Source organism: Chelonia mydas, chromosome 1 (assembly GCF_015237465.2).
Source record: "Chelonia mydas isolate rCheMyd1 chromosome 1, rCheMyd1.pri.v2, whole genome shotgun sequence".
NCBI classification, from domain to species: Eukaryota; Metazoa; Chordata; order Testudines; family Cheloniidae; genus Chelonia; species Chelonia mydas.
The window spans coordinates 84,957,956-85,030,044 of NC_057849.1; positions in this window are offsets into that span (position 1 = coordinate 84,957,956).

Here is a 72,089-nt window from a genome sequence, read left to right on the forward strand (position 1 = left end):
GTGTTTTTAGAATTCCAGCAAAAGAGATCTCCACTTTTCAAGTTGTACAGTTCCAGCCAGAATGCTGCCAAAACAAACTTCCACTCTGTCTTCAGTAGATGGTTGTTTTTTTTAAATCCTATCATTGCCAACAATAATTCAGCTACAATAGTGTTAATAGGGAGCCCTCTTGTAGACACCGTCATTTCTTACACTGCATTAATTAGATATACTCTGAGTAGGTTTACATGGCGTGGTATTAAAAACATCAGCAATGTCTTCCTGCCCATCTACTCTATGGGCTTAAAATCTGTCTAACATTAGTGGAGCTGAACCAGTGATAGCCATGTTTGGAAACTTTTAGTAAATGTCCTGACAGCAGGCAGTACTACATTGTGCCCAACTGTTCTGCACAATGTGTGTCTTAACACTATCTTGAGCACACTAAAATTTCTTTGTAAGAATAGGTGTTTGGAGGCTTTTTTAAAAAAAAATAAATAAAACCTCCCACCCAGCCCCGTAAGGGTGTCATTCAATACCACAGACAAAACTTAATTGTGGGACAAATTTGTGGCCCTCCATGTTTACAGCTTGAATTCAGTTCCTTTCCCAAAAAAGGGCTTGAGTGTGGCCTCCTTATAGTTCATTATGTTCAAAGGTATCTGTCTTCCTCAACAATTAACCCAACCTGATACGAAATGAGACTAATTTTTCCCATGACAAGCCATTTTTGACTAATATCAATCATTTGATTTTTGTTATAGCTGTACCACTTTGTTACACTGATGTACAGTGTCTTCAGTGGCTTTGTTCATTGGCAGGCTATAAAAAGATAATTTATGATGTACTAATATTTATTCTTCACTGCAAAAGTTTAATAAACAGTAATAGACATTCAGTAAAGTAGAGGAAGGCATTTTAGGGGTCACAAGGATCAAGAAGGCTCTAAAATAGTTAATGTAAAACTTTCACGTTCACAGATTTTCACACGTAATTCCCAGATTTATGTGCACAAATAAGATAACTGAACATTTAACTATGACTTGCTCACGCAACTGCACTGTGGATGTGAACACACATTTTACATGTGAAACTCTAAATGTACATTTTGGGGACGTAGCAGAAAGATGTGGGTATATGGCTTACTTTTAATATTGTGCATCAGTATAGTAATCTGACTGGGTACTATTGGATCATCATTTCAGAATATAATAAAAAAGGCTATTTTCAAAAATGACTGTTCCTTTGGGTTCACTGGTAAAACAGTGCTCAGAGCAGCTGAATCTTTATAATCTAGTAAAAGGCTCTTGAGAGAGCAGAAAATAAGGAATGTGTCCAGAACAGACGTGTGTACAGAGCTAGGGTAATACCTGATGGAGGTTCCTGCTTAAGAGGAAGACAGGAATAGCAATGTGCTGCAGCAAAAGCCACAGTGAAAAGGGAAACATGATTCAGTTGAATACATATACTTGAGTGAATATACCTATTTGACCTGAAATGCATATATCCAACTCATTGGTGATTTGGGTGACCAATTTAAAACTCTGAATATCAAATACCAACACCGGGAACTTTAGGTAGAATCCACAGACTGCAGGCTTTTCCTGAAGAGGGATGATTCATGAGTTTGAGAAAACAGAGAATATTCATTGGGAGTAAATATAGGATATGCGTACATTTTCTTGTGATCTATGGGCATAGGCATTGTTTGGGCTCCTTGTTTAATATTTTATTTATACCTGAGTTTGTGAACACAGCACAGCTAATAAACTTGAATAAATAAATGTTAGAATTCTGTAGGTAACATGGAACTATTCTGTTTGAGGTTGGGTAATTTTGCTGCTAATGTTAACATATCTGCCTTATTAAGAGCTGTCTGACCACATTTTATTTCTTAAATTTATTTCTCACATGATATGGGCACCTCAGACAAAAGAGAGATTAACCTCTCAGTATTTTAAATTGCTTCATGCTGAAATCTGGTGTACAACCCAGCGACCATTTTTTAACAACAAGTGGAATATATATGAGGGATTTAAATCTCTTGAATTGATTTTTCAGTTACATAGCAACAATACTTACATTTACCATGGCTACAGATTTTGTTTGGCAAGATCTAGCTTTAACAAACCTGAAGGCAGTTATTCTTTACTGGGGACTAAGCATCTTTATACTGTAAAAAGGTAAAACATGTCAGATATTTAACTCCTTAATATTGTGTTTCAGTGCAGATTGTTCACTGCATCAGCTATGTTGCTGTGCCCATTAACATTCCATTTAAATCAGTGAATCATTTGCATATATCTGGTCGATTTGATGGCACAACATTTATTCAATTTGTCTGTCCCTACAATATTTATTTTAGTAGAAGTCAAGTGGTTATATAATAAATGAACTTGCGCAATCATTGCTGTCCATGTTTTTCAATGGTAGACGCTCATACTTCATTATTATTAGGCTACTTAGTGTCATAACACTGATAATATATATCAGTGTATATATAGTTATACACACATGGAGAGCCAAGAATGGTAACTCTACAATGCAAGAAAAATATCTATTTTTCTAATATCCGAGCAAGAGTGCTCATCTTTTACTCCCAGTTAAAAATATAATTTTTAATATAATTTATTTTTATGCAATGAGTAAATATTACTGTGGGTAGAAATGACTATGTAAAAATAGAAAAAATGACTGTGGGAATGATTATGACTTTTACACCACAGCACTTCACTGGTGTGTGTGTGGATTTTCACCTTTCAAGAAAGAACATGAGAGGCACTCTGTGGGACTGTCCAGTGTGCAGGAGGCTTGCACACATTCCTGTCTGCCTTTAGGCATGTGGCTGGCCGGTTCTGTTGACCAATGTGAAGAGGGAGGAAGATATGCAGCCATGATTCTGCAGGGGACTCTTTAATTCCCTTCCCATTGCATGGGCTGGTAAGAAACTATTGCTGTGTGCGTTCAGCCATATATTCTTAATTTGGCAAAAATATGAATGTATTTTTCACTCCTACTATAACTGCAGAGCCAATGGGAGACTGAACTAGGTATTTTTCTAGCTTGCATCTCCACAGCAGAGTGGGCATATGAGTACAGCTGGTCATATTGGTTTTGACAAAGATTTTGTTGGGAAGTTTTATGAGAGAGACAAAAAAATCAGAGTTTTGAACCTGCATCTCCAGCCAGTGCTCTAACTATGGGAATGGGGACACACACACTCTGAAAATGGACCTTTTGACACAATTCTGTTTTCAAATAGATGTTTAGTTGAGAATGAAAACAAACTGAGAAGTTTATTGTGAAACAAAATGGTCATCATCCCATCAGCTCTAACAATAATCTGTTGCTAGCTATTATGTCGGTATAATAGCTATTATGTCAGTATAATAGTCTTTATGTTGGCTTCGGTAAGGACTTTGTGTGTGTGTGTGTTGAGGGGGCTTCTTTTGTTTTTAATATGGGGATTGTGTGTTCTTAATTGTATTAGCATATAGGTCAATGCCACAGACACTTAAGTCAACTGGTTTTCTTTTAACTTAGATGCTGTGGGCCTGATCCAAATCCCTTTTAAGTAATGGGTGAGAGGTTTTTCGCAGGAGTGGGTGGGTGAAATTCTGTGGCCTGCGTTGTGCAGGAGGTCAGACTAGATGATCATAATGATCCCTTATGACCTTAGTATCTATGAATAATTGGGAGTCTGTCCATTGATTTCAATTGGGCATGCTCTATATGAGGAAGAAACCAACAATGACAGAGAATTGTAGCTTTAATCTTTTTGGATCTAAGAGCTAAGAAGTAAGCCGAGATTTGACTTGATATTTGAAGTGACAATTTGAAGGGGGAGTATTCCCGCTCTGAGATTTCCAACTTCTGTTTTGAGGCCATTAGTCACTAGAGCTGATCAAAACCTTTTTTGATTAAATGACATTTCATCAAAATATGTTCCTTTGTCAAAGTTGAAAAACTTTGCTCTGAATGAGGCAGAGGTGGTATTTAACCCTCGGTTTCCTACCTCACAGGCCAATGCCGTAACCACCAGACTATGCATCTGGCGAGGTGTTGATCTCAAGTTGGACATTTCAGTGCTATTCTGCATCTGTGAAAATGTTCTAAAGGTTTTTGTTTCATTCGAATATGGAACGGAAACATATTTTAAAAAATTGAAAGCTGCTGTGAAATGGAATTGTTGTCCTCTGGTCAGCTTTAGTCACCCATTTTTCTTAAGTAATGAGGCAGAATGAGGGAGTAGCACAGATTTAGTGTGACTGATGACTTGCTGTACAGAATTTCCCAGGTGAATATGCTGAATTGTTGAGTCATGAACACTATGTTCCATTGTAGAATATGCTTTTACAAATTTGGGGCCTGATGCATTCCTAATAAAGACAATAGCAAAAGCACAGTGATTTGAATGGGATTAGCATTAGGTCCTCTTCTGTTTGAGATTTACTTTTATGCCTTTACTGTGGCATATTAAAGCATGATCTATTAAGAAGCATTATTTTAAATTTGAATTATTTTCTCTTTTTAAATTAAAATATTCTACGAACTCCCTGATTGTCTGTACTATACTTAATATTGTATTAAGTATTAAATGTTTTCAGCCAGAATTGTAAGTTTTACTTTTCTACTGAATTTCTTTTTTTAGCAGTACTTCTTTGTGACAAGTGCAAAACCCCTGGAATCTTTTTTCGCTTATAATGGGAAAATTAATTTTGAACACAATTACTGACACTATTAACATTCCTTTTACTGAACAGAGGGGATTTCCATGGCTTTTGCTGTCACAAATGAGACCACCAGAATCTCTATTAAATCCCACCAACAGCTGTGCAGAGATGAAAGAAACATTTTCCCCTAAACACACACACCTTCAATGTCTTCTTGAAGATTCAGCAATTATGTTAACAAGTTCAGATTGATTTAAGTTTTAGTTAAGGAAGCACCATACACTCAACCCTTTATTGCTTGGAACACTTATTCACCTACACAATAAATAACAGATAATCTTCACCACTATAGCTGCATTAGATTTTTCACTGTGCAAAAAATGGTTATGATGAATCATGGCAGGATTCCTAGTACACAAAGGAGGGGGGTCTTTATTTTATCATGTATTGCTAATGAAGAGTGGGGCTTTCTTGTGGCTACTCTAAAATACAAAAAAATACAAAATAACGATGCATTAGCTTTCTATAAATCCACTTTGTCTAACAAAAATCTCTCACTCTTTAGGGCTGTCAATGGAAGGGGGCAACAGAATAATGTTCCTTGAGTTTATTAGATTTGCAAGAAAAAATATTACTTTAATTTTAGTCTGAAATGTAAAGTTACATGGAAACAGTGGGCTGGATCATGCCCTTGTGCAGTCCTCACTTGTGCCAAACAGCAGAAGCACAAGTAAGGACCACACAAGAACAAACTCCTTCCTCCCCACCACCAAAGCAGCAAAAGGGGACTCATGTAGGGGTCCCCTTAAAACCTGCCCGGGAGCTCTAAGAAGCATTCACTCCCCGTCTTTATCTATAGAATGCAGACAAGAGGAGCCAATTTCTATATTAGGAAAGCAGTATGAATAGGCAGTGACTTTTCATTCGCATATGGTTTTCAGAATAATAATTCAGGGCAACTCTAAGCAAATCAGACCAACTTCTCAGGAATGTAAATGGCTTATTTTGTCCAATTGTGCAGTATACTGTGACAGAATCCGTAGTAGCAAGATTTGTTGTGATAGTGATTTGGTTTTGTTTGGTTTTGCTGTTCCCCATCCCCCAGCAATTATATACCCTTGAGTGTAATGAAGATAATACAAGTACTGGAATATATCTTAATATGTTAAAGATCCCAACCATAGCTAAAGATGAGAAGGTAGCACTGGTCACTGATGTTGCCCCTAAAGAAATTGAGGAAGCCATACATTATTTGAACTGGGGAGAAACTATTGATTTTATTTGATTTGGTGATAGAATAGTTGGCATTAACAAACCTTTTTTTTTAAACTCAGAATCCCCCTTGTATATTAGGCATCCTGCAAATTAATAGTCCACAGTATTAGTCTGATTTTATTTTATTTAGTGGTAGAATAGTTGGCATTAACAAGCCAAATCCTAAAAGGTACTGAGTACTCGAGCTCCCAGTGAAAATCATTGAAAATTTCAGGGGCTCAGCAGTCTCTCTCAGGATTTATCTTATTCTTAGGGTAACCTTGCATGTCTTATAGTGTAGGGAGACAAGAAATGCCAGAGGTCATCTTTGCATTATAGTTATCGAGAATGGATTTTAGTGTGATGTGACTCTTTCTGTGTTGTACCTTGCAGTAGTTTAGATGTGGGATCAATAGTTTGCAGATGTTACATATTGCTGTATTAAGGTCCTAATGCTGAGGCATCCCTATTGACTAATGAGTTTTTTTTAACTATTTCTGAGACAAGAGTAGACTGCTTTCTTTCCCCCTTTTTAGATTTTAATCTGAACTCTTTAATATTATAAGTCATGGCCCACATCTAAAACATATTAAAATCAGGCAATTTCCATCCCATTTCTCCCCTCAACTTTTTTCATTGCCTAACAATAGGAAAAAAAAGTATTGTACTAGTCTCCTATTTACACTGAATGATCTCTTCCATCACATCTACCACTATTATGTCTATCCATACTGTTCACAATAAAATAAGTACAAATAAGGAAAAGAGGGTGGAAACCCTCATGCAAATACATAAGATGTTAGGTATGGTCAGAACAATAATATAAGAGGTTTCCTGTTTGGGTAAAAGTGGGAAGTCCCCATGGGACAACCCTATGGGAACCATCCCTCTATCAATGATTGTCTGAGAGATCTCTCAGACCCTAGAATATCGTCGAGGATGTGAGTATAAATATAGTCTTAGTCACTGCATGTGTTTTTTGTAGGTTTTCTATATGCATGGGTAATTTTAAATTGACTTATTGGTTTAATAAAACTTGTAGTACAGCTAAGACTTCATACTTGTGATTGTGTCTGTGGTCACAATCCTTGGACTTCATGTGTTCCTAGAGTCTCCAAATTTGAGAAAAGCAGCACAGGTGATTTTCACTCTGTTCAGCTTGAAATTGTGGCAACAGGAACTGAACCCATGGTAATATAATACAGAATTATTAAATTCAATCTAAATAAAAAGAAGGCTATAACATTTTCGTGACAGACATCACCAAGTGGCACTGTTACACATATCTTTGTCAGATGGAAAGTGAGTGTTTTTGATGGTTGGGGAGGGGGCAGTTGGGGCTTTTAGTACTTAGGGAAGTATAGGAGGTGTTCCAACAATAAAATCTAGAAAGCATTCCATGAGACAACTGGTAGATACTCACCACTGGAGCTAGTCAGTGAGGAATTTGTTGATGAAACATTTTTGTTAGAAAACCAAAAGTTTTTGAACAAACATTCCAGTGGCTATAAAGTCAATGTCCCCCTCTCACGCAGTTAATATTTAATTATTTATACAAGTGAAACATCGCTTATAGGAGAAATTGAACCTGGAATAGTTAGTAAGCTGGTGGGTAGGGAACTGAGCTAGGACACTCAGGTGTAAGTCCCCGCTATGAATCAGATGTAGCAGGGATTTGAACCTCAGTCTCCTACATCCCTGATGACTGCCTTAACCAATGGGATATTGATTATTGCAGGTAGTGGTGGGTGGCCTTTGTTTCTCTTCCAAAATTGGAAGTCTTTTTTTTTTATCCTGGTGCAGAACAAAAAAAAATGAAAAAGAATTCTAAAATTTTTATGGCACAGGAAACTAGTTTCATACCCAGTTCTACTTGCCTACATGAATAAGCAGCCCACAGTTGGAAACAATGAGTATACTGTCTGTGAAGATAATGATTACATAGAAGTCAAATTGCTTGCTAGACAGACATGGGCACAATTAGCACAGAGGTGGTCTTCCTGCTGTATTATTTTGGGGTTTATTTTTGGAGAAGGGACTAGAGATTTACTGTTTACTCCTTCCAATTTCTGCTGTTCAAGAGGAATCTATTCTGTTTCTGAACCAGATACTGGCACAGATTCTTAATAGATTCTACAACACTTCTGCAACAATAAAAATGCTCTGGAAAATATTGTTATGAGGAAGCTGCAGTTGCATCTGTTCCCTTCATTGTTTTTATGGGTCTAGCAGTTGGTTTCAAGGCCTTTAAGTTAACTCCTGTTCATTTGATGGTCCTATTGGCAGCTCCTGTTAGGTAAGATAATGTTTTCAGTTCTTTGATTACCTAGGGTATTAGTAGTTTGCAAGCTTGAGGCCAGAACCAACTCTCATTGAAGTTAATGGGAGTCCTTCGACTGACTTCAGTAGGAATTGAACTGTGTCCTTGCTAATTCATGCTCCTTTCTTTTTTTCTCCCAAGATGTTTCTGTTTCCTTGCCCATCGTTCCTTATGAAGATATCTGAAACTTTTCATGCAGCTTTTAAGTTTATTGAAGTCTCCTTTCTACTTGAATAAAAAAAAATGCCAATGATTTTTAGAGATGGTACGAAGATGTATTTTAAAAATAAAATGACTTTAATTTTTCTTGATACAATAGCTGATTATTCAGGCAGGTTACCCACTGGCTTTTAAAATGGTTTTTAAAGTAATTATTATCATAACACTGCCCAGTGTCATTTTAATAGTTCTATGAAGCTCTATTAAAAAATACAAACAGCAATTTAAACTTATTCAAAGTTTCCTTAAACAGTAGTTTGAATATTTTAAAGAAAATTAGCTGGGTTGGAAGTATTTTCATAACTGGAATTATTTAAACGAGAGCAAACATTTCTAAAATAAATAAATTAAACAATTCATTCACATTTTCATTGTACTGCTATACAATAGAATTCATTTTTATACAAAATGAGAAGAGGACGAGGAGAAAGTAATTATATTTTGTGCAATATTAACTGACCTATATGGGCATCTTGTACATTGAAATATATTTATCAAATATTATGTATAACACATAATAAAATAAGTATAGTTGCAAAACACAACTGGCCCCAGAAAGCCATGTCTCCAGAGATGTGGGGAAAAGGGAGTCTTACAACTGAAGCATGAGTTAAGCAGAGGGAGTCTCAGTGGGTATGTCCTCACTACTGCTGGAAGTGGGCCTGGGTAGACAGATGAGCACTAGTGGGGCTTGAACTAGAGCAGTAAAAGTAGGAGTACAGATGCTGTGAGACCAGTGGAAATTTGGCCTAGCCACTTGTATCACAACAGCCATGCTGCTAGCATGCATTTGTCTACCCACACTGGGAGGTTCATGTCTAACTGCTGTATAGGCATACCTAGTAAGGACTTAGATGAAGAAGCTACTTAACCATGTTCCTGAGTTTTTATATGTATGAAGTATTGTTGTAGCCATGTCTGTCCCAAGATATTAGAAACACAAGATGGGTGAGATAATGTATTTTAATGGACCAAATTCTGTCAGGGAGAGTCAAGTTTTAGAGTTTTCACAGAGCTTTTCTTCCAGTCTGGGAAAGGGACTCAAAATATTACAGCTAAATACAAGATCAAATTGATAGTTTAGCATAAGTAGTTGACAGATATTTTAAGGGACCATTAAAGGCGAAGTGGCCCATGAACACATCTGCAGTCATAGGATGAAAAGATTGTTGTAATAAACCATTCATCCAGTGTCTTTATTAAGACTATGAGTTTCAAAGTCTAGCAAAGTTATGAATTTAAGCTCCCAGTCTTGTCTTTTGAAAGTGTTGTGCAGGTTCCCTTTGAGGATAAAGACTGGTAGATTAGATATATAGTGATTGTTTTGTGAAATGTGTTTGCCACAGGATGTTTTTGTCTTATCATTTTTCTGTGTCAGTTCATTCAAGAGTGTAGTGATTGTCTGGGTTCACCCACATAGTTGTCGTTGGGATATTAGTGCACAAAATGAGGTATACCATTGTGACAGGCATGTGTAGGACCCATGGATCTTGAAAGATGTGTTGTGGTGGTGTTGATCATTGTAGCAAAGGAGATATGCCTGCAGGTTTTTCATCCATTGTTCTGGCAGGGTCTGGTGCCTCTTTCAATTGGTGTGTCCTGCTCTGTGCGGAGCTTGCTTCTGATAATGAGCTTGGAGAGATTGGAGGGTTGCTATCTTTTAGGGTGTGATCCCATTGAGTAAGGGATGTAGTTGTTTAATGATAACCTCTTTGGGTTCCAGTGTGGGGTGGTAGATAACAACTAGGGGTGTCTGATTAGAAGGTATTTTGTTTTTCTTCTGTATTGAAGCGGGTTCTCTCTAGGTATTTATGTGGCTATTCCACAATACAGTTTATTTATCTGATGTGTCTTTGTTTGCTGAAGGCAGTGTTAAGTGTGTTTAAAGGTGTGTACCTCGGGCTTTCTCCTGGGAACATATTCTGTGGTGTCTGAGTGCCTGGCTGTAGATAACAAGATTTCTTGTTGAGTTTGGGGTGGGTACAGGTGGTCCATGCATTTCTTGTATATAGCTGTCTGTAGTGTTCCATTATTGAAGCTGATCCTGGTGTCCAGGAAGTTGATGCTAGTGTCAGAATGTTTCAGAGAAGTTTTAATGGACGGGTAGTGGTTATGGAAGTTGGGGTGGAAATCTATAAGGGAGTTTAAGTTGTCTGTCCAGAAGATTAATTACCACTGATATAACTTGGGTATACAATTGGTTTTGTGGTGCATTTTCCCCACTAACCCTCCTTTTTTGTTTTATGATTGCAAGGGTATTAATGGGCCACTTTACCTTGAATGATCCCTTGGAATATGTGCTAACTACTTACGCTAAACTATCTGTTTGATCTTGTATTTAGCTGTGATGCTCTGAGTACCTTTTCTGGACCTGAAGAAGAGCTCTATGAAAGCTCAAAAACTTGTATCTCTCACCGACAGAATTTGGTCCAATAAAAAATATTACCTCACCCACCTTGTCTTCCTGAGTTTTTAAGCACCTAAAGAGTCTCATCATGTGATTGCTTATATAATTTAAATTAGGCCCATACTGAAGGGCCTTCCACAACCATTTAGCTGTCTATTGTTATACTCCAACCTGATCCTGGAATCCTTCTCATTTATTCATTAGACTTAAAATAATTAGTGAAAAGAACATTTGGATCAGAGCATATGCAGTATACTTACTTATTCACACTGATGCCAATCTGGGACATTATCACAACATCCATTTTATGCAGAAATTATTATTACATTAATGGGAAGTTCTGTTTCAAAAACTGGTGTTGGAATAAGGTCTTTTTGTATATTGTTCTTCTTTGGGCTTTAGCACCCCTCATTTTGTGATGAACAGCTTCTCCAACATTTGGTCTTACTGAAAATATATAGGCCACTTGGGTTTGGGAATAAGTTCCATTGGAAATTACTGGCATAGATAATATAAATCTGTTCATTAGTGTCTCGTGATGTTGTACCAACTGAGATGTTTGAGTGCTTTTTTTCCCCTGCTTCTCCGCAGTGATATTTTCAAGCTATTTCTAATGAACTAGCAAGTCACATACAATTGTTTTTTGTGCTCTTCCTGTATTAATTTGAAGTTTATTTAAATAAATGATTTGATTTATCAACATGTTACCTTTTAGGGTCATGCATCATTTCACAAATGTCTGTTTGCAGTAACTGAGACACAGAATTTCTGCCCTGAAATAAAGCTATATGGGGGACAGAAGGGCATTGTATTTGCTCACTGAAAGTAGTTTAAAAATATATGCCTGCATTTCTGTGACAGTTGAGATGACCCAGACTGGAAATGTGATTTTCATATACTATTATGATGACACTAACATCTCCACAACTATTGAAGTTGGAATACTATAACATGGCTAGAAGGACATACTGATGAGAAGTAGAACCGTAATCTGAGGTGTACAGACATTAAATTTATTATTCTGAAGCCAAGAGTGGCTTACTGAATCCAATGGAAAGGTCAATTACAGGTAGCATCTTTTTCAACCTCTGTATTTATACTTGGTGGGTGGGGGATCAGCATCATAGGACACTTGGCAAGTGTAACTCACAAATGGGGGAGTGACCCCGGGAGAGGTAGTTGGTTTTTATTCATCTGTTCTTCTTATTTGTCCATAGATGGAACACGTGAAAGCTCTCTAGGACACAGACACTGTTTTGATCAGTTTGTATATGATTAATGGAGAGACAAATGGGATAGGATATGGTACAACAAAACTACCTGTACGTATCTGTGGAGAGTCCTTATAAGGTCTTACTTACTTATTTTCCCATATACCTGATGGTATCCGTTGCAACATTTCCGTAAGCAGTAAAACTACTAATATTGGTAATGTCCATCTTTGTCAGCCCAAGGGCTGAACATGCTATATAAGAAAGGTGAAAGTGCTACAATAAATACTTTTGGACAAAGGAGGCAGAACAGAGCTGTTCTGCCTCCTTTGTCCTACTCAGGCAGTAAAAAGGGAGTGGACTTGAAAGCTACCTACAAGCTCCCTGTTGAAGACTGTTCAGTGGATGTAGATTCAGCATAGCCAAATGCTTGCACCTGCCTCACCACAGTCCCTGCCACATGGAGTGGGGAAGTAGCTGGAGCACACTGTGCTCAGCTGTCTCTGAGATAGTGTACTGTCCCTTGAGGGCCATAGCCAGATCTGGTAGTTAGAGCAACCCACGTTGTTCCCACCTCCACTAGGGCTGGGAGAAGTTAAGGAGCCTTTGCTGGTTGGTGGTCATTTGTCAGCTTCTCCCTTCCACCCCTGTCTTGGAGGCTTTGCTGATTACACTGTGTGGGGAGGAGACCCAACTTTGCTAGGCACTACTCTAAGCTCAGGCACAGCCAGTTGCATTCCTGCCCTGCTCTCTGTGAGATTCTCAAATCCCAACACCCTAATTGGATAATCCCTCCACTGTGATGCAGTGAGGAGCCAGAGGGGGTGCTGATGAACAGCTGCAGCAGAAGAGAGACTGAAATTGCTCAGAGTGCTCCCAGCTCACATTAAAGATACGTTGGATCAGAACATATGGGGAAAATGTACATAGACCTCCAATCAAGACCTTTGTGTTTGCTTTGATATTAAAATATCTTTATCTGTTCCCCCCCCCCCCCCGATTTTCAGCTCTTGAAACACTTCAGAATGTATACTGAAAATGCATAACTGGAATTTGTTGTGAGGAAGCCAGAGATTTTGGCAGCTGGGTAGGCAACAATTGCCACCTGGGAAGTTGTTGAAGGAGGGCTAGTTTTTGGCACCCAGGAGATAGTTGACATTTTGGGGAGAGGATACATACCCACTTACTGTTTTTGAGCAGAAGCAACCTTAATTTATTAGGAAGGGAGGGGCTTGAAATCTTAGTTTCCTACCTCAGAACTCCCTTACAGCAACTAGCAGCCTTACTATCACCATTGCATTCAGTCAGGATGGATCACATACTTCTGATTTAAATGATCAGCCGTGAAATTATCTAACGGTAACATTTCTATTGATATCATAAATTTCAGAGTAGGGCTGTTAATCCATGTATTTAACTCAACTGATTAACTCAAAACAAATTAACTCGGTTAAAAATAATCATGATTAATCAGTTTTAATCACACAGTTAACTAGAATAGAATACAAATTTAAATTTACTATAAATATTTTTGATGTTTTTCTACATTTTCAAATAAATTGATTTCAATTACAACATAGAATACGAAGTGTGCACTGCTCACTTTATATTATTTTTATTACAAACTTTTGCACTGTAAAAAGATAAAAGAAATAGTATTTTTAAATTCGCTTCATACAAGTACTATAATGCAATCTCTTTATCATGAAAGTGCAACTTACAAATTTAGATATTTTTGTTACATGTGTGCAATCAAAAACAAAATAATGTAAAATTTTAGAGCTGCAAGTCTACTCAGTCCTACTTCTTGTTCAGCCAATCTTTAAGACAAACACATTTGTTTACATTTAAGGGTGATAATGCCGTCTGCGTCTTATTTACAATGTCACCTGAAAGTAAGAACAGGAGTTCATGTGGTGCTGTTGTAGCCAGTGTTGCAAGGTATTTAAATGCCAGATATGCTAAACATTTGTATGCTCCTTCATGCTTCAACTGTCATTCCAGAGGACATGCTTCCATGCTGATAACAGGTTCTGCTCAATAACAATCTAAAACAATGCAGACCAATGCACATTCATTTTCGTCATCTCAATCAGGTGCCACCAACAGAAGGTTGATTTTCTTTTTTTGGTGGTTTGGGTTCTGTAGTTTCTGTATCAGAATGTTGCTCTTTTAAAACTTTTGACAACATGTTCCACACCTTGTCCCTCTCAGATTTTGGAAGGCACTTCAGATTCTTAAACCTTGGGTTGAGAGCTGTAGCTATCTTTAAAAATTTGCAATGAAAGTGTTCTTAAATCGAACAACATATGGTGGGTTGTTATCCAAGATTGCCATAACACAAAATTTATGGCAGAATGAAGGTAAAACCATGGAGCAGGAGACATATAATTCTTCCCCAAGTGTCGTCAGCATGGAAACATCTTCTGGAATAGTGGACGAAGCATGAAGGGGCATACAAATGTTTAGCACATCTGGCACGTAAATACTTTGCAATGCTGGCTACACAAGTTTGAAATATTTGAAATTGTAGAAAACATAGAAAACATCCAAAATATTTAAATAAAAAAATATTCTATTATTGTTTAACAATGTGATTAAAATTGCGATTAGTCACAAATATTTTTTTATAATTTTGAGATTAATCACAATTGATTTTTTTGATAATTTCACACCCTTATTTCAGAGTCAACTGCCATTTATCTCAATGCTGTGTTAAAACCTGTGTCTGATTAATTGTTTCAGGCTACCTGAACATTTCAGTAAGCATCATGACTACATTATTTTATATTCAGTTCATGTTTGGAAGGTTACTGTTACAACCATAAGATCTAGAAAAAATAATTATGAAAACTGAAAGTGCACTGCATGATAGAGCAAGAGGGGGCTAAACTTTGCAGCTGTTTATAGGATCATATGATACAAAAGATCCCAGGAACATTTTTCATTGAAACTTGAATATACATACATAAATCAAATCACCTGTAGTCTTCTGTTAATAATAAAAATACTTCAGTTCAACTCTTGTTTCATTAAAGGATCTCAAAGCATTCTAAACACATTATTGAATTAAGACCCAAATTTTGAGTATAGTATTATATTCATACCCATTTTACAGATGATCAAATGAGAGAGAGAGAGGAATCTAAGGCTTATTGAAGTCCATTAAAGGACTCCCTTTAAAATCAGTGGGCTCTTGATCAGGCGTACAAAGAGGTGGAATGAGTGACTGTCCAATAAGATCACATAATAGATCATTTAGTAGATCATTAACAGAGTTCTGGATCATAGGCTCTGCTCTAATCACTAGACCAGTGGTGTCCAAACTTTTCCTGTCAGCTCCCCCACCCCCATCCCCCTGTAGTAGTAGGATTTTATGTTTGTATTTTCTATGGTTTAGAATGAAGGATAAAGAATAATGAGATAATAATGTAGCATGTATTAAATGTACTGGTGTATGATTTGATCATATCCATCCAGCCACCCTTTTTGAATAGAAGAAAGGAATGGCCTAATGGGCCATTTGGTAAAGATGCATCAGCCAGAATCTGTGTCTGGGCTGATTTCAAGGGAGTACAGACGTTTTAAGGTCACTATTTTGTTGTAGGTTTAGCATTTTAAAATAAGTAAAAGAATGCCATGATTGTTTTCTTGTTCATTGCAATTTGATGTTCCTGTTCAAAATGTTCTATGTAAATTAATTCTGTTTTCTGTGTGAATGAGGAATGTACGTGTAAAGAGAGAAGTGTGAAGGCCATCACTGAGCAAGATGTATGAGGGAGGAACTAGAAACTGACCAAGGGTGTCAGGAGGCTCCAACACGCCCTTATTGAAATGTCAGAGGAGGGCAGATTGACAACTATAAAGCTGAGACAGGCACCTATCGATGGGGACAAGATAGCTGTGATAAAGAATGAGAAGGACGATTTAAGAAAGTAAGCACTCGTCAAACAACAATTGATTATAGTATGACGGTGCAAAACTCATTGGTCCCAATGAAGGAAAAATCACTATATAAACAGGATGTCTTGCCATGAAACTTTGAGTTCATCCTGCTAAAACTTCCCCAGAGCATTGTGTCGTGACTGACAGAACCCAGCTCCTCCCTACCCATGATCAACCTAGCTGGCCACTAGATTGATCTGGACTCTGGACTGGTAACTATAACATTGACTGGCAGGACAGTGTGTGGTGTGATTGAATGCATATGCTAATTGTTGTATCTTCAATAAATGTGGCGTATTGCCTTTTCCCCTGAAAAAGATCCTGTGTGCTTCTTATAAGCATAACACCCTTACCAGTAATGGGATGTGTTTGCACCACCCCAGGCCAGGAGTGGAGACATGGCTGTGGGGCAGGGGCAGAAGGTCAAGCTGCAGCCAGGAGCAGGTCTGTGGCCAGAACCAGGGGCCAGGAGCAGAGCTGGGGCTGTAGAAGGGGCTGGGACCAGGAGTGGGGCCAGAGCAGATCTGGGGCCAGAGCAGAGCTGGGTAGGCTCCCTCTCCTCCTCTTCCCACCAGGGAGCTTGGCCTGGGGCCTGCTGCACCCCTTGGGCATTCCTCCATGCCCCCTTAAGGGGGCACTCCACAGTGTGGGGACCATTGCCCTAGATTGTCCTGTTTCCTCAAAACATCCTTCTTTTGTTCCGGGAGGGGAATAATTTCTCTTTTCGGCATATGTTAGTCATGATTTTAAAAACGTGGTACTGTACTGAAGAAAAAAAAATCTTGCCCTGTTATTATCTACTATTTTAGACTTCAGTTGGAGTCTTGGTGCACAAGAAATCCAGGATCCAACTTTTTGTCCTTATTTGATGTTGTTCACAAGCACCTCTGAAGTTAAATGGCATTCATTCAAATTGTAAAAATGAACAAAAAGAGAAAACATTATTCTAAGAGAAAACTGTTTTACTTTCAGACTCAAAGGATTAGATGTTTGATTTTTAAATTATGGTCTGTAGATGCAGAATAACCTTTTCGTTACAGTGCTTATCTTTACATTTGTCAAACAATATTGAAATACATGAAACATCAAAATGGGAGCCAAATATGTCAAAAGAAGTACTATTAAAACAATTTCCATTATGTGCAATTTTTAAAACATTTTCATGGCAAGGCTGCTTTCGTTGTGGCACCAGGTAGGCTGTTTAAAGATTACTGTAAATTAACCCCAATTTAACTAAATAAAAATCAAAACACACACACACAGAACAAGGTGGTCAGTACTGTTGCAGCAGTTCTTCTACGCTTACTTCTTTTGTCAAATCTAGAGGCAAAAAATCCACTCATGTCACCCCATAATATGTATCTAAAAGCAAACAAATCCCAGCTAGACCTTATCAGTGAAATTAATGAGGTAAAGGGTGAATCATATGAGCTCGAGAAGAATGAAAATTTTCCATCAAAACTGATTTTCAAGGAAACAAAACTCTGCAAAAAGTGTCTGATTTCTGTGAAAAGTCTTTGTTTTTGTCAAAAAAAAAAATGGTTTTGACTGAATATTTTCTTTGTTTTTTGCCAAAAAGTAGAGGGGCTAGAAGGGAGAGGAAAAATCCTGTTGTCCAACCAACTCTAATATGAACTGGTACATACAGCATAATGTACAAGGAAGTTTCTATGGATATTTTTAAATTAATTGTTTAAAAAGACCAGAAATTTTAGTGCATATAGGTGTAAGTCTTACCTGCAATGGTGTTGAACCTGTAAATAGTTACTCAGATGTGTAACTTTATTTATGTATAAACAAATATATTGACTTTAGTGGACTAAACATGTGAGAAACATTATGCACTTGTGTGCTTGTATGACTACTGCCCTCTTGGCCGACACAGCAGAGCTTGGAACATAGATTATAGATTCCAAGACCAGAAGGGAACATTGTGATCATCTTGTCTGACCTTCTGTATAACATAGTCCATAGAATGTACCTAAAATAATTCCTTTTGAATGGAAGCATATTTATTTTAAAAAAATGATTTAAAAAAATGCCAATTTTAAGGAATCCACCACAATCCTCAGTAATTGTTCCAATGTCTAATTATGCCTCATTTCCAGTCTGAATTTATCTAGCTTCAGCCAGGGCCAGGGCCCTCCAGAGATAAAAGCATCAGCTGTTATAGTCAAGTCTCTGTAGTTGGGGGTTATAACAACTCGTACTCTCTGCTGGTTGGCACAGGGGGAGATTTGTAACACACAAACACTTGCTAGTGGGTTATATCTTCAGGACTGAGGCCTATGTATTGGGCATGTGCCATTACTATTATCACTCTATTTGGGGCTTTTTGTGGTTTGGCTTTCAATTACCATGTTGCTCTTTGTAGCTGGCATTTTGGAGAGCTATTTATTTTCCTCTGCTTGAATTCCAAAAGCTCTTGATTGAGTCATTTCCCTTGGGAATGCATGTTCTCCATGCTCCTTACGCTACTGTATGTATTCCTGCTAGAAAATTGGAATCATACTGAAGGTGCTTTTTCCGTGCTCTATATTTTGCAATTGGGCTGTTTTATCTGGCGAATGTCCCAAAAGCTGTTTGCCTTCTTTTTCTAGTCCACATATAAATCGATGTTTTCAAACAGGATTTTCTTCTTCATCAGGAAAAAGCATTGAAACAATTTCCGTTTTTTTCCCTAATCACATAAAGTATATATCCTTAGAACCTTGGAGGTAAGAAAAGATGTAATATTCCCATCTCAAAAAGAGCAGGCAGCACTGGATGAATAGACCTATGGAATTGGAAAGATACTCTCATATCCCCAAACCTATGGCCAGGGTGTCCCCTGCTCATGGTAAAACCTGCAGGAGAAGGAAATCTGTATGAAGATCCCCACACATTGTTCGTCCCCTGATTGTTCCCTCGGGTTTTCTGGCAGATTTAACACCCTTTGAATGAGCCATGGGGCCTACCTCAGACTTGGATGATTCCCTGGTGGCCCTGTGCCTCTATTCTGGCTCTTTGCCCTCGTTTTCCTTACTTACCAGAAACACTGCTCCAAAGGAACAGTACTACCAAGAAGTACCCTTGTCTACAGTTGCCTTGAGACCCATTTAAAAGTGGATCATATTACCGAGGTAATGGAATGAGTAAAACAGGTTCTTGGAACAGGTGAAAAAGACTCAGGCTCCTAGGCAATCTCCCATGGGGCAAGAAGGGTCTCAATAGTCATCCTTTTGATCTTCAGCCCTCTCAGTGAAGAGCAGCCCACTCCTGCGCTAGCCCTTCCATATTTTTAACCTTCCTTTGGATAGATTTTGAACCTATGGAAAGCTATCTGTGGACATGTGTCCTACGAGAGGGAGTCAATGCCCTTCATGTTGCCATCTTCCTTGTGGGATGGTGATCTTGGGGGGCATAATCTAATTGGTCATAATCTAGAAGCCCCCAGATGACCCTGTGACCCTTGCCCCAACAAGGAGGACAGAGACACAAAAAGCCCAACTCTTGCTGGTGGGAGGAAAGAGGAGAAGCACTATGTTAGCAAATGTCTAAGACAGGACTGTAGCCCATAGAGCTAGCTTCAGGTTTACTGTATCCTCTAATACATTGGCTACAGCAGCTATCATAAGACATGAGGCCTATGAATTTAGACACACTTAAATGGCCCAAAGTTCACCCCTAAGTTTTCGGGAACTGAGAGTAGTGTGTGTAAAAGAGACATTTGTACATGATGACACCAGATGACCACAGGGCCATGAGCTAACACCAGCTTTTGGATATTTTAGGGTAGGAATATATGCCGATATCTGACCACAAGAGCACCATGGCAACAAATTGATGTATATGATAATTAAAATTAAGATTTTGTCATGTTATTTTTAGTAAAAGTCAGGGACCAGTCATGAGTAATAAAAAAAAAAAAATGCATGGAAGCCCGTGACCTGTTCCTGAATGTTACTAAAAATAACTGTGCCAAAATGAGGCTGAGGAGGGGATGAGAGCCCAAGACATGCTGCAGGATGGGAAGAGGGGTACAGCACCGCCTGCGGCAGCTTGGAGCTCCAGGGCCAGTGACTGGGAGCTGTGGGGGCCTCCTGCCACCCATGACACCTGGGAGTGTGGAGGCCTCCACTGCCCGTAGTGACTGAAAGCTCCAGGGTTCCTCTGCTGCCCACAGTGGCTCAGAACTCCGGGGTCCCCTCGCCATCCATGGTGACTCCGAACTCCAGGTTCCCCTGCTGCCCACACCAACTGGGAGCTGTGGGGACCCCCTGCTGCCCATGGTGACTGAGAGCTATAGGGGCCCCCGCTGCTGGCAGTGACTGGAGCTGCTGAGTCCCCTCCACTCCCCGCCGCCTGTGGCAGCTCTGAGTTCTAGGTTCCCCTGCAGTGGTTCAGAGCTCCAGGGTCCCTGCTGGCTGACAGTTCCATCCCTGCTACACTGGGACGGAAGGGGAAAATGTCATGGAGGTCTCTGGAAATTATGGAATCTGTGACTTCTGTGACCTCCATGACAGAATCTTAGCCTTAATGGCAATAAATTGGGATTGTTAATATTGTAACCTATAGGGCTCCCCAAGATTAGTAGAGAAGGGCTTCCCAACATTAGTAGGGTGAGGAAATACAAATAAGGAAGACAGGTGAAACCCTGATGAATATATTTTAGGCATAGTGGTGTCATCACAGTGGTGGTGTATTATCAAGTTGTATCCCTTCTTGTGTGCAGGAAGAAAGAGAGATGTAGTCCTTGGGAGTTGCCAGATGATGGCCACTGGTGATGATGAGGAAGATGATGGTGATAAGGAAGATAATGGCTAACATTTAATGTTGTGCTGCAAGGCATGGTGTGAGTATGTGGCTGTTCAGATGTACATTTTATATTATGTATTTGCTGGGTTAGAGTGTCTGTGACTTTGCTAAATGTATTAATAAACTATTTACAAATACAGAAGGGTTCCTAAAGTGTGAGTGCTGCAACCATGAACATCAGGGTTCCCAACTAAACAGTAATTCTAATAATACTGGGCATGATCTTGGGACAAAAACCTGAGAAATCTCAGAATGCTATCTGGAAATTCTTAAGTAATCAATATAATTAATACATAATCCATGGATCAGGCTGCAGGACCAGTAACAAGATCACCTATCTCCCCCCGCCCCTCTCCTCACTGCTGCCCCAATCAGTCATACAATCCTGATCCCACCCGCAATGTGAAACTCTCTGTGCCTCCTAATCCTAGCAACTGCTTCACTGCCTTAATGTATTGACTATATTAAATTAAATTGTAATGCAAATTGAAATATGAAGTAGAGCAAAATAAATGGAAAAACATTTTAAACAGAGGGTTTATTGAATGAAGTATTAAATTAAATAACACAATCAACTCAGCAGTGAGTCTGTTATTCTATTAGAAACTTCTTATTTTTGCAGCATAATTCAAAAAAATAGTATGCTACCAAAATCAGTACTGTTGAAATATGGGTGATCTTGCAACAAAGCATAGGTCACTCATGCTATGAAATATGCCGTGCCCTGCATATTGGAGAAATTCTGATCTGCATGAATCATAGTGCACCATTACTGCATAAGGAACTCAAAAAACTACATTGCCTACTTTTGTGTCCGTATCCCACACAGGTTCCTGCTGGATTTGCTGTTCATCATAACTCCTAGGTCATTTTCAGCATTACCACTTTTCATGTGTTCCTTTCCCACTAAATATTTGTTTCAGATTTTTCTCCCAGATGCGTTAATACAGTATTTAACCCACGTGGATTTTCAGTGCAATCTGAAATTTTAGCTTCGATGTTGCTGCCTGTGAACTGACTTTCATGGATTTGCCTAATATGTCTACAGAAGACCACAGCAAGTGCAGGGGCATCCAAAGTCTGGTGCTAAACTGTTACTGACTAAAGGCAAAAGACACTGCTCTGTAAATCATTCCTTTCCATTCAGTAACGTTCAAAAGAAATAGCAACCAGGAGCTCTGCTGTGTTACTATGGTGATAGCTAGATGACACCTTGCAAACCAATGGCCAGAGAAAAGGGGAGGAGCATACATGGGAGTAATGGAAGGAATAGGCAGCCATATTGGTGGTGGTGTTAAGTAATCTAGAGTTAGGAGAGAAGAAAAGGTTTAAGGAATTTGGGCATGATTCTAATGCAGTGCTGTGATCTGAACCCAGGTCTCCTGGCTGTTCATTATGTATGCTAGCCTCCATATCACACAGAGAGATAAAATAAAACTTAGAATACAATCCATGGTATGTGGCGCCCCACAAGCCCTCACCACAAAGTGATCCAGTGCCACATAATGACAATTTACACTTTGGGATTAATTTTAATTGCAATATTTATCTGTCTTTAGAGAGACTAGATTAGCAGATCTATGAATAAAAACTGGTGGCCACTAAAGCATGGTTGTGCAGAGGTGCTCAGCAACAGGAAATTTAACACTGAGTGAACAGCTGGCAGAGTGTAACATATTGTAATTCTCAACTGATACCATATTAATGCTAAAATATTTTATTAATATTATCGTTCAATAATTTATATAAATTTAATTAGACTGTTTTACACTGAAGTACAGAGGCCAGGTAACTGATATATCTTTAAAGTACCTTGCTTCACAAAAACTTACTTGGAATATTCATTCAGACTGGCCCGGATGTGAGGACTGCTACATGGACCGAAATGGTTTTAAAGTAAAATAAACAATGGACTATAGACATGGAAAAATGTTGCAGTAAGTAATAACAAACCCTAATAATACTTAACATCTCAGAACTGGATCAACATTTTCATCTTTAAAGTGCTTCTACAAGCATTAATCCTCACAACACTCCTTCAAAGAAAATATTACCCAATATATAGTGGGAAACTGAAGAAGAGCGAGGTAGTAACTTGAATCTATGATGGAAAAGCTTCTGCTCACCCCAAAAGAGGAAACTTTTGCAGCATTTTCTGAAGATACTCAGACTTGCCTAAGGTACTCTGAAAGCTTTATTCCATAGCCGGATCTCCTCAGCTCCAAATTTTCTCTTTGAGAAAAGCTTTTTTTCCAAAAGCAAATATGACACTTGCAAATTTGATACCCCTGTCTACTCAAATACCTTCTACTCACACCAAAAATAAATAAAGATAAAACATGACACAAACAAATCAACAAACAAAAACCAAATAATATATCCACATCAGAGTTTTTTACCTCTCCACCCACGAAATGTCAGAGAAGTCCACCAAAGACTTTGTTATTGCTATTGATTCTTATCACCATATTCTCAGCAGGGGCTCTGATAATATGGTGATTAGGAGCCATATATAAACTCTTAGCTAGATCAAAGCCACACACTGATTTGTTCTCAGATCCAAAGTTACTACTCAAGAGTTTCTGCCTCCTTCTCCTCTGCTTGGATCACAGGTCTGAAAAAGGATTTCAGATCCTTCAAAAGAAAGGAAAATAAAGGCCATGTATTATTAAATAATACACAAAGGGGCGGGGTGTGAATCACCCTGAATCACAACTCATTCTCTCTGTTCAACCGCCTATCCTATCTGAAAAGAAACTTCCTACTATCCATTGTCTTCTCTTGCAATGCAATCAGTAACCAACATCCTGACAATTGGTTTAAAAACGCAAGCTTTCAGTTACTTGCACTGATCTGCATATGTCTATGATACATACAGGTACATGTACACACAACCTGTAATAGCCCAAATTTTGATAACTGTGGAGCTTCCCATTTAGTGGAAGAAGAAACAAATCTTTATATCTGAAACAGCAGACTGAAAAATGTAATGAACCAAAGAAGAGTTGAAATGTCAAGTAAAAATGTTCATTGGAGGAACACTGAAAATGGTGTGTGGGGGGGGGGGGGGGGGCAGGGGGGGGACCTATCCATAACATTCAATGAAAAGATGCCCAGAAAAACATGGACTTTGACATACAATTATTATTATTTATTTATATTACTTTAGTGCCTTGGAGTCCCAGTAATGGATCGAAACCTCATTGTGCTAGGTGCTGTAAAACACAGAACAAAAAGACAGTCCAGGACCCTGTAGTCTAGTATCCTGTCTGTAACAGAGGCCAGTACCAGACACTACAGAGGAAAGGGAAAAAAAGTTTTAAAGAGAATGATATATTTGTGGTGACACTTTTGGCATGCTCCGACACATGCAGAGATCACACTACACATGAACACGGGAGCAAGGGGATGTAACAATCCCTTTATTTCCCTGCATAAGCCATGTGGGTGTGGAGCAGGAAGAGCCTTTCAAAATGCCAGACCAAAAATGGGCTAGTGCCATGGGTGTTATGCTTAGTTCTGGCACAAATGCCACAAACTTGCCTCAATAGGTGGAGGAACTTGATGGGGCCAGTGGTGAAGCAGGATAGTCCCAGCAGTCAGGGAGGGGGGCACTTGCTGAGGGACACCAGGTGCCTTCTTCCCCCCTGGGAGTCTCTGGCACCCATTGGAGAGCTCCAGGGTGAGGGGTGCTGATTGGCCAGTATTCCCCAGATCCCAGGATTTAACCTGCCATGGGTTCTATGTGTAATGTCTTTCAACTCCATTCATCAGCCCCACCCTACCCACTCAGAACTTGGAATGGGAACACAATCTGAAGGAAGCTGTGGGTCTAGATTATTGCCCTTTTGGGGTCAGGAAGAATTTTTTTCTCAGATGGACCAATTGGCAGAGAAGCAGGGAGTTTTTCTTCTTTGCAGCATCTTGAAGCCACAGTGGGTTAAGTAGGACTTTGAATAGTACTTCACTGAGGTACTGTGGTTGGGTTGTTCAAGTGTCACAACTTGTGACCAGTTTCTGTGGATGAAACCCTGGCGATGTTCAGGTAAATGGGAGTTTTACCATTGATTTCACTGAGGTCATGCTTTCATAGAATCATAGAAGATTAGGGTCGAAAGAGACCTCAGGAGGTCATCTAGTCCAACCCCCTTCTGAAAGTAGGAACAACCCCAACTAAATCATTCCAGCCACGGCTTTGTCAATCCGGGCCTTAAAAACCTCTAAGGATGGAGATTCCACCACCTCCCTAGATAACCCATTCCCATGATTCACCACCCTCCTACTGAAATAAGGTTTCCTAATATCCAACCTCGACCTCCCCCACTGCAACTTGAGACCACTGCTCCTTGTTCTGCCATCTGCCACCACTGAGTACAGAATAGCTCCATCCTCTTTGGAACCCCCCTTCAGGTAGTTGAAGGCTGCTATCAAATCTCCCCTCGCTCTTCTCTTCTGCATTCTAAATAAGCCCAGTTCCCTAAGCATTCTCCTCATAAGTCATGTGCCCCAGTCCCCTAATCATTTTTGTTGCCTTCGGCTGGACTATCTCCAATTTATCCACATCCTTTCTGTAGTGGGGGGCCCAAAACTGGATGCAATACTCCAGGTGTGGCCTCACCAGTGTCAAATATAGGGGAATAATCACTTTCCTCGATCTTCTGGTGACACTCCTACTAATGCAGCCCAATATGCCATTAGGGTTTTTGGCTACAAGGGCACACTGTTCACTCATATCCAGCTTCTCATCCACTGTAATCCCCAGGTCCTTTTCTACAGAACTGCTGCTTAGCCAGACGGTACCCAGCCTATGGCAGCACATGGGATTCTTCCATCCTAAGTTCAGGACTCTGCACTTGTCCTTGTTGAACCTCATCAGATTTCTTTTAGCCCAATCCTCCAATTTGTCTAGGTCACTCTGGACCCTATCCCTACCCTCCATTGTATCTACCTCTCCCCCTCCCCCACTGCATAGTGTCATCTGCAAACTTGTCGAGGGTGCAATCCATTCCATCATCCAGATAATTAATGAAGGTGTTAAACTAAACTGGCCCTAGGACAGGCCCTGGGGCATTCCGCTTGATACCAGCTGACAACTAGACTTCGAGCCGTATATCACTACTCGTTGACACCCATGATCTAGCCAGCTTCATATCCACCTTATAGTCCAATCCATACTTTTTTCAATCACATCATAGTTCCTTTACTGCCAGGACTTCCAGTTCTTCCTGCTTGCTTCCCAGGCTTCTTGCGTTCGTGTACAGGCACCTAAGATAACTAGCTGATTGCCCTACTTTCTCAGGGTAAATCAGGAGGCCTCCTCTGTTGCACCCTCCTCCTTGTGTTTCCTCCCAGTATCTCACTTCCCCACTTACCTCCAGGCTTAGGTCACTGGAGAACCTAGTTTAAAGCCCTCCTCACTAGGTTAGCAAGCCTGCCTGCAAAGATACTCTTCTTTCTCTTTGTTAGATGAATTCCATCTCTGCCTAGCAATCCTTCTTCCTGGAACAACATCCCATGGGCGAAGACTCCAAAGCCCTTTCTCCCACACAACCTGCACAACCATGCATTTACGTCCACAATTCGATGGTCCCTACCAGGGCCTTTTCCTTCAACATGGAGGATGGACGAGAACATGACTTGTGCTTCAAACTCCTTTATCCTTCTTCCCAGAGCCATGTAGTCTGAAGTGACCCAATCAAGGTCATTCTTGGCAGTATCATTGGTGCCCACTTGGAGAAGTAGGAATGGGTAGCATCCCAAGGGCTTGATCAGTCTCGGCAGACATTCCATCACATCCTGAATTCTAGCTCCAGGCAAGCAGAATGCTTCTCGAGTTTCCTGGTCTGGATGGCAGATAGATGACTCCATACCCCTTAGGAGGGAGTCCCCAACCACCACCATCTGTCTCCTCCTCTTGGGAGGGGTGGTCATGGAACCCCCATCCCTAGGACAATGAATCCCATGCCTTCTGGTCGATGGGGTCCCCCTCTGATCCCTTCCCTCTGATGACTCTTCCAAACCATTCTCCAATGTAGTACGTGTGCAGACAGCCTGAAAACGGTTTCGTACCTCTATCTGCATTGGGAGTACATGGGTTCTCCTCTTTCTTCTTCTGGAGGTCACATGTTGCCAATTTTCTCCCCCGTTCTGCACTCCCCTCTCTGATTGTTCAGCATGCGATGCCTGCAGCTCCAAACACTGACTTCTATCCAGAAAAAAACTTCATTTTTTCTGATGCAATGCAGGGTTGATACTTGGGTCTCTAGTCCTTTAACCTTCTCTTCCAATATGGAGACCAGCTTGCACTTTGTACAGATGAAGTTGCTTCTATCCTCTGGGAGAAAGACAAACAGGGCACATTGTGTGCAGGTCACAGCAGCTGGTTGCTCACTATCCATAATATCTTCCTTCTAAGAGCCTCTTCAGATGTTGTATTTACTGCTCACAGAAGCCTAAAAGGCAAAAAACAAACAAACAAAAACCCTCTGTGGGAACTCCCCCCAAGCAAACTCCAAAGCAAACTCCTGCTTGCCTGCCCTCTGTTTGCCGCTCACTTGGTTCGCAACTGGCTGCTTTTTTATAAGTCTGCTGGCTCGAAGCACCCTGTGAATATCCATTGAGGGCTTGTCTTCCCTGCAGAGTTAACTTGGATTCTTACTCAGGTGTTGCCCCTAGCCTGGTTGCCAGCCACAAATGAAGCTCTCTGGTCAAAGTGAGGTGGTGCTTTCAACCTGGGTGAGGTGGCCCATCCTGAGATATAGGGTAAAGTGAAGGAACAGAAATGGACACCCTGTAGAGTCAAGCACGAGGGTTTATTACGCACAGCGCTGGCAGAGTGTTACTTTGCTTATTAGGCTCAGTGAGACACTGCTAAAAAATTGATTACAATAGATTTATGGGGTGCTCATGGGCGGAGAGAAGCAACGGGGCGGGAGTTCCCGAGGCCCTGGATAGGTTTTAGCAGCAAGACAAGATTAGCACAATAAGCCAATATTCTAAAAGGTTACATAATGGCTCCGCCCATAGCTCAGGTTGCTAATACACAGGTGTTTTCCCTCAAACGTTTCCTATTGCAATGTGTAGGTTAAATCCTGATTTTGGGGTCCACAAGAATGAGGTAGCTCTTCCAGTTGTCCAACAGGTACATTCCTGGGTGTTTAAAACAAAAGACAGTGAAAAGTACACAGCAAATAGCAATTGTTTTAGGGTGTTTCTGAGAACTAGAGTTGGCATCTGTGAAGGAGGATACATCTGTGGAAGGGAGGATGTCATATCTCATACTGAATGTTAGGCCTCTCCCTGAACTCTGGTTGGCATTTGGGGAGGGTGTTCACGATCTCCTTCCTGCTCGACGGAGTAGACTTTGAGGCTCTTCTCAGTGCTTTGTGTGTCTATAACTCATGATAAGAACACCCAATTACTGCTTCCCATCTGGAGTTCTGCTGACTCCACTTATCTAGTTGAAACAAAGCAAGATTGTCTCCTGTTTACCCAGTTTTTCTTTAGCCATATATTGTCCATTGTTAGCTAGGCCCCAGGCCTCAGACCAAGCTGTGGAATTTGGGCCTATGTGAAAAGTTCTTAACAGAAACTGTGGTTAGGATCTTACATACACATTAATGGATTTTGGCCTTTCATAAAGTCTGAGTGCTGCTTACATAAAACAATAGTTGCTTATGTCTGTAGCTCTGTGTGTATCAAAACAATTAAATTTTAGTGTTGTTCCTATTATTTTTTGTAAATCAAAGTTTCTCATTCGCTGAATAATTAGAAAATAATAATCTGGCTTGTCAGTCTATAAATTAATCATTTTAGTCTGACAGAGTGGCATTATTTAATTAAGTTTAGACAAATGTCTATGTGATTTATGCTGTGTACTTGGCTCTTCCTGTAGTATATCATTACAGCATTGCAATGTTTCATCTTCTTCAGTCAAGAGCTTAATCTTACAAAAATAGCATTTTTGTACTTACAGGAAATTCTCCTTAAAATCAATATCCCCAAACAATTACATCTTTCAAAATAGTGAGTTCTTGAGAGAAAGTTCCATGAATTATAATCAAGACAAGTTTTCCTAACTTGCGTTGTAATGAACTTCTAATAAATTAGCTGTCCAAAATGGCTTTCAAGTTTAAATACTGTGTGCCTGTTTCCGAGGTAACTTTTTAAGAGTTTCTGGTTTTGATTATTTTGTTATTTTCTTTGTCCTTTAACTCTGGTTCTGTTCTTCCTTGGTTTTCCTGGAGATCTTTTTGTAGATCTCAGCAGATGTATATTGTTAATTGTCACAGTACTGAATCTTTAACAAAGATTTCCGTTCTCAAAAATGTTCATTTAAATAGGTGTTAACCAGAGCTAACAAAAAACAGTTTTAAACAGCCCCTGTCTAAATATCTCTGCTCCCATCTATTGCTCAGCTTTCACTCGCTTGGCTTATTTAATGTCATCATTACACTGGTTCTCAAGTTGTGATAGTCTTCCAGATCTGAAGCTCAATGATCTGGTGAAGTATAGTGATGGTGTTTGCAGTAATACATGAATGTCTTGAGTTATAATCTAAAAATCAAGCAGGGAAAACTGTTTTTGTTTTTTGGGAGGAGTGACTATTTCAGACCTTATTTATACCTCAAAAAGTAGAAAAACAAGAGACACAAGCTCAAGTTATTTTTTGCTTCCTTGAGAGGTTACACCAAAAGAGATTATCTATATTTTAGTTGACTCATATTTTACTTTAAAGAAATGTTGAATTGGTTTAATTATAAGTCAGGATAGCACTGACTGAATATTGTATAGCACTGCACTGGTAACTAGCAAACTGTAATATTCTACTCATATATATCTGATTGAAGTACACGGTAGCATTAGTCACTGCACCAAAGATTTTGGTCTAATTCTAATGATATAATAGTAGCTCAGATACAGTATTTATTTGCTCAGTTGTCCAATATGAAGGAAATTCTCTTATTCTGAAAGAAAATATTAATATGGTAGTTTAATTTATGTAACTTTGAATTACAAAGATCCATATGAATACTGTCTGATCTAATGAATTCCAACTTTTGCTTAACTACTGGGTATGAAACTATTACAATGCCTGGAGGTACATTATCCTTTTTTGTGTGATCTAGGCACGATATTAGGTTTTTATTTGTTTCCTTATTGTGAATCAGACATATTGAAACCAGTAATAAGCAAAGATTAAAGACTTCAATTGTCCTAAAGGTACTACAAGCCTTTTTCTATCTACTTTTTCAGGTTAGTCACAGTTGATTTACTAGGCATTTCTAAACTCTTCATTTTGGGGCAACTATTGCTGTTACATTTTGTCCATACCCTAATTTGAATGAGCCAATCAGGAATTTACTCTGAAGTTTCTGTAGTTCAATGACAGATCCTGAGATGGTGCTAGAGTAGCAAGTGAATCCCTTTCTCCTTTTCTTGTCTCCACCATGCACTTAGAACACGCAATCCAGAAAAGTTAGATTTCTGCTCTGCACTATGGTCATGATGGTCCAATATAATGTTCTTGGATTGAAATGAATGTATTTTTTATAATGTATTCCTGCAGGAAATATTTCATTAAAGATAAAATGCTACACTCCAAATTCTTTTAGCAATATCAAGCTTTAGATGTAAAATTTGTTTAATGCATCATACAACTCAGAGTGGGGGATGAAGTTGTGGATAGCTATTAGCATATTGATAGCCAAGGTGGTGACTCTAGGATCCTGAGAAATCGGAGGCCTTGCCAACAGAAAAGGAATGAATTATATCTCTGATAAAGGCTTTGCCTGTATATATATATACATATATATATATATATATATATATATGTTTTTAAAATAAGTATAATAGGCTGAGAGAATTTGGGCTCTCTTACTGTTTAATAGTTAATTCTCTCCCTGCCCCCCGCCACGCCAGCTGTTCCTGGTCACCCCTTTCTACTCTGTCAATTCTATTCAGTTCTTTCCCTTTAAAAAAACAAAATAAAACAAAACAAAAACCTAAGAGCTAAACTCCACTGAATTTATGGAGTAAGTGAGTACAATTTTCATTTAGGTCTGGGCAAACTAGTCACAACAAACCATTCAAAGAGCTTAAATCTTTTTCTCGTTTAGTTATTCACAAAATATCCCTGATTATCTCATTTTGGTGTATTATAAATAAGGCTAAGATTTTGTCATTGTTACTTTTAGTAAAAGTCATGGACAGGTCAAGGGCAATAAACAAAAATTCACAGAAGCCGTGACCTGTCTGTGACTTTTGCTGCCGTGGCTCCATGGTTTCTCCCACCAACATGGTGGCTGAGAGCTGTGGGGTTCCCCCTCCGCCCACGGCGGGTGGGAGCTGCAGGGTGACCATATATCCCAAAGAGAAAATGGGACACCCCAGCTGCTTGCCCAAGGCATCCCCCTCCCCCCACGCGAGGCTGTCACTGGAAGTCTGAGGAAGACCCCCTCAGGAGTCTGTCATCTGTCGCTGGAACTTTGCAGGGGGCGCCTTGTCGCTGCTGTCGTGTGTCGCTGGAATCCTGCCAGGACCCCACTGGCTGTCAGCTCGAGTCCTGCAACCTCTGGGGCTGAAGCAGAGAATGTCATGGAGGTCTCTCATGGCCTCTGTGACATAAACTAGCCTTAATTATAAATAATTGTATTCTGTTCAGGTTCTTACATTGTATTTTTATCAGAGCACTTTCCAATAGTGCATAAAGCAACATAGCTAACATCTCTCATGTATGGTTCCTTCTTTCATTGTTCGCCCCACTAGTAAAAGGAAGTGTACAGTGCCTGGCTTTTGTGTGTGTTTGTACTGGCAACGGCAAGTTAAAGGATGTGTTGTTTCCACTTGGAGCAAAAGGTGGTAAGATTAGTGGTGGTTTTAAGTTTCTATAGGAGTTTGTTCCATTGTCTTGAAATTGTTCATTACAACCTACTGATTACCTATACATTGAGTACTATGGTTATTTGTTATTCATTTGTGTGATTGGTCACCTAAACCATATTATGTGTGTTTATTTCTGGATTTTGTCACCTCTGGTTTATAAACAGGAAGCATGACTCAATTTGTCAAAGTGAACCATTTTAGGAAGAAAGGACAGCAGGGTTTTTGAGAACATATGTAGTTTTCTAATGTTGCACACAGAGAAAATAAAAGTTTGCTTTATCATCCCAAACAATTACAAAGGTCAGATAAAGCTCCGGTGTAAGCAAAACACTTCCCATAGAATCATGACTAAATTTGGTCCCCAGGCAATGCCAGATTGCTGCAAGTCACATTACTTGGTCCCATCCTCTGAACAGCCTACACCCAACCCTGTAAATCAGGGATCGGCAAGCTTTGGCACTCAGCCCATCAGGAAAATCCACTGGCAGGCCAGGACAGTTTGGTTACCTGAAGAGTCCGCAGGTTCAGCTGATAGCAGCTCTCACTGGCCGTGGTTTGCTGTTCCAGGCCAATGGTGGCTGCAGGAAGTGGCGTGGGATGACTGAGGGATCTGCTGGCCACCGCTTCCTGATGGTCAGTCTGCCAAAGCTTGCGATCCCTGCTGTAAATTATACCACTATTTATGTCATCCATGAATTTGGCTCAAACAGCTTAATGGGACTAAACTGGGGAGGAGTGAGTCCTGATAATCTCCATCCAAGAATATTAAAGGAACTGGCACATGAAATTGCAAGCCCAATAGCAAAGATTTTTATTGCTCTGAAAACTCAGGTGTCCTACCATATGACTGAAGAATTGCTAATATAATACCAATTTTTAAGAAACGGGGTGTGGGAAAGTGATCCAGGCAACTAAAGTCCTGATAGTTTGACCTCAACTGTATGCTAGGTCTTGGAATAAATTTTGCAAGAGAAAGTAGTTAAAGATATAGTAGTAAATGGTAGTTGGGATAAAATACTACATGGTGTTACAAAAGGTAGATCGTGCCAGACCAACCTGACCTCCTTCTTTGAGAAGATAACTGATTTTTGAAATGACAAAGGAAATGCAGTATAGGGCATTTGATACAGTTCCACATGAGAAATTCTTAGCTAAATTGGAGAAGATGGGGACTAATCTGAGAATTGAAAGGTGGGCAAGGAACTGGTTAAAGGGGAGACTGCAATGGCTCATACTGAAAGGTGAACTGTCAGGCTGGAGGAAGGTTACTTATGGAGTTACTCCGGGACTGGTCTTGGAACCAGTCTTGTTTAAAATTTTAATTAATGAACTTGAGACAAAAAGTGTGAGTGTGCTGATAAAATTTGCAGATGACACAAAGTTGGGAGGTATTTCCAATATGGAGGAGGACCAGAATATCACACAAGAAGATCTAGATGATCTTGAAAACTGGAGTAATAGAAATGGGATTAAATTTAATAGTGCAAAGTATAAGGTCATACACTTAGGGACAAACAATAAGGATTTTTGCTATAAACTGGGGATTTATCATCTGAAAGTGACAGAGGAGGCAACAGACCTGACTGTATTGGTTGATCACAGAATGACTACGTGCCACCAATGTGATACAGCCATGAAAAAGGTTATGCAGTCCTAGGATGTATCGGGCATAGTATTTCCATAGGGACAGGGACGTGTTAGTATCAATGTACCAGGAACTGGTGAGACCTCATCTGGAATACTGTGTGCAATTCTGGTCTCCCATGTTTAACAAAGATGAATTCAAACTGGAACAGGTGCAGAGAAGAGCTACTAGAAATAGAAAACCTTCCTTATGAGATGAGACTCAAAGAGCTTGGCTTTTTAGCCTGACCAAAAGAAGGCTGTGTGATTATGATTTTTCTCTATAAATAGGTTAGAGGGATAAATACCAGGGAAGGAAAGTAGTTATTTAAGTTAAGCACCAATGTGGAACTCAGAACAAATAAATATAAACTGGCCATCAACAAGTTTAGGCTTGAAATTAGGCGAAGGTTTCTAACCATCAGAGAAGTGAAGTTCTGCAGCAGCCTCCCAAGAGGACCAGTGGGGGCAAAAAAACTAACTGGTTTTAAGACTGAGCTTGATACATTTATGGAGGATGTGGTCCACAATGTCATGGAGCCGATCTGCAGTTGCTAGCAGCAAATATCTCCAATGGTCGGTAATGAGACATTAGCATCAGGTGAAGGCTCTGGGTTTCTACAGAGAGTTCTTTCCCAGATGTCTGGCTGGTGGTTCCTGCCCACATGCTCAGGGTCTAACTGATCACAATATTTTGGGTCAGGAAGGAATTTTTCCCTGGGACAGATTGCTTGGGGGAAGGGGGGGTTGCCTTCCCCTGCAGCATGGGACATTGATCACTTGCAGGTTTAAATCAGTGTATATGGTGGATTCTTTGTAACTTGAAGTCTTTAAATCCACTGTCGCAAAACTCTTTCCCATGTGCCCCTCCCCCCCACAAACCGCCAACACACTCTTATCAACCTCCTGACTCCAGTCTCTACCAGCAGCATTCTGCTCCTCCCTCCTCACAGTCCAGCAGTATGGACTCCCAATACCCACTTGCACCCAACACCCATCCCTCTGCAGTTTGGCCTTGCTGAAGTACAGCACCCATACTCCAAAGGAGAAGGTTGGGTATGATCCCTGGACATACATAAATCTGTAGTCATCATGGGACTCCTTCTCCTCTTGAGCCCTTCCATTCCCCCATCCACCTCCCTGCTGATGATTTTTTTTCGTTTGACTTTCTCCTCTGGTTGTTATCTTTTAATAAAATAATTTTGTTTGTTTGAAAAAAAATCTTTATTCTATTAAGTGACAACAAAAAGAGCACTGCAAAGCAACACACAATTATGTTAAGGCCCTTTCTTGCATTATGTGCACCAATCACCTCCTAGCATTACAAGCACTGCAATCCCGAGCATAGCAACAAATATTAGTGGCTTTCAGTTTCAAATTGGTTCCTCAAAGCATCCTGATCCTTATGGCCCTGTGTTGTGCCCCTCTAATAGCCCTGGTCTCTGGCTGTTCAAACTTAGCCTCCAGACACTGAGCATCTGCGGTCCAGCCCTGAGTGAGGCTTTCACCCTTCCCTTCACAACTATTATGGAGGGTACTGCACATGGCTATAAGCACAGGAATATTGTCATTGGCCATGTCCAGATTCCCATACAGGCATCACCAGCAGACTTTTAAATGGCCAAATGCACACTCCACAGTCATTCTGCACTTTCTCAACCTATTGTTGAACCGCTCCTTGCTGCTGTCAAGTTGCCCCATGTATGGCTTCATAAGCCATGGCATTAAGGGGTTGGCGGGGTCTCCCAGGATCACAATGGGCATTTCAACTTCCCCTACAGTGATCTTCTGGTCTGGGAAGAAAGTCTCTGCTTGCAGCTTCTTGAATAGGCCAGTGTTCTGAAAGATTTGTGTGTCATGCACCCTTCTGGACCAGTCTGCATTAATGTCATGGTGATCCACATGTGCCTGGAGAACCATTGAGAAATACCACTTGCAATTAATGTACTCAGTGACTAGGTGGTCTGGTGCCAGAAGTGGAATGTGCATGCCATCTATCGCCCCTCCGCAGTTAGGGAAGCCCTTTTGTGCGAAGCCAGCCACAGTGTCACACACGTTGCCCAGAGTCACAGTCTTTTGGAGCAGGAGGTGATTAATGGTCCTGCAAACTTCCATCAACACGACTCCAACGGTCAACTTTCCCACTCCGAACTGGTTAACGACCGATTGGTAGCAATCTGGAGTAGCCAGCTTCCACAGTGCAATCACCATGCACTTCTTCAGTGACAGAGCAACTCTCATTCTCATGTACTTGAACTGCAGGGGTGGGGCAAGCTCATCACACAGTCCCATGAATGTGGTTTTCCTCATGCGAAAGTTCTGCAGCCACGGCTCATCATCCCAGACATGCATCACGATGTGATCCCACCACTCAGTGCTTGTTTCCTGAGCCCAAAAGCGGTGTTCCACTGTGGTCAGCACCTCCATGAATGCCACAAGCAATCTTGTGTCATAGCTACTACGCATGGTGAGATCAATGTCACACTCCTCTTGCTTTTGTAGTTTAAGGAATAACTCCACTGCCACTCTTGACATGTTGGTCAGTGCAAGCAGCATTCTGGTCAACAGCTCAGGATCCATTCCTGCAGCCAGAAAGAAGCGGGGCAGGGCCCGCAGTACACAAACCATTGAAAGATGGCAGCAAATGTGGACAGAAGCACAGGGATTGCTGGGATGTGAAGCAATGTATCATGGGGCATTGGGACAGAACCCAGGATGCCCCATGACCCCTTCCGCCTTCCCACAAGTTTTAGCAGCAAAAGAAAAAGAGGAGCCCTGTGGGGTAGCTGCCCAGAGTGCACCACTCCGAATAGCGCCGCAAGTGGGAACACGCTATTGTGCAGGAAGCTGTCAGTGTGAACACACAACAGTGTATTTCCTTCGGCGCTCTCTGTAACTGCCTGCGCTGTCACTTTGCAAGTGTAGACGTGCCTGGACAGATATCTGAATTACCTATTACAGCACTAACAACTTATCTTGAAAGAACATTACTAACCAGTATTACAGAGAGGCAAAAAACACTGAGGCAAAAGCACCTTATTGAGATGAATAGAGATGAACAAAATATGGTTACAACTTTGGTTACTGTTCGGGATTAGAGCTGGGAGACAAATAGTAAACTTGCTGAAAAATTCACTTTTCAGGGCATCAGACTATGTGTGAATTCGGTAAATAGTTTTGGATGGAGGAAAAATGGCAAATGTTGAAACATTTTGCTTTGAAGTTTCTGAAATAACATTTTGTTTCAATAATTTTGAAATGAATCATTTTGACTTTTCATTTCAAAATTGTGTTTTGTTTTGAAATTTAGCTAATTCGAATAAAGGTTGTAAAACACTCACAAATGAATGGAAAAAAAATAAAAAATCAGGTTGAACTAAATGTTTAATTTAATGTAAAGAGATGTTTTTGTTTGTTTTGGTAAGAAAAAAAAACAAAATTTAATTTCAGTTTGAACGGAGCCTCACATTTTGTTTGTTTTCAACTTGGGGTGGAATGGAAGAATCTATTAGTATCTCAGCTCTGTTAGGGATGTGTGAATTCATATGCCCAAATTCTTCCTTTGCATTCAGGCAGATTTGCTCTGCTTAGCTTCCACAAAGTACTCTTAAAGCCAGCATATAGATAGCTGTTGATGGAAGCATCACCTTATCACCTCAAATGGTATAGATCAAATTAATGATCCCTCTCCCTCTATGTAGTTAATGTTTAAGGATTGTGGCCAGAAAAGAGGCATGAGTGGGGCTTTGCCACACACTGTACTACCTCATTTCAATGTTTGTGCATTTCTCTCCTCCCCAATTGTGCTGTGTGCTCTGAAGCTACAGCTGAAGGTCTGGGCAATTATACCTAATTTCAATATTGTGAGGTCAGAAGGTCAATTTGAATGTTGTTATATTTGTGCTTCACTCATCAGAGACTTGTGGGGGTGAAGTGGATTGAAGGATCAGAGTTGGTAAAATGAGCAATAGGTAGGTAAAAATCTCAGGGAAAAAAAGACAGGGCAAAGAACATGGCATAGATGAAACAAGTATACTGAGACTTAAAAATAAGCATAGAAGAAAATTCCCTAAAGGAATTTCTAGAGCTTATATTTTAGGGGGGAAATATAATTTTAATTTAAAAATTGTCAGTGATGGAGAATCCAACAACCCTTGGTAAGTTTTTCCCGTGGTTAATTACTCTCACTTTTAAAAATTTACACCTTATTTCCAGTCAGAATTTATCTAGCTTCCACTTCCAGCCATTGAATCAGTTTATACCTTTCTCTGCTAGATTGAAGAGACTATTAGTAAATATTTGTTCCCCATGAAGGTGCTTCTAGTCTAATCAATTTACCCTTTAACCTTTTCTTTGTTAGAATCAGGAGGATAATCTATTTATTTTACCACCATAAGGCATGTTTTGTAATCCCTCATTCATTCCTGTGGCTCTTCTCTGAACCCTCTCCAATTTATCAACAGCCTTCTTGAAATGTGGACACCAGAACTGGAGATAGTATTCCAGCAGCAATCACATCAATGCCAAATACAGGGGTAAAATAACCTCTCTACTCCTACTTGAAATTCCCCTGCTTATGCGTCCAATGATTGCATTAGCCCTGTTGGCAACAGCATTATATTGGGAGCTCATGGTCAGCTGATTGTCCACTGTGACCCCCTAATGTCACTGCTTTCCAAGATAGAGTCCCCCATCCTGAAAGAATGGCCTATATTCTTTGTTTCTAGATTACATATTACCTTTAGCCTTATTAAAATGCATATCGTGTGCGTGCACCCAGTTTACCAAGAGATCCAGATTGTTGTGTATCAATGACCGGTCCTCTTCATTATCACTCCCCCATTTATTGTGCCATCTGCAAACTTCATCAGTGATGATTTTATGTTTTCTTACAGGTCACTAATAAAAATATTAAATAGCACAGGGCTAAGAACCAGTCCCTGATGGACCTGCACTAGAAACATATCCATTTGATAATGATTCCCCATTTACAGTTACAATCTGAGACCTTTCAGTGAGCCAGTTTTAACCTATTTAATGTGTGCCATGTTATTTTTATATTTTTCCAGTTTGTAATCAAAATGTTAATCAATTATCCCTTTAATCTCTCCTCACCCCACCCCCCAAAAGGTTTGTGTCATAAATATAAAGTCTGTATACAGTGCTATAAAATCCCTCCTGGCCAGAGGCAAAATCCTTTCACCTGTAAAGGGTTAAGAAGCTAAGGTAACCTCACTGGCACCTGAACCAAAATGACCAATGAGGGGACAAGATACTTTCAAATCTGGAGGGGGGAAAAAGGCTTTTGTCTGTACCTTTGCTGGGAACAGATCAAGGATGCAAGCCCTCCAACTCCTGTAAAGTTAGTAAGTAATCTAGCTAGAAAATGTGTTAGGTTTTCTTTGTTTTGGCTTATAAATTTGCTATGCTGCAGGGAATTTGTATGCCTGTTTTTGTGTCTTTTTTGTAACATAAGGTTCTGCCTAGAGGGATTCTCTATGTTTTGAATCTGACTGCCTGTGAGATTATCTTCCATTCTAATCTTACAGAGTGTTTCTTTTATCTTTATTTTGTTCTTCTAATAAAGTTCTGTTTTTTTAAGAATCTGATTGGGTTTTTTGTGTCTAAAAAATCCAACGCTGGTTTGTGCTCATCTTGTTTATTCTCAAGCCTCCCCAGGAAAGGGGGTGTAAGGGCTTGGGGGGATATTTTGGGGAAATAGGGATTCCAGGTGGTCCTTTCCCTGTTCTTTGTCTAAATCACTTGGTGGTGGCAGCATACTATTCAAGAACAAGGCAAAGTTTGTGCCTTGGGAAAGTTTTTAACCTAAGCTGGTAAAAATAAGCTTAGGGGGTCTTTCATGCGGGTCCCCACATCTGTACCCCAGAGTTCAGAGTGGGGACGGAACCTTGACAGTTTGTAATAAAAACCCAGGTCTAAGAATGAGAACAGTGGGAGTTACTGTACAGTTAATTTAGGGACAACAGATTTTACGTCTGAATCTCTGTTCCACTTTGGTTTATTGCAAAGCGAACTTGTTAATTTTATACAATTTTACTTGTCAGAAAGCCACTGCACTTACTGCATTTTTATCATGAATGTCTACATAGCTGGTGCTACCTAACATTTGTAAAACATTTAGCCTTATTCAAATCTGGAGTCTCAGCCTCAACAGCCTCTTTGTTGTTTTCATTTATTTCCAGAAACCTTTTAATAAAATAAAATCATAAATCAAATGTCTTTCCTACATGTTGGGCCTGATTCAAAAGCCCATTGAAGTCAATGGATGCTTTCCACTGACTTCAGTGGGTGTTGGATGTGGTCCATAGTGCTGACCAGACTTGTAGCATGTCTTTTAATAAAAGTGGATTCAATCCATTTTTTTCAGATTAAAATGGTCTCTTCTCTTCTTCCATCAGATTTTCTTGTACTCTAAATAAAATTTACTACATTTCATTGAAAATACAGCACACAGTACATAAAGCAAAGCCTAAGGTATATACCCCTTAGGCCAGGCACAACAGTTTCAGAACTAGTGGAAGCAATCAATCAATAAATAAAAATAAAATTAAAAAAAATCAAGCTAGAACTCCTCTGGTATTCAAATACAGCATGAGCTTCTCTCATTGTTCCCTTTTCTTTCTGCAGGAAACAAATGTACAGAAAGTTAAAAAACCTCTTCATTTAAAAAATAGTGTTAAGAACTTCTGATTTATACTTCAAATTAATCTGATTTCATACATATGTTTATACTTGACAATGCAGCTTTGCATTAATGAAATATTATCTTGTCCAGAGACAATAAAGCTGAAAAGAATGTCATTAATTCCTTTCTCCCCATTGACACTGGTATGCCAATAGAAACAAAAATTAGAATTCCAAGCTACTATACATTATTGATACAAGATGGAAATGTCCTATGGAGAAGCTGTGGAAGCTTTCATATGCAGAACCTTTCATCTCTGAATTATAAATACTGGTTCATGCTGCAGTACTCCAGAATATTCTCTATCACTCTTTATCAGCATTGTCACATAATATAAAATTAGTGGGGAACAGAGACTGTTCCAGTGGCTTGCTAACTCATTATGCAAAAAAGCATTATGCAATTAAAAAGCCTTTTTCACATATGTATGTATTTAGTCAGACAAATATTTTTTTTTCATTTTTGCTCATATTGTTGCCAGAGATGGGAGAAAAACTGGGAAAGTTCTGGTTTAAATAAATCTTGATTCTGATTTTAGATTTAAAGGTGACACAGAAGCCATCTACACATTTTGTATTTAGCTTGTGTGGTGGAAGAAAAGAGAGTGATACTGAAAGTTAACAAACTATCAATATAGTTACCAAAAGCAACAACAGCTCAGGGGTAGGAGAACATGGTTTTAGGATCATGAAACAGGCTTTTATTTTCCCCTTCTGTTTTTGTAATTAGCCTGGATTAAAAATCAGACCTTTTATTGTTTTTTTTTTTAAATGCAACTTGACATTAATTCCCAATTCAATAAGAATACCTAGCCTGTCTCTATTTATTCCCAACCTTTGAAAAAACAATGGGAGCAGAGAGTCAAAGCTGTCATTCTTGTGGAATTCTCTCTCCAAGCCTCTCTCTCCGTTTCCTTCTCTTTTTAACCAGATTCTTTAGTCCCTGACCTACCTGTGCCAACTACTTGCACTGGAGGTCATTGTGCAGGAAGATGCCTCTCCTCTGCAGTGTGACTACTCCACATGCCTTGACTTTGTCCCCACAATGAGCTGGAAAGCAGAACTGAGCCAGTGTGCAAGAGGAAATATTGAGCTACTGGTACATATCAGCTGAGTTTGATTATGAGTCTGTCTCTCTAAAGGCCCATATGCTCCACTTTTATGTGCACCCCAAAATATGCACTAAAACAGATGAAAGCCACAGATAAAAGAGGTGCATATTATTTTCGTTACTATTTTTATTTGTATTGCAGTAGTACCTAGGAGCTCCAGTCTTGGACCCCATAGTGGTAGGTGCTGTACAAACACACAACAAAGAGACGATCCCTGCCCCATAGAGTTTACAATCTATGTTTTATTACTGCTAGTGAGGCTAGAACAACACTATTCCATGACCTGTTGAGGGGACAGTGTTATACCTTAGGTCAAGACACAGAGTTGTGACTCCTGGAATCTGTTGATTTGTTTAGCTGATTATTAAGTAGTTATTGAGTAGTCCTTTTATTCACAAAACTATTTTTCAAAATCATACAAATACCTTTTTAAGAGATCTTGACCACGGAGTGTCCTCTGTCGTCTTTAAAAGCCAATTTTATCATTCATACAACAGTAAAATAACAATGTTTCTGGATAATCCCTTAGGCAAATGGACTTATATCAATAAAGCTTAAGGGATCTAGTTACAGAACACAAACAATATTAGTAGCAAATAGTGCAACTGCAGATTACACATTTGTACAAGTTGTGACCTTCTCATGGGCAATTGGAACACGAAAAAATAGCTAAATCTATATTATGTCATGTATTTGTTTTATGGTAATATCTACATGCCCCAATCCCCACTGTACTAGGTACTATAAAAACACATAGAATGAGGTAGTCCCTGCCCTGAAGAGTTTACAATCTAAATAGACAAGATAGACAAATGGTTACAGAAAGGAAGTACTGTTATATATATTGTGATACAGCATGGCCAGAGGGCAGCAAGAGAGTGTTGTTTTTCTTTTTTTTCTTTTTTTCAGCAGGAGAGTGTTTTTATTTGCATAACACACTTACAAAACAAAAACAACAGCATATGCAATGTGTAACACAGCAACCAATCACAATTGTTTTCTCATTAGCTTCAGGGGAGGGAAGTGTTCAAGCTTGCCTGGGCCCAGGGCGGGGGGCTTCCTCGACTCTCATGGTCTGCCACCCCCTCGAGTTACCTGGCGCCACGCCCAGTGTCACCAACAATTCCCTCCTTTGAAAGCACCCAACAATAGGGGCAGGCTGTGGGGTTGACAATCCGGGGGGGAGCACATGCACCCACGTGTGAAAGGACCCCTCTAATGTGGTGGTGTCCGCAGCAGCAATGGCTGGGGCTGGGGTCCCTTACTCTCTCCCCCAGTCAAAGGGTCAAACAAAGGGAGCCGGACGGGGACACTGAGCAGAGAACCTCGGACAGCGCCCAGCGCTCCTCAAAAGCATCAAGGGAGTCGGTGGACGCCGCCCAGAGGAACTCCGCCCGGATACGTGAATGGACCGAGGATCGGAAAACGGCCCCACAGTCGCAGGAAACTCCATCGGCCAACCTCCTCTCTCTGGTTTTATAGATGGCCATTTTAGCCAGGGCCAGGAGGAGGTTAACTAGGAGATCCCGCGACTTTGTGAGGCCACGGATGGGGAGTGCATAAATAAAAAGGTGAGGGGAAAAATGCAACCAAAAACATAATAGAAGATTTGTGAGGAGCCAGAACAGGGGCTGCAGCCTGGCACACTCGAAATATATGTGTGCCAGGGTTTTCCTCACACCACAAAAGGGACAAGTATCTGGGATGGGGTTGAACCGCGCTAAGTACGTGCCCATGCTCCCAGCTCCATGAAGGAGCCGCCAACTGATGTCCCCGACAGACCTCGGAACCAAGGTGGAATATAAGCTGGCCCACTGGGGCTGCTCACCCTCCAAAGGTGGCAAAAGGTCTCGCCACTTTGTGTCGGGGTGGGACACTAGGGTGAGGGCATGAAGGGTGTGGAGCACGAGCGTGTATAGATGTTTCCTTGGCGTGGTTTGGAAGCATACTGGCTGCAGTTCATGCAGCTGGCTCGCAGTAAAGGGGTGAGGGGGTCGATTGGGTCTACGGGGTAGGGGTCCAATTAAAAGGTCCGGCGGGCCTGGGGTAGAGGGTGGGTGGGGCGTGCCCTCGAGCAAGACCCAGTCGAGGTAAGCTCAAGCAGCAGGCGGCAAAGCGGCCTTCACCTGCTGAAGTACGCGCCGGGGGGTACGAGGTCTGGAGAGCCCCATGCACCGGGCGAGTGTCAGGGGATCCAGCCAGTCTCCCCGGTCGTAGTCTAGGAGGTCTCCGACTCTCGTGACTTCTGCCAGGATCAAGCTCTGGTGCACCGAGCGGGACTCTGCCACCTGCACACGGAGCTGGGGGTTGTGTAGCAGGGGCTCTGCGAGGAGATCTGCCCCCTCAGTGGCCGCCATGAACCTGGTAGTTAAAAACAGTTTCCAAGTCCGGAGGAGGTCCTGGTAGAAGACCGGCTGCCTGGAGAGGTCTCGCGGAAGACCTCCCGGGCAGAGATAAAAGAGCTGCAGGAGTTGGGGTCAGGTAATAAGGGACAGGCTGTGGGATGGGCAGTTCGGGGGGGGGCACATGAACCACCATACGCTTGTCCAGAGAGTCCTGTTTCGTTGGCTGGTGCTTCTTGCCCACACGGTGGAATCAGGGCGAGTAGCTAAGTCCAGAGGCAGATGTTAAACAGCCAGCAATGATGGTGGAGGAGGCAGTTGTGAAGATGGTAGTGTGGGGGTTGGGAGGACACAGATGGATCAAGGGGCAGCTCCGTGCCACACCCCCTGTGTCCCTACAAACACAGTCACGACACAGTCAAGGCCTCCCCCCACACGAGAGCACAGTTCGAAAGTTACTCAGTCTTGGGCCCCCTCCATGGCGATTTGTAAGTTCCCTGGGCGGTGTTCTTCTCCTGGCTGTTTCTCTATCTGTTCCGGGTTTTCTTTTTTGCATTCCAGAAATGCCAGAACAAGTGATAAGATTCCTCTCAACTGGAGACGGGTCCGCAGACAAACAGCAAGCGGGTCTGGGGGCTGGGTCCTTCCACTCCCCCCCTCCGGGGAAGTGGGACGGCAGGCCCCCCCCTCAAGGGGGGGGATTTAGCTGGACCGGCAGCAGCGTCCAAGGGCGGGCGGGGGGGGCGGGGCTAACAGCCGGCCGGCAGCCGGCCAGCACTTTAGCAACAGCGGAGAAAGAAAAAAAAACAACAAAAGGAAAAGAAAGGGGGGAGAGAGTCTGGCCCGGTCGGGGGGGAAGCCGAAAGCAGGGGCAAAAAGGAAGGAAAGCCCAGGCCAGAGGGCAGCAGCAGGAGAGCGCTAGAAGGGAGCCTTCTTCCCTGTAGAGGGAAGAAAGTTTGCTATAAATTAATTAAAGCACCTGAAGCCAGTTAAAGCACCTGAAACTAGTCAGGTAGTAAATGGATTAAGGGCCGGATTTATAAAGGTATATAGTTGTCTTAAAATGCAGGTAAGCATGTAGGGCTAGATTCACAAAAGGACTTAGGTGACTAAATCCCAGAATTAGGCCTTTCTGCTGCCACCAAACTCTGTAGGTGCCCAACATGACTTGGTATCTAATTTTTTTCAGTAAATATTCCCTAGTTACCTATGTTTTTGTATGTTAGCATGTGTACTGCTGCCTCACTCTAGGTGACCAGACACCTAAGCCCCAGTTTGATGAAGAACCAGGAGATGATAGGCATTCCTACGCCACCTCACCTGTGGGGGCCCAATTCAGCAAGTAGGCTCAGAGCCAGCTTAACAGCTCAGGTCCCTTTAGTTGAGCTTGGGTAGGAGGGAGAGATTTTTAGCTTAGTGATTAGGGTACTTACTTGAGATGTGGGAGCCCTCCATTTCAACTTCCTCCTCCAGCTGAGGAGGAGATAAAGGGATCTGAACAGGTTCCACCACTTCTCGAGAGCATGCACTTACCATTGGGCTATGGGTCACCCTCAGTCTCTCCTACTGAAGTTGTTCTATGCTGGGGCAGTGGGCCAGAGAGATAATAAAGAGAGTGACTCTCTAACCTGGTGGTTATAGCACTCACTTAGGATGTGGGAATTCCCTCATCCAGTAACTTTCATTATTTGTCCAAAGTGGAATAGCTTCAGCAGGAGAGATTGAGGGATCAGATGGACTTGAACTGAGATTGTCTCACATCCCAGCTGAGTACCCTAACCATTGGGCTAAAAGTTATGTCTCTGCCTCCAAAATGATAATGTTGCCTAACTCTAAGAAAAGGTTTGTTGCTGAGAATCCCAAGGAGAGATAGGCACTGGAGGCCCAGAGTAAGGTGGGGCTTAGGACATATCTCCCATTGCTAGCTTAGGTGGGGACCTGCGTAGCAGGCTGGCTTTTGTGAATCTCATTCTGAGGTATCTATCTTCCCCCATTCACTGTATAGGAAGCCTGAGTGAAAACTTTAAGAATCCCACTGTGTTCCGACCAGTATTTTAAGGTTCCTAAATGTCTTTGTAAAACTGTCCCTACATGCCATACCAATGGTCACATGTCAAATCTTAGATTGTTAGTAACTGAACCCAGATTTCTTTACTTACAGTCCTGTGCGTTTAACCACATGACCATTCCCTTTCTAAAATAAATAAGTTATCTAACACATTTTATCTAACCTTGACCAGCTAACATATATTAAAGTATAACGTGCCCTGTCCATACTACAGTTTTAGAATATTTTAGTAAAAACATTTTAGCTAACATCTTTTAAAAACATACCTTAATCCTACATTAGATGACTCTTAAAAGGGAATAAATGTGAGTTAATTCCCCCATCAGTAGCTTTTCTATTAAATCTAAATTTACAAGATCCCATAAATATTGTATGCAAATGAAAAGACAACTAAGGCAATTATGTATGATCAACAAAACTGCTTTCAGCTGGATATCATTTTAACAAAACTAGCATCCAAAATATACTAAGAGTAAGAGAGGTCAGGATCCTGTAAACCAATCAAGTCCTTACTGCTTAAATGTATCCAGTGCAGGATAAGATAGCAGCCATGAACTGTTGTTCATATAAATTATTCAGTATTAATAGCAACAAAATCATAAAAGATCCCAGACATTTCATCACAGTATCTGATGAAGTAGTTTCCTGCCTAAGAGAACCCTGGTAAATAAGACATCATATACAAAGTATCTAGCCAATATTACACCATCAATTTAAGTGCTGTGTTCAGTATCTTTATACCAAAAATGATAATAAAGCCTGCAAAAATCATAAATGATGGTAAATTGCAGAATCATGAGGAATCTGGATATTTTTCGCCTATCTTCCTCTTTCCTAGAGGAAGTCATCCCTACCATCCTTGCTGTGCTTCATCTTTCTTCTTGCCTTAGACACCTTTCAGCTTCCAAATTCCAGCTTTGAGCCTCCTGTCCTATGGCCTTGCCCTACACCTCTCTGCAGATTCCTTCCCAAGATAATTTTCACTTGAATATATATCGGGGAGAAGAGGGAAAATAGCAAGATCCCATTTCAAATTCCTGAGAGAACCAATCCCCTTTAACCTAGTTTTTGAACCTAACTATTTGAGTTTGAGTCATTGCAGAGTCTTGGGAGGAGGTTTATCCCTTATCTACTTTGTACACAATACCTCTTTATTATACTCTATTTTTCAGCATGTAATGATAGAGCATAAATCACAAGATAACACAATTCACTGCTATTACATGCCAGCTTATACACACAAGCCTCCATATATTTGAAATAATGAAATTAAATTTTGTCATTTTTCTTTGTATTTCTTATTTTTTCTCTAACTCCATAATTGTCCACATTATTCAGTGCTTTTCAGAACTAATGCACCTTCTACGAAGTGAGATGGAGGCAGGAGGATAATGCAGGGGAATGTTGACAAAGAGGTTGCAAATAGCTACACTGACTATGTGGCCTGTGTCATTTCCAAATTGATGGGAGCCCTTTAGATTAAACAATAAAGGTTTGCAGAACTCAATGCTTCACTATGATGCCTGATCATTACTTAGTAAACTCAAGCTAAGAGTCACATTGTTGCTAAATGCCAACCAAGGGCCTAATCCTGAACATCCTTAGCAATAGGAGTAGTTACACTGTAACTAATGGGACTAATCACAGAATTAAGAATCACTCACATACATTTTCACAGGATTCAGTCCAAATACTATCTCTCCATTGATGGGAGCCATATAATTATGCCTATGGTAATTGAATTTAAGATCCTTGAAATGTATGTAGGACACCCTCTGTATTGCTATACATTGCTATTTGCATGAGTTTGTAATAGTCACATAAGGGCTGTCACTCTGACAGGGACTGCTAGAAACCTGTGCACTCGGGGCACACCGATGGCACATACCCTGATATGTTCCCTATACCAAGGTGACTAGGAGGGAGTGGTACAAAGTTGATTTAGCTGGCTCCAGTTGTGCATGTCAATTTTATTGGATACCTGCCACCCCGGCAGATGGCCAGTAGACAGACAATGAGTATTTGTTTATATCTTTAATAAAAAAGAGAGATTAAAAACTTGTGCACATATTCACACTATGCAATGGCACATTCCTACTGCTATTGCTCTTATCCTGCATCTTCCACACTCACAAATGATTTGTTACTCCTGTTTGGTAAATCGATTATTAATTTAAATTGTACTTTCTCAGAGGCAGGGACTGTCTCTTACTATGTTCTTCTACGGCACCCAGCCTAATGGAGCCCAATCTGATTAGGCCTCTGCATACTACTGGAATACAAATAATAATTGAATATGACATGTTGCTGGACCACTTGCAGACCCAAATACGAGTAGCCTGACTTGCTCTCACATTGTTTGAGACTTTTCTCTTTATGTGACCCCAAAGCCAGTTGTTTCTCTACATTCTGGAATCTTTTCTCCTGGATTCCTCAGGGTTCCATCTTGTCAGCCATATTGCTGGCTGATGCTTATGGAGTAATGAGAGGGTAAACATAACTTCAGTGTTATGATTAGACTCAGCTCTATGTTTCAGTCTCATTTGACCAAGATAGTGCAACTGAATGCCATATTCAATGTCTGAGAGAATTTCATGGAGGAGACCTACTGGCTAAGACGCAATCAAAATAAAACTAAGGTGATGCTCTAATTTGGGATAAGCATTTTGAAGAAATGGCAGAGATTGTATCAGCCTTATGGGATGAAGGGTGCACTTGCTACTTTGTACTTGGCTTCAGAATTAGGGGAGCTTGTTAGGTTTTCCATTTCTTTTAGATCAGTGGTGGGCAACCTGCGGCCCGCAGGCCACATGCAGCCCATCAAGGTAATCCACTGGTGGGCTGCAAGACAGTGTTTACATTAACCATCCACAAGCATGGCTGCCTACAGCTCCCAGTGGCTGCGGTTCGCCGTTCGCGGCCAATGGGAGCTCCGGGAAGCGGCAGCTAGCATGTCCTGGTGGCGTTCAAGGTGCTGTTTTTGACCTAGTAATCATCAATAACTGGGACCTGCTTTCTTGGGAGACCACCTCCCAGAAAAGAGATGCTGCAGAGTCACTTTATCTATCATCCCCTGGTTTTAAAAGTGTGCATGGGGCAGGGAAGAGAGGAGGCTGGGGGCTGAGCTACACTTTAGAAAACAACTGCCTCCTCAGGTGACTCCATGTCACCATTGGTCTGAAGTATCTCAGAGTTGATGAGTTTCACAGAAAGCTTGCAAGACCATCTACTTCCCCAAGTTTTGGGAGAGTAGTGCATAGTAGTACATAAATGCAGCCATTCATGGGGTCTTCAAAAGAAATTGTGGCTTTTAATCTTGGTTCCTTTCCTGCTCACTGTTTTCTCTCAGCACCAAGTAATTTACTAAAGCCCATTATGGAGGAAAGCCTACTTCCCCTTTGTACTGACTCAGTTCTGCTGGTTTGTGTGTTAGATGGGAAAATCCAAGGTTCTTCCCCCTTTCTGCCCACCTGCTTTGGGATGCTAAGAGCTGAACTCTAGAAGCCACTTCTGGAGCCACGATGAGGGCAGCACTATTGTGGTCATGCAGAGACTAAGAGGTTCTTACTCTTGTAAATTGAGCTGTGGCACAATCCAGTCATTAATCTAACTTTTTTTTTTTAGTAGATAAAATCTTGTCTTATGTGAAAGGCTGACTGTAGAGAGAATCAAATATTCAAAGTGGATGCTCAAATGAAGTTCCTAATTATTTCACATCAAATGACACAGCCTTGTGCTTAAAGCTCTGCCCCATATCTTTTTGAGACATTTTATTGTCCCACTTTTCAAGTGTCTTACTAAAGAGAAATACAGACTGTGATTTGTTCTTGTTGCTGACATTTGAAACTGGGATAGGAGAAAAGTGTCAATGATACAGATAGAAAATCAATAGAAAGCTTAAGCACCTCGATCTTCCCTCATTCCATTCTGCCAAAGCCAAGGGGTGTAATTCAATACCTAAAGAAATATAATTTGATCTACAAATCCAGATATGAAAAGTGGACATTCTCAACCAATCAGATAAGTATGAGTACGCCATCAGCAGGGGGCTTAATGAGTCAATTCCAGGATGAGGCAATGTTCCTATTTCAAGTGGAAGGAATTCAACATATGCCTGTGCCATACAACAGAACTACGTTACAGTGGTGTTATGTATCTAAATAGAGAATATTTTTATTCTGGCAGCAACCTCATCCCAGAATGCAGACAAAATCATGTAAGCATTCATCTTTAAAACTTATGCCAAAAGAAATATTAGGAGGCAGAGGGGCTTTAACTGTAGGAGACAGATTTTTTTTTCCTCCTCGCTCTTTATGGAGGCGGATCAAATCAGTGATTTAGATTTTTTTTCTCTTTGTTGTTACCTATTGATTACCAGAAAGCAGAGAAAAACTTTGGCCAGAGGGTTACAGAATATAATTAAAGCTTCCTCTTTAATTCTCTGTAAAGTTTGTGGGCTAGTAAACGTTTTCTGGATGATTTAACAGCTCTGCATGAGCATCATGTGAGAACCAATGCTATGTTTCTTTTGTGCTCTAGACAGAGCTCCAAGAAAGAAGGAAGGTATTGCAGGTTAGAACCATATGATAATTAAAAGATTGAATGGATTCTAGAAGGGGATTAGTGTGGGAGGGCAGGACTTGCATTTTATATCATTCATGTTTCTCTGACTTTAAGCAAATCAGTGCATGTAACTGTGTAAAATATTTTTAATGATAGTATAATAGAATAATTGAATTTTAAAATTCAGGATTTTGATGAGATGTAAAATCAAGGTCCTGACTACTTGTCCAAGAGCTGTTGGCACATTTGGCAAGAGTAGTGGTATTAACACTAGTGTCTTGGCCACATTGCATTTAGCCTACCTTGCAACTGCAAAAGAATATGATATTCTTCCTCAGCTCCTATATTAGTCTCTAAAACTGTACAGCAATCAACCTATTTGAATCCTTATCCTAGCAAGGACTCTCACTGACATTGAAGTTCAACCCAGGAAGATCCCTTTCTGGGATACAGGCCTTATGTTAATGGACCTCCTTACAAAAAGTTGGGCATATATGTGTATGTCTTCGCAAGATCGGGGCCTAAGTTGTTATGCAGTTGATCTTTATACTGACAAGCATCTTCTGTGTTTTACCTTAAGGACAAGATAGATGAAGTGATTGTTAAATCCCTTACCTGCTTAACCATAGTACTGAGACTTAAAACACTGTGAGATTCTCTGATGAAAGCTGTTGTATGCTTTAATGCAAAATAATAGTTGGAATAGTATTTAATAATAAAAACAGTAAAAAATACCATCTTGACAGGCTGACAAATGCAACATTGGAGACTTTCACAATTAGTTTAAGATAAGGCAAATTCTGTTGTTTCTTTAGACATTTTTATGTGAACTCAAAACTGGTATTGTATGAAAAGTAGTTATAGTTTTCTATGCAAAATTGTTCAGTAAGTAGCTAACTTACCACCGAAGTGAGCCCCCTGAAAAGCCCTGTTTTTTTCATGCATTCATCCTCTGATTAGCACTTCCTTTTATCATAACTGTGGTTCCAGTCATGGTACAAGGCACAATAGTAAATGGAAAGGCAAAACAACTGGTAAAGAGATGCACATAGTGTGTTCAAAAAGAACAGGAGTACTTGTCGCACCTTAGAGACTAACAAATTTATTTGAGCATAAGCTTTCATGGGTTACAGTCCACTTCATTGGATGCAGGCAGTGGAAAATACAGTAGGACGATTTTATATACACAGAGAACATGAAACAATGGGTGTTACCATGCACACTATAATGAGAGTGATCAGTTAAGGTGAGCTATTACCAGCGGGAGAGAAAAAAAAAAACCTTTTGTAGTGATAATCAAGATAGGCCGTTTCCAGCAGTTGACAAGAATGTGTGAGGAACAGTACGGGGGAGGGGGGAATAAACATGAGGAAATAGTTTTACTTTGTGTAATGACACTTCCACTCCCAGTCTTTATTCAAGCCTAATTTAATGGTGTCCAGTTTGCAAATTAATTCCAATTCAGCAGTCTCTCATTGGAGTCTGTTTCTGAAGTTTTTTTGTTGTAATATTGCGACTTTTAGGTCTGTAATCGAGTGATCAAAGTGATTGAAGTGTTCTCCGACTGGTTTTTGAATGTTATAATTCTTGACGTCTGATTTATGTCAATTTATTTTTTTACGTAGAGACTGTCCAGTTTGGCCAATGTACATGGCAGAGGGGCATTGCTGGCACATGCTGGCATATATCACATTGGTAGATGTGCAGGTGAACGAGCCTCTGATAGTGTGGCTGATGTGATTAGGCCCTATGATGGTGTTCCCTGAATAGATATGTGGACACAGTTGGCAACGGGCTTTGTTGCAAGGATAGGTTCCTGGGTTAGTGTTTTTGTTGTGTGGTGTGTGGTTGCTGGTGCATATTTGCTTCAGGTTGTGGGGCTGTCTGTAAGCAAGGACTGGCCTGTCTCCCAATATCTGTGAGAGTGATGGGTTGTCCTTCAGGATAGGTTGTAGATCCTTGATGATGCACTGGAGAGGTTTTAGTTGGGGGCTGAAGGTGACGGCATCCTCTGAGCTCCACTGCAAACGAATGCATGTCCAATACTCACCTGCTCACCTACTGCTATGTGCTGTCATATGTGGTGAATGTCTGTACATTAAGGTTTTGTATGGTTCATGATTTATACTGGGCATATATTTCCTGTTTAGGTACTTTGGTGTGTTCCTTGTGAACCACTTTCTTGTGACAGCTAGGTGGTATGATGGGGTGCATGGCTTTAATTTAAGGAGTGCCATACATTTGCACTGTGATTGGCAGAGGCTGCCCAATATTCTGACATGGCCATTGCAGCATTAAGTTTTCTACTAGCTTTCTTACATGTTTCCAGTAATGGTTTTCACTAGGCTTCTTTGTATTTACTACTGAGTCAATTTTGTGGTTAGTCTTGTTCATGGAACATTTTCTTACCTGGAGTAATTTCTTCAACTTGTTGATAATATAAGGCTACATGTCTGAAATGAGTATTTAAACATGTTGACGTCTTCTTGAGACCCAAAGGTTTTTGGTGGCCTGTGATATGTCATCTACAAGTGAAGGATCAGCTGGAGAATGTGAAGGAATGAGAGAAGGGTCTAAATAGTCTTGGAGAAGGGCAAAAGATCAGAAAAGTAGGTAAAAAAGGAAGGAAGAAAAATGCTTCAGGTAAGTGTCTGAAATTCAGGTGTTAGCTGTCCTGCAACCTTTGCCTAGTGCTAATTCTTGGCACAAGAATTTGACAAAGTGGTGAGTGCCAAATTAAAGACTATTTATGCATTTGTCAATATTTTCATATTTAAAACAAACAGACAAACACCCCTGACAATGAAGTATGAATATTCAGCTAATATAGATATTCTGATCTTGCTTGTACCCATTTTGCATTGGTTTAATGTCTTTGATTTAATTCTGTTTACTTTGGTGTAGGTGAGATCAAAATCAAACTCTCTTTCTCTCTTTTTAGAGGAAAGAAGTAGGGCTGTCAAGTGATTAAAAAATCAAGCGATTAAATGCACGATTAAAAAAAATAATAGAATACCATTTATTTAAATATTTTAGATGTGTTCTACATTTTCAAATATATTAATTTTAGAACACAAAGTGTACAGTGCTCACTTTATGTTTTTATTACAAATATTTGTACTGTAAAATCAAAAGAAATATTTTTCAATTCACCTAATACAGGTACTGTAGTGCAATCTCTTTATAATGAAAGTTGAACTTACAAATGTAGAATAATGTACAAAATATAACTGCATTCAAAAATAGAACAATGTAAAACTTTAGAACCTACAAGTCCACTCAGTTCTACATCATCCAATCGCTCAGACAAACAAGTTTGGTTACAATTTGCATTTAGATGTGCTAAAGATTCATATGTCCCTTCATGCTTCAACCACCATTCCAGAAGACAGGTTCTGCTTGATAACGATCCAAAGCAGAGCAGACTGACACATGTTCATTTTCATCATCTGAGTCAGATGTCACCAGCAGAAGGTTGATTTTCTTTTTGGTGGTTCTGGTTCTGTAGTTTCCGCATCGGAGTGTTGCTCTTTTAAGACATCAGAAAGCATCCTCTACACCTCGTCCCTCTCAGATTTTGGAAGGCATTTCAGATTCTTAAACCTTGGGTTGAGTGCTGTATCTACCCTTTGAAATCTCAGATTGGTACCTTCTTTGCGTTTTGTCAAATCTGCTGTGAAAGTGTTCTGAAAACAAACGTGCTGGTTCATCATCCAAGATTGCTATAACATGAAATATATGGCAGAAATTGGGTAAAACAGAAGAGGAGAAATACAGTTCTCCCCCAAGGAGTTCAGTCACAAATCTAATTAGGGCATTATTTTTTTAGCGAGCATTATCAGCATGGAAGCATGTCCTCTAGAATGGCAGCCAAATCATGAAGGGATATATGAATGTTTAACATATCTGGCACGTAAATACCTTGCAATGCCAACCACAAAAGTGCCATGCAAATGCCTGTTCTCACTTTCAGGTGACATTCTAAATAAAAAGCAGTCAGCGGTATCTCTCTTAAATGTAAAGAAAGTTGTTTGTCTTACTAATTGGCTGAACAAGAAGTAGGACTGAGTGGACTTGTAGGCTCTAAAGTTGTACATTATTCTGTTTTTGAGTGCAGTTATGTAACAAAAATAAATCTACATTTGTAAATTACACTTTCATAATAAAGAGATTGCACTACAGTACTTGTCTGAGGTGACTTGAAAAGTACTATTTATTTTGTTTATCATTTTTACAGTGCAAATATTTGTAATTAAAATAATAATATAAAGTAAGCACTGTACACTTTCTGTTCTGTTTTGTAATAGAAATCAGTATATTTGAAAATGTAGAAAGACATTAAAAATATTTAATAAATTTCAATTGGTATTCTATTTAACAGTGCAATTAATCATGATTAATTTTTAATTGCAGTTAATTTCTTTGAGTTAATGGCATGAGTTAACTGTGATTAATCAATAGCCCTAGAAAGAAGTATTTCTAATTATAAATAAATACATATTAAAATAAAAGAAATAAAAAATATAATGGTAAGTGACATATCCATTTTTTTCTCCACTCTTTATACCTGTATACTACAAGGACAAGCTCTCTACTAATTACAAGGATCTCTTCATATCAAGAAAGATAAAAAATGTTTTTTGTTGTTGGCTTTTTTTCTTTTTTGGTAGCATAACTCTTTTTGATAGTTAAAAACAAATGAAAGAAGCTGTTGGGAATTCGTTTTGCCTCTCATAGCCTATAATAGAAGTACCTTGAATTGTTTTGTAACTAACTTCTAATGTTTGACTACAGATGATTAATAGCTTGACCGATTCTAGCATTCATTAACCAATACCTCATTCATTTAGGAACTGTATTACAGCAGTTACAGTGGTGGGCAAATTTCATGCTGTATTACAGTTGCATTCTGGAAACATTCCTATGTGCAAAATGAAAAGGAGTACTTGTGGCATCTTAGAGACTAACCAATTTATTTGAGCATAAGCTTTCGTGAGCTACAGCTCACTTCATCGGATGCATACAGTATGCTGTAGCTCACGAAAGCTTATGCTCAAATAAATTGGTTAGTCTCTAAGGTGCCACAAGTACTCCTTTTCTTTTTGCGAATACAAACTAACACGGCTGTTACTCTGAAACCTGTCTATGTGCAAAATATAGCTAAAGGACCACTGATATTAACATGTCCACCCTCATTTATAAGGCTTAATGTATGGTACGTCATGACGCTTTCATTAGCACTTCTGCAGATTGATATTTTAAGAAGATCCTATAGATGTATGATCCATCTTTAAAGTAATGCATTCTGTAAATTAGCGAATAATTGTCTAGCCAGTAGAGGAAAAATGGCTGAGAAGCATTTCTTGAAATGTTTACTATCCTGTCTTAAGAATATGCAGACATTAAAACATCCATTTTTTTAATATCAGTTAAAGTTATGTTGTAGCTGTGTATGTGTCCCTGTACATATTCTTCAGAGAATGCAACTTTAATTATGTAAACAGGTACCAATTGATCCTCTGAGTACAGTTTGTTTGGTTATTGTAAATACCATTAAAAAGAAAGAGTGGTCACTTTATCACAGGTTCTTAATGAATATCATTAACTAATTGAGCCACTCAGTGAGATTTTAAATCTACACTTCCCTCTCAATGAATTTTAAATAAAAACCAGTGTGGAGTGAATAATTTGACCTTTTTTCTTCCACCATTTAGTCAAATTCAGAGTCTGTTTCAATTTGACCAGACTTCCACCTCTTTTTTTACTTGATTATTCACATGCATATTCATGTGAGCAACTATTGTTCATATAACTGTTTGGAACAGAATCTGAAGATGGTATTTTTGTGAATATGCTTGTCTGCACGAGAATATGCATATTAATAATTCATACCAGAGTCACTTGTATGGTTATTTTATATTGTTTTTATAGGTATTGGAGTTAGTGACAGAGTAAAAGCAGTAAAACCAATTAATTAAAATATACAGAGTGGGATTTTTTACAAGCTTTCAGCATTGGCATAACTCTACTATTGAAGTCAATTGTGAAACTCCCATTGATTTCATGGGAGGAGAGCTATGCGAACACTGGGCACTTTTGTGATGCACAATCATAATAATTTGTTTATAATTGATCATTGTAGTAGAAAGAAAGAGCCTGAAGTATGGGCCTGTTGAAAGGCCTGAGGCCTGAACCAAAGTCAGCAAAAGTTATGCTATGAGCAACAGTCAGGCACTGTCAAAAACAGATGCTTGCCTGCAAGCCAGTGTCCAGTACATGAACCCGGCAGCAGTATTACTAGCATTGCTAAAACACACTGAATATGTCAACACATTCCAGCAGGGCAGCACAAGAACACCCCAACCTAACACAAAATAAAATGGTTTGTACACAAGTGATGAATAGGGATATTTTGTCTGAAACCTCAGGAGTGAAAGTACAAGGGGAGGTAACAAACATGTCATGAAACACATAAGGTGATACATAGGCTGTTTATCCTACCTAGATTGTTTGTTTCAGTCTATATAAGTTGGTATACCTCTCCTTAACCCTTCGTCCAGCCTCGGGGGCAGTGGAAAGTCCCACCACTGACTGAGCTGTGTCCATTATCATGGGCATATATGTCTTAGTATCCTCACAGACTCTGCCAGGTGCTATTACCATGCTTCATTGACAATAACCTGGCCAGGCACCTTCACTACTAAACCCAGTCTCATGGTCATTGGGCAGTTTGACTGAGGTCCTCTGTGCCAACTATCTGCGCAGAGCTGGGACAGCACACAAAGAACACACACGCACAGCCAAACATCTGACGACAATCATGACTTGGCAATCATCAAGCAAAAGCGTGTAGGAGAGTGAGTGCTTCAGCTGCATCACCAGAATGGAGAAAGTTTGCTTCCCAAGAGACACTTTGTCCATGTTCCAGACCCAGAGTATGGAGAAAGTTTTCTGAATGTGACCAGACAGTGAGGAAAGATGGAAAGTAATGCTGAGGAACAGGGACATATATGGTTCAGAGGCCAAAATGTCACCCAGAGGTGCTATGTGTAAGGGGCTGACAGGAAGAATCCAGAAGGTGGACCACACCATTGGCAGGGCAGGTTGAGGGATAGATGGTTGGGTAGAAATTAGGCTCACCACTGGGTAGATTCTCTTGTGGAGCAAGAGTGGATGCTGACAAGGATGCTGTGGTGGATGAGCAGTGGATAAAGAAGGACGAGGAAGTTTTGTAGGAACAGTAACAGGTGAACTGAGGGAAGAGGGTTTTAAGGCAATTGGAGAAGGGCCAGCAGTAGTGGCAGGCCATCTTGAGTACTACATGGCAGAGGGGCAAATTATCAGTGTGCTGAGGTGGATCCTGAGCTCCTGCTGAGACTCTTGCAGAATAATCTTCAGCTCCTGTTATTGAGCAAGGTCTTGTTGCTAATAGGATGGATGTACCCCATTACTGGCTAGACCAGACAGAGTTCATTTTTATATGTTTTCTATGTGTATAAATTACATACAGTGTAAAAGAAAAAACATTATTTAAAACAATGGTCCTCAAACTTTAGCAACCTGAGGACCCCCATTTTGATTTAAAAATGTTCAGGGACACCCAAGCCTTCTCACTCAGCCCCAGGCCCTGTCCCCACTCCACCCCTTCCACCAAGGCCCACCTCTGCCCCACCTCTTCCTGCCCCCTGCTCACTCCATCACCCCTCTCTCCATTGCTCGATCTCCCTCAGCCTCACTTACTTTCACCAGGCTGGGGCGGGGGTTGAGGTACAGGAGTGGGTGCGGGCTTTGGGAGGGAGTTTGGGTGCAGGGTTTGGGCTCTGGGGTGGGGCCAGGGTTTGGGGGTGTGGGAAGTGGAGTGGGGTGTGGGCTCTGGGAGGGAGTTTGGGTGCAGGACGAGGTGCGGGCTCTGGGAAGGATTTTGGGTGCAGGCGGGGGTGTGGGCTCTGGGAAGGCATTTCGGTGCAGGAAGGTGTTCAGGGTGCTGGCTCTGGGAAAGGGCTCAGGATTAGTGCAGGGGGTTGGGGTGTGGGAGGTGTGAGGGGTGTAGGCTCCGGCTGGTCAGTGCTTACCTCGGGCGGCTCCCGAAAGCAACTGGCACATCTCTTTGGCAGTGGCTCCTAGGCAAGGGGCCAGCGGGTCTCCGCTGGCTGCCCTTGCCCTCAGGCACTCCCCCTGTAGCTCCCATTGGCTGCAGTGCCCATCCTCGGCTGAAGACAGAGCTCTGGCGCAGTGTTAGCACTCCCTAAAATCGTTAACAAAAGAGTTTAATTAGATAGTTAGACAGAAAGTTATAGTTAGTGTTAGGGTTAGTTATATTTAAAAAAACAACTTTTATTTCATTAGCTACCTTCAGTCAGGGGACAGTTATCTGATAAGATGCCTGGCTCCCCGGGCTTCAAATGCTACGGATTCTGCTGCAAAGTTATGCCCATTTCAGATGGGTATTCATTGTGTGTATGCTGCCTGGGTGAGGGGCATATCTCCCCAAAATGCCCCTACTGCAGCAATTTGAAAGCCAGAGCCTGATGTGACAGGGATCGCTGGCTAAAAATGATGTTAATGGAGAAATCCCTTCTACCCAATTCAGACAAGCAGACTGCTTCGCCAGGAGCAGGGAGATGAAACCCTCTGAAAGACCAAAAAAGAGGGCTAAGAGAGCACCATGGAAACAAAGTTGGTCTCCTGACAGGCCGCTCCCCCCAATGCTGACATATGCTCGGGTGAGCAACTATGATGCTCTGAGCACTTCTGGCACTTCCAAGGTCTGAGCGAAGGAGACGGAGTCAGGCACAGACAAAGACATGCCTCCTCCATGGTACTGAGTTCACCCACAAGGGAATCAGTACTGAGTGTCTCATCAGGCACCATGTCTCTGCCCCCAGCACTGACAACGCAATCAGCACCAGTGCAGAAAAATAAGTCGTCACCTACCACACCGACTAAACAGTCACAGCATCAATCAGCACCGATGCTGCACCAGCGAGAGCAGCCCCCATGGCACCGACAGTCCAGACATTTGCATCGGCACAGACTCTGTTACACCAACAAGACTTGGTGATACCATTGGCTCCGTACTCCCCGATACTCAGTACCAAGGGCTCCCCGACAAGCTTCAGAGGACATCCAAACAGCTCTCACAAAGAATAGTTTTTCAGAGAAGACGCCAAGGAGATGCAGGATCAAAACACCTTCTCACCCCACCATTTCTTACCAAAACCACACCAATCATCTTGGAGCCACATGGGACCAAGATAGCACCAGACAACTCAGTCATGGTGCGGACCACCATGGATATACCCCGCTGTGGCCTTCCCAATACAATGGACACATTGGGAACCCAGGGCTTCTTACAGGTGTCCACGTTCCAGGCCTCCCACAGCGCGTAGATGCAAATTGTGCTCTAACCCTGCGTCTCCCACACTGCAGCCCATGGAGGCTCAGGATGTAGGAGAGGACACGGAAACTGGCACAGACCAAGAAACTACGCCTCCTGCTCACAATTCTTCCTCCTCCCGAGATGAGGCTATTATGCCCCACCACCAACTTCGGCGGATGATTGCAATCAATTTCAAGAACTGTTTAATCAGGTCACTCATAGCCAGGACATCCCACTAGCGGAAGTGCAGACAAACCAGCACAAGCTAGTACAAATACTACAACCATCATCTACCTCCAAGATGAACCAGCAGAGAATGTTTGGCAGACCTCGGCCTCAATTCTGCTAACATGCAAAAGGGCAGATAGAAAGTATTATGTCCCCGCAAAAGGAGCAGACTTTCTCTTTGCACATCCACCCCCCAATTTGTTTGTTGTCAATGCAGCGAATCAACACGCCAAGCAACCACAGTTGAAATCTACACCACAGGAGAAAGAATATGACCTGTTTGGGTGTCAGGTTTATTTGTCAGGCACACTATAATTCACAGTGGCCAATTACTCTGCATTGTTAGCAAAATATGACTACGATAACTATGGGAAACTTAGCTCATTCACAGCAGAGCTCCCAGTGGAGAAACAAGCCGAATTTCAAGCCATCATCAATGAGGATCAACTGATAGCCAAAACAGCCCTACAAGCATCACTAGACACCACGGACACAGCAGCCAGAATGACAGCCACAGCTGTCATGATAAACCGAACATCCTGGCTACAGGCCTCGGGTATACCCAAGGAACTGCAAACAAAGTTAGAAGACCTACCTTTTGATCAAGAAAAAACTCTTCTCAAATAAGACTGATTAAGGACTCTTCATTCATTCTATGAAGGACTCTTGGGCCACCCTCCACACTTTGGGGATGTATAACCCACCTGCAAAGAGAAAAAAGTACCAGCCATATCATAGAACCAGAGACTCCCCTAACAACAGGCAACAACATAGACCTTACGACAATCAGCGTCAATGCTCACAGTGTTGATGAATGCCTCAATCACAGCACCAACTTCTCAATTGGCATCACCAAAACCACAATTTTGAAAATTTGGTCAAGGGTTTAAACGACCTCCCGCACCAAACAATGCCTATGCCTGACCCAATCCCAATATTTGGTCATCAACTTCACCCTTTTTTATCACATCTGGGCCATAGTAACATTGGACCAATGGGTTTTAGAAATAATCCATTCTCAATAAGTGAATTCTCATTCTTCACCTCCCAACCACCTGCCCTACCTCCCTCCCTGTCCCTCTTCAGCGACCCTTCTGATGAGCACCTGTTATGACAAGAAGTTGATCATCTTATATGACTAGGTGCCATAGAACAAGTGTCTTCACAATATGGGGGAAGGAATTTTACTCCCATTATTTCTTGATCCAGAAAAAGAATGGGGGATGGAAACCTGTCTTGCACCTCAGGAAGCTCAACAAATTTGTACACTCCCAAAAGTTCAGAATCATCACACTGGGCACGATACTTCTAGTGCTGCACCAAGGGGACTGGTTTTCAGCACTTGACCTCCAAGGTGGTTATTTCCATATCACCATTCATCCCGCTTACAGAAAATACCTGAAATTCACAGTAGGATATGAACACTTTCAGTACAGAGTACTACTAATGGGTGGGCCTGGGCCCCTCCTATCAGGGACACTGCCCTCCTGGTGGCACCACCCTGGGTACTGGCCATTAGGCCACACTGCCCTGTGTCTGAAGGCTGTTATATTGATCCTGGCTGCTAGGCCATTCTGCCCTATTCCTGAGGGCCATTATATTGACCCTGGCCGCTAGGTTGCACTGCTTTCAATGGAAGAGCCCCTGTAATTAACTCTGGCCACTAGGCCATATTGCCCTGTGTCGGTGGGCTGTTATATTGACTCTGGCTGCTAGGATGCACTACCTTGGATACTAGGGCAGCTGTAATTGACTCTGGCCACTAGGCCACACTGCCCAGTGTCTGAAGCCTGTTATATTGACCTTGGCCACTAGGCCATACTGCTCTATGACTGTGGACTGTTATATTGACTCTGGCCATTGGGCTGCACTGCCCTGACCCCAAGGGCCGCCATATTGTCTCCAGCCTCTCGGCTGTGCCACTTTCAGCCTAAAGACTATCAGGAAGACTGTAACTGCGGTGGTATCACAACCTCACCATGCTCCAAAGGAAGATGGGGTGCGCATACTACTTGACAGTTTGGATCAATGGCTCTCAGCACCCCCACTACACAAATTCTTCCAGCACCCCTGAGTGACACTGTGTGTGAAAAAAAGTGTAGAGTCAAATAGTATAAAAACCTTAAATGAATCAAACAGTACCATCAAATCTCAAATGATAGAAATTCCATGCTTGAATACTAAGAGTATAGCAGTACTGTACTACCGACCACCACACCAAGATGATTATGGTGATTGTGAAATGCTCAGGGATATTAGAGAGGCTAAAACACAGAAACCCCAATAATAATGGGGGATTTCAACTATCCCCATATTGACTAGAAACATGTCTCTTCAGGATGGTATGAAAAGATAAAATTTCTAGACACCATTTCTAGATAATGTCTGGTGCTTGGAGTAGCTACTCTTAGAACCTATAAGGGGAGAGACAATTCTTAATTTACTTCTAAGTGGCAAATAGCATCTGGTCCAGGAGGTGAATATTGCTGAACTGCTCAGTAATAGTGGCCATAATGTAATTAAATTTAGCATCTTTTGAGGGTAAGATGGAGAAGGGGATAACCTAAAAAACCCACCACAGTAGCACTTTAACTTTAAAAGGGGGAACTACATAAAAATGAGGAAGCAAGTTAAACAGAAATTAAAAGGGAGAGTCCCAAGGATAAAATTGCATGGACACTTTTTAAAAACACCAAAATAGAGGCACAAATCACCTCCCCACCCAAAAAACCCCAAAACAACAACAACAACAACAAAATAGTAAGAAGAGCACAAAAAATGCCACCATGGATAAACACAAAGTAAAAGAGGCAGTTAGAGACAAAAAAAGACATCTGTTAAAAATTAGAAGTCAACTCCTACTGAGGAAAATGGAAAGGAGCATAGTCTTTGGCAAGTCAAGTGAAAAAAGGTTCCAGACGTGATCCTGGCAACTACAGGCCAGTAAGCCTAACTTCAGTACCAGGGAAATTGATTGAATCTATAATAAAGAGCAGAATTATTAGACACATATTTTGGGCATGAGTCAACATGGCTTTTGTACATGATTCACCCATCTACTTGAATTCTTTGATGGGGTCAGCAAATGTGAAGAAGGATGATACAGTGGATATACTGTACTTGGACTTTCAGAAAGACTTTGACAAGGTCCCTCACCAAACGCTCTTAAGTAAAGTAGGCAGTCATGGGATAAGAGGGAAGGTCTTTTCCTGGATCAGTAACTAGTTAAAAAAGATGAGACAAAGGGTAGCAATTAATACTCAGTTTTCACAGTGGAGAGAAGTAAATAGAAATGTTCCTCAGGGATCTGTACAAGGACCAGTGCTGTTCAACATATTCATTAAGGATCTGGAAAAAGGAGTAAACAGTAAGGTGAAAAAGTTTGCAGAATTATTCAAGAGAGTTAAGTCCTAAGCTGAGTGCAAAGACTTACAAAGGGATCTCCCAAATATGGGGGACTGAGCCACAAAATGGCAGATGAACCTCAGTGTTCATAAATGCAAAGTAATGTACATTGGAAAATATAATCACAACTATGCATACAAACTGATGGGGTCTAAGTTTGCTATTACCACTCAATAAGAAGATGAGAGTCATTGTGGATGGTTCTCTAAAAAGATCTGTTCAGTGTGAAGTGCAGTCAAAAAAGCTATCAATGTTAGGAACCATTAGGAAAGGGATAGATAATAAAATAGAAAATACCATCATGCCATTATATAATTCCATGGTATGTCCACATTTTGAATACTACATGCAGTTCTAGTTGCCCCATCTCAAAGAAATGTATATTAAAATTAGTAGAAGTACAGAAAAGGGCAACAGAAGTGATTAGGGATATAGAACAGCTTACAAAATGAGAAGTTAAAAAGACTGGGACCATTCAACTTAAAAAAGAGAGGACTAAAGGGTGATCTGATAAAGGTCTATAAAATCATGCATGGGTGAAGAGAAGGTGAATAAAGAAGTGTTGTTTATGCTTTCACATAACACAAGAACCACAGGTCACCCAATGAAATTAATAGGGAGCAAGTTTAAAACAAACATAAGTAAATATTTTTTCATACAAGGCATAGTCAACCTGTGGAACTCATTGCCAGGGGATGTTCTGAAGGTGAAAACTATAACAGAGTTCAAAAAAAGAATTATAAAATTTCATGGAGGGTAGATCCATCAGTGGCTATTAGTCAAGATGCTCAGGGATGCACCTGAATGCTCTTGATGTTCCTAAATCTGTGACTGCCAGAAGCTGGGAGTGGATGACAGGTGATGGATCACTCAATAAATTGCCCTGTGCTGTTCATTCCCTCTGAATTAATCTGGCATAGGCCATTGTCGGAAGACAGGATATTGGGCTAGATGGACCATTGTTCTGACCTAGTATGGCCATTCTTATGTTCATTTGATGTGAAGGAGAAAATTAAATAAATAATGTGAAGGTGCTTGAAGTATTGATGGTATTTGGGCAGAATAAATCTAATGCTAAAGGCCAAGGTGTTCAGATAAAAAAAAAATCCATAACTGAGGAATTTTAGTCCCTGATATAGCTGTTACTGAAAAACACATCAGGCTATTTTGCTATCAGTAAAAATGTGGATTAATTTGCAGGTTTCAGTGAAAGAAGAAAAATATTACAAAAATGAAACAGCCTGTCACACTGCTGAAAGGTACACTTTAAAATAAATACTAAAAAGATGGTGTTTCCTTTCCTGCCCTACCTTGTAAGACCGCATTTAAATGATTTCTTATTTATTTTATTTGTACTACATCTAGAGTCCCTATGTGGGTATCAGGGCCCATTTTGTTAGGCACTTTACATTGATTCAATGAAAAGTTAGTCCTGCCCCAAAGAGCTTACAAACAAAGTTTATGTTTATGACACAAGACAATCGATATATATAACTAGTTGATGGGGGAGTACATTGCACCCCCTTCTCATTTTCATCCTTCCCTTGTGTTTATGTATCTTTCATCTTTCCTCAAGTCAACAAGGCTCTTCTTCCAAGAATAACTTCAATTTGTTTTTATTTGCATTATGTTATAATCTGTAAACTGAAAGATAGAAGAATGCAGTTTATACCATAGAGTCTTTTTACAATGAACACTCAAGCCTGGATTGTTCTGGCACAATATTTGATTAAAAAAAAAAAAGACTAGATATGTAACTGGAATTATTGGGCCAGATTTTTCTCTCAATTACACCAGTATAAATAGGAATTATACCAGTGAGGTAAATGGAGCGGTATCAACATAAAACTGGTTGAAGTAACAGGAGAAGGAAATCCATTATTTTTAATTGAATGTAGTGCTTATGATAGGCGACAGAATTAAGTTGTAACTACTGCAGCCTTGTAGCCATAAAATAGGCTTTTCCATATTAGCCTTAGCACATGACCTGCAGAGCCTCTTCTATGAATGAGAAAGTACAAATACAGTTCTTGGCTTCTGTAATAAGACTGACAGCTGTGGTGACAATTAGCATCAATTGCAATGAGGTTTTCTATGAGCTGGACACTTGTTAACTAGCAATGAGATTAAGACCATTAACTCAAAATAAAGAGCCTTTAGAATAGACACAACTTGTGGTCACTACTATTCAGTGATGGTCACCAATTAATCAGATCTAATTTAATTACCCCATTGTCTTACATATCATTGTAATCTAAACAGGCAATTTCCAATTCTAGTTATTTTTGTCTAACTGTAATTAAACATATAATTAGAACATTTGCTGCTTTGGTGTAAATGTGATGCATGAATGAAATATGAATGGAAAGTAACCTGTTTATTTCTGTGTCTCCATCCTTGCTTGTTAATGTTCTTCCTTTAAGAATGGAAGCTCCAAATTCAGATTTAGAATAAGGTCTCTATTAAAAATAATGAAAAAGTGGATGGCAACATTAAATGTGGCACTCAGGCTAGATTTTCAATTGTGACCATTGTAGGGGGAGGCAAACTCCAATTTGTAGACACTGATTAGGAGCTGTATGCAAGGAATTCAAATGTATTCTGAATTATGCCCTTGAAAATGTGACCACTACATAACAGCCAACCATTAATGAGGTCATATCTTTCATACCTTAATGGGGCAGATAGTCCATGCACTTTTTGTTCTAGCTTTGGGACAAATTAACAGCCCCTGTTATAACCAAAGAAGTAACTTCCTGTCAAAGTAACCTCATTTGTTCATCCTTATATTTTCTTTTCTTTTGTTTGGTAGGTGTTAACACTTTCTTCATTCTCTCCTAAAATGATTCCTTCGCTCTGGCTGATCAGAGCAGCCTGGCTTTGGAGATCTCTTACCTACAAGTGCAAGGCAAGCCAAGGTGCGAATATACAGTGCATGAGCCTTCTGCAAGCTGGATCACTATGCGGGCCCTGTTACCCTGCCCTAAAAGTTCAGTAGTGCACTTTGATATAGTGCTGTTTGAAAGCACAGGGTCTGTTTAAGATCAGCAGCTCAAGGTAAAGGTAAAATAGGAGTCTAAAGGATATTAAACATTTCAATGCACTCTTCCATGGTAAAGCTGAAGCTTCCTAGTTGCTATTTCACAAGACTGGCTCCATATAGAATGTAGCAGTTGAGAGCTATATTTAGTACTTATTGTGATGAAATAGCCAATTAAGGCAAACATAAAAAGGCAAGTATCACTGCTGAATATGAACATTCCATTAAAGCAATAGTGTAGCCTCAAAATTTAATAGAAAGGAATTGATTATTTTATTCCATTAATTGGAATTTTATTCCACTAAAGTGATTTTACTGATTATCTGAAACTTTTCAAGTGACTTTGATTTTAATAATATGAAAAAGTAATTTGGTAAGTTACCTAAAATTAAACTGAATTGATAAAAAAAAAGTGTGTCCATATAAAGGTTTGCACCAATTCATCTAAATCAATTACAAATTTATTTTAGTGAAACTGGTGTAATGTTTGTGTTTAGAGAAGGCCTCAGACTGTTCTCCCTAGATGTCCCTCCAGCTCAAACACAATTTGGAAAAAAATGTTATTAGTTACTTAGATTCCATTCATCATCATCATCATCATCATCATCATCATCATCATCATCATCAGTTTTGAGGATGATCTCTATCATAGCTTTACATATGAGTCTAATTCTGGAACCACAGATCCGCCTGCAGTAGGTACAGACATTTCCTGGCGGGTCAACTGCCTCCAAGGAGAAAGTTCTTTCTTTTTTCCTTCTTTCTCTCTTTCTTTTCAGCTTTGAGGGTAAGGCACTTCTCCTTGAAGTGGGGCACTGCCTGATGGAGTATGTGGTGCCATTAAGATTGGCTGATGACTTGCCTCTCCCATCTTGTGATGTCCACATCAGTTTTCTTGAGCTACACTTTCCGTGTGTCTTAGTAACGTTTCCTCTGACTACCCCGGGGTCTCTGACCATGGGTGAGCTGAGAGGAGACTAGTTTCGGGAGGTGAGAGTCTGGCATCCGCATACGATGTCCAGCCCAGCAAAGTTGGTGCATGAGGATCATTGCTTCAATGCTGGTGACATTGGCTTCAGTAAGGATGCTGGCGTTAGTGCCGCGATCTTCCCACTTGATGTGAAGGATCTTCCAGAAGCATCATTGGCGGTACTGCTGCAGATTCTTGAGATGCTATTGATAGGTCACCCAGGTTTCATATCAATAAAGGAATGTAGGAATAACAATTGTCTTATAGACCTGTATCTTGGTGTCCTTCCATAGGTCACAGCCTGTGAAAACACATCTGAGAAATTTCCCAAAGGAAGCACTTGCGCACTAGATGCTGTGCTGGATCTCACTGTTGACTTAGCATTTTGAGAAAGTTGGCTACTGAGGTAGCAGAAGTGCTCAACTGTCTCCAAAATCTCTTCCTCTATGGTGATTTTTGGGGGGTCATGTGCAAGGCCTGAAGCAGACTGATGGAGCACTTTAGTCTTCTCGATATTGAACGAGAGCCCTAGGCTTCAATAAGCTTGTGTAAAATAATCCAGTGTGGACCGAAGGACATTCTCAGTGTGTGCAAGGGTGGCACAGTCACCAGCATACTGAAGATTAGTAATGGACATCCCGAGGACTTTAGACTTTGAGCAGAGACATTAAAGATTAAAAAGCCGCCCATCCATTCTGTATTGAATGTCAACTCCACTGGGGAGGTGGTCTTTAATGAGGATCAAAATGACTATTAAATATATGGAGAACTGGGTTGGGGCAATAATACCTCCTTGCTTAACCCCAATTTTGATGACAAAAGAGCCCATCTCCAGGCCATTACAGAGAATGGTGGCAGTCACCTGATCATGAAGAAGCCTTAGGACCTTAATAAATTGTGGAGGGCAGCCAAATCTGGCCAGCACCTTCCACAGGGTTTCTTCTCTTCAGTGGCTTCCAAAATAAGACTAAAAGAAAAGGAGTACTTGTGGCACCTTAGAGACTAACCAATTTATTTGAGCATAAGCTTTCGTGAGCTACAGCTCACTTCATCGGATGCATTCAGTGGAAAATACAGTGAGGAGATTTATAGACACACAGAACATGAAAAAATGGGTGTTTATCATGCACACTGTAAGGAGAGTGATCACTTAAGATGAGCTATTACCAGCAGGAGAGTGGGCGGGGGGGGAAGAAAACCTTTTGCAGTGATAATCAAGGTGGGCCATTTCCAGCAGTTAACAAGAACGTCTGAGGAACAGGCGGGGGGAGGGGGAAATAAACAAGGGGAAATAGTTTAGTTTGTGTAATGACTCAACCACTTCCAGTCTCTATTCAAGTCTAAGTTAATTGTATCCAATTTGCAAATTAATTCCAATTCCGCAGTCTCTCGTTGGAGTCTGTTTTTGAAGTCTTTTTGTTGAAGAATAGCCACTTTTAGGTCAGAAATCGAGTGATCAGAGAGATTGAAGTGTTCTCCGACTGGTTTATGAATGTTATAATTCTTGACATCTAATTTGTGTCCATTTATTCTTTTATGTAGAGACTGTCCAGTTTGACCAATGTACATGTCAGAGGGGCATTGCTGGCACATGATGGCATATATCACATCGGTACATGTGCAGGTGAACGAGCCTCTGATAGTGTGGCTGATGTGATTACGCCCTATGATGGTGTCCCCTGAATAGATATGTGGACACAGTTGGCAACGGGCTTTGTTGCAAGGATAGGTTCCTGGGTTAGTGGTTTTGTTGTGTGGTGTGCGGTTGCTGGTGAGTATTTGCTTCAGGTTGGGGGGCTGTCTGTAGGCAAGGACTGGCCTGTCTCCCAAGATTTGTGAGAGCGATGGGTCGTCCTTCAGGATAGGTTGTAGATCCTTGATGATGCATTGGAGAGGTTTTAGTTGGGGGCTGAAGGTGACGGCTAGTGGTGTTCTGTTATTTTCTTTGTTGGGCCTGTCCTGTAGTAGGTGACTTCTGGGTACTCTTCTGGCTCTGTCAATCTGTTTCTTCACTTCAGCAGGTGGGTATTATCTTCCCCTTAAAGTCTCTACTTCTGCCTACATCTCTGCTTCTTTCTTTTAAATCCTCCCCCCTCATCTATCTTCATATATTCTTACCTACACAAGCCTCCTGTAGGTTATTTTACTGTGCCTCCCTTTCCTCTCCTTTTTGTTACTTATTCCTCTTCCTGCCTTTATTGTTTGTCCACTTCTGCATGTCTCACCCCCCGCCCCTACATCTTCTTTTGTTCTCCAGTACTCTGTGTGACAACAACCAATCAAAATGATCTTTGTTCTTGTAGGTTTAGATATGTAGCCCTGACATAGAACAATAACAAAGCTCTAGGTTGAGGGTGAGGTTGTGGGAGCAAATGAGGCCAGAAAAACAAAATTCTATGGTGTTGTCATGATCCCCTGCACATTCTGGAACACTGTGGACTCTCAGTAAATGTAGTCCAATCAAACTTCAGGGAAAATAATGAATTTGACACTGAATTGATTTTAGTACTTATCAAGGTATGTGTTGGACATTATACAATGTGTTTTCTGCTTTTCTCATATACAGTTAATGTCACTGAGGGCTTGCCTACACTTGAAAATTATATTATATTAAGGTGAATTTATAACTCCATGTGTGGACACACTTATTGCAGAATAAGGTCTTGTCTACACTAGAGACTTAAGTCAACTTAAGTTACGTCAATGACCATATGCCTCTTTAATTAAATTGGTTGTACACATCCACAGAGTGCTCCTTGTGTCAGTGAAGTGAGTCCACAGTTGGTGCGCTTGCATCAACACAGAGCGTTGCATCGTGGGTAGCTATCCCACTGTGCAACTTGTATGGTGACCAGATGTCCTGATTTTATAGGGATAGTCCTGATATTTGGGGATTTGTCTTTTATAGGCGCCCATTACCTCCTCCCCCCTGCCCCAACATAGAGCGTTGCCAGGACTTCCTTGACCAAGTCCTCCTTTTCTTTTTGCGGATACAGACTAACACGGCTGCTACTCTGAAACCTGTCATTAGCTGAATAGTTCTCCTAAAATGTTCAGCATTGAAATAGTGCACAATGGGTGGAACTTTTCAGAACTGCTTACTTGAGTTAGGGTCATAATGCCAATGACTTTCAGAGGGAATGGGGCATCTAACATACTTAGGCACTTTTGAAAATTCCACCCTGTCAAGGCTGATTCGCCACTCAGGCACTTCAAATACAGAAGGTGGGGGCCCGCAAGGATTCTAAAAAATAATACTGGCCACTCCAGGCTGGTATTAAATTCCCAAGGTTACAGCCTCTCTCTGACATTGGATAGATAGATGCTGCCACAACCCAAATCCAAAAAAAAAAAAAAAGAAGAAGCCTTTTTGACCAAGGAAGGTGCCCCTGGGAATTTCTCCCTGTGGGGTACCCTCAAGCCCTTTCATTCCTCCCACCGGAGAAGAGCTGAGAAAGAAAACAAAGGAAATCAGCTGTTGCCACCACCTAATTAAACAACCAATGCACAAACCTCTGAGGACAGAAAAACCCAATCCTGTTCTTAAAAAGGATAAATTTTATTAAAAACAAAAAGAAAGAAAATACATCTGGAAGTTAGGCTATTGCTAGATTCAAAAAGAGAAAATATAATAATTAAGCATCAAGAATGGTTTTCTTGAGGTCCAGCTTAATGGTTACAAGCAAAACAAAAGCATTTGGGGGTTAGCACAGAGGAGTCCACAAGCCTTGCAGAAATAAAAGAAACCGAATCGGGTCTTTCTCAACATTTTCTGATCTACTTATGTCTGGGGTTTCAAATTGACTAGTTTTTTAGGTATGATCTGGTGATTTTCATACCTCGTTCACAGCTTTTTACAGCTTAGCTTCAGCCCTGTCTCTGCTCTGAACCCTCTCTCTGGAGAACAACAACAGACAGGAAAAAGGGAAAGGTTTTTTTCCCCAATTTTAAAAAGTTCTAGCCCTCCCATTGGCTCTTTTGCCCCCTCCCTTCCTTTTACCTATGTTTTTTTTTTAAATCCTTTACAGGGAAAGCAAGTAAAGAACAGCTACCAACAGGGATTTTGTAGCTAACTGTCTGGCTAGGTGTTCATAAAAGGGAGCTACCCTCCTCCTCCCCGCCTTCATTTATCACAGGCCCCCCAATTCACAGATGGCGCTGTCAAGCCTGGTTCTGGTTGGGTCTACACCAGCTGGGATTTCTTCCTGAAAGTTTAAGAAACAGAGATAATAAGATACATGCGGCTCTAATTTTACAACCAATTACATGAAGAGCTAAACAGTATTTTTAACATTTCAAGGACTATAATGACTTAGAATACAGGTTCCTGAAATGTGTTGTATTTCAAAATCAAAGTTTTGAAGAGCTAAACTACACTGAGGAAGATTTTTATTAGTTTTTTTGACTGTGTGAAGCCACTTCAGTGTAGCATGGCCAGTCTGCAGGTGGAAACGCCATCTCCAAATGTCTGGGCGTAGTTTCTCCAGAGCATACACAATAGTGTAACATTCTTTTTCTGAAATGAACCAGTGGCTTTCTCTCTCAGAAAGTTTTTTGCTGAGAAACACGACAGGATGGAATTATTAATCTGGTCCTTCCTGCATTAAAACTGCTCCTACACCACGCTCAGACGCATTTGTGGTTACAACGAAAGGTTGGTTGACGTTCGGGGCCCTTAGTACAGGGTCAGATGTAAAGGACGCCTTAAGCTGGTTAAAGGCTTTTTGACACTTTCAGTCCACTAAACTGCATTTGGCTGTTTTTTCCTGGTTAGGTCTGTCAGTGAGATGGCAATTTGGCTGCAGTGTGGTACAGATCATCAGTAATACCCGGCCAAGCGCAAGAAGGATTGGACCTATTTCTTTGACTTAAGGACAGGCCAATTTTGGATAGCATTTACTTTAGCCTGTAGGGGGTTGATAGTTCCTTGACCCACCTGGTTTCCAAGGTACATTCCCCTGTTTA